The 72,089-nt window shown below is 40.3% G+C and overlaps 1 protein-coding gene and 4 non-coding genes across 5 annotated transcripts; 2 read left to right on the top strand and 3 right to left on the bottom strand.

Moving 5' to 3' along the window:
- Positions 1-16,215: 16,215 nt before the first annotated feature.
- Positions 16,216-17,133, bottom strand: LOC130966724 (uncharacterized). Its single transcript, XM_057891548.1, has one exon. It carries the CDS (start codon positions 17,131-17,133, stop codon positions 16,216-16,218), a length of 918 nt encoding a protein of 305 aa, XP_057747531.1.
- A 6,491-nt stretch (positions 17,134-23,624) lies between these two features.
- On the top strand, positions 23,625-23,732 carry LOC130971612 (small nucleolar RNA R71). The gene has a single exon (XR_009082824.1). It is a non-coding gene; the product is annotated as a small nucleolar RNA R71 (small nucleolar RNA).
- A 10,402-nt stretch (positions 23,733-34,134) lies between these two features.
- Positions 34,135-34,242, bottom strand: LOC130972088 (small nucleolar RNA R71). Its single transcript, XR_009083287.1, has one exon. It is a non-coding gene; the product is annotated as a small nucleolar RNA R71 (small nucleolar RNA).
- A 15,304-nt stretch (positions 34,243-49,546) lies between these two features.
- On the bottom strand, positions 49,547-49,654 carry LOC130971037 (small nucleolar RNA R71). Its single transcript, XR_009082275.1, has one exon. It is a non-coding gene; the product is annotated as a small nucleolar RNA R71 (small nucleolar RNA).
- Positions 49,655-64,982: 15,328 nt separating this feature from the next.
- On the top strand, positions 64,983-65,090 carry LOC130972198 (small nucleolar RNA R71). The gene has a single exon (XR_009083392.1). It is a non-coding gene; the product is annotated as a small nucleolar RNA R71 (small nucleolar RNA).
- Positions 65,091-72,089: the final 6,999 nt, after the last annotated feature.

Consider the following 72,089-nt stretch of genomic DNA (forward strand, 5'->3'; position numbering starts at 1 on the left):
GCCATGAACATATTAAGGGTGATTCTACTCCTATAGATGATAATTTTCCTTTTGACAACGTGCAAGCAGTATCTGAGGTAGTCCCTTGGTATGCACCTGTTGCTAATTATTTAGTTAGCCGCACATTTCCTCCACATTTTTCTAAACATCAAAGAGACAAGCTGAAAAGTGAGTCTAAATATTATATATGGGATGACCCATAGTTATGGAGATGTGGCGCAGACCAGATAATTAGACGTTGTGTACCTCAATCAGAATTCCAGTCCATTTTAGAGGCCTGTCACTCATCTGAAAGTGGAGGACATTTTGGCCCTCAACGAACAGCTAGAAAGATCTTAGACTGTGGATTATGGTGGCCTACTCTTTTTAGAGATGCTGCTGAGTTTTGTAAATCTTGTCACCCATGCCAAAAATTTGGTAACATATCCAAGAGGGATGAGATGCCTCAACAATATATGCTCTTCTATGAAATTTTTGATGTTTGGGGCATTGACTTCATGGGTCCATTTCCAAATTCTAGTGGATATTTTTATATATTGTTAGCTGTAGATTATGTTTCCAAATGGGTGGAAGCAATTCCTACCTGCACTGATGATGCTAACACTATTGTTTCCTTTGTGAGAAACCATATTATATGCCGCTTTGGATCACCACGAGCGATTGTGAGCGATCAAGGCACCCATTTTTGTAACAGGAGACTAACAGGATTGATGAAGAAGCATGGGATAATCCATAAAGTTGCAACAGCTTACCATCCCCAAACTAATGGGCAAGCCGAGGTGTCAAACAGAGAAATTAAACGTATCTTGCAAAAGATAGTAAATCCTCACAGAAAAGACTAGAGCACCAGACTACAAGATGCACTGTGGGCATATAGAACAGCATACAAGACACCCATTGGGATGAGTCCCTTCCGCTTAGTTTATGGAAAAGCTTGTCATCTCCCAGTTGAAATCGAACACAGAGCCTTCTGGGCAGTTAAAGAGTGCAACATGGGGATTGAGGATGCTGGAGCTGAAAGAAAGTTACAACTGCAGGAACTGGAGAACCTTCGCCTAGAAGCTTATGAGAACTCTAGAATATACAAGGAAAAGATAAAAGCTGTGCATGATCAAAACATCAAGAAGAGAGAGTTCCAACCTGGAGATTTTGTTCTCCTTTACAAATCTCGACTGAGGCTCATGCCCGGTAAGTTGAGATCAAAATGGGATGGTCCATACAGAATAGAGAAGGCTGAACCGTATGGAGTTTATCACCTAAGCCATCCTTCCAGTTCTGAACTTATTAAGGTTAATGGACACCGCCTGAAGCTATACCATGGTGAGAAGGTGCAGAAGAGCAAGGAGCTTGAGATCTTCCGCCTGGAAGATCCCTACATAGCAACAGATTGAGCTAGTGGAGCGTCCAACTTACGGACGTTAAAGCAAAGTGCTTGGTGGGAGATAACCCACCGCGGTATGATCGTTCTTTTCTTCACTTTTAGTTTTCCTTCTTTAAATAACTCTTCTCTTTATTAATGCTTTCGTGTTCTTTCAATTACATGTCTTTATTTCTTTTTTTAAAAAAAAATATTTTTCGCCACGCGACGCGATTGCACAAGCGACGCGCCCGCGTGGCAGGGGGAGTGAAGAAAAATAAAATGAACAGAAAGTTACGCAGGAGCAGCGCTGGAATCGTGCCAAAGGCACAATTTACTCCACGCGATCGCGTCGCCGACTGGTGGACGAAATTGTGATCTATTGTCTTTGTACTTGTATGAAATTTAATAATTGGCTCTATTTGAATTCACAACTCCGTTCAACTAACCAGCAAGTGTACTGGGTCGTCCAAGTAATAAACCTTACGCGAGTAAGGGTCGATCCCACAGAGATTGTTGGTATGAAGCAAGCTATGGTCACCTTGTAAATCTTAGTTAGGCAGATTAAATTGGTTTATGGTTTCGAAAATTAATAATAAAATAGAAAATAAAAAAGGGATAGAAATACTTATGTAAATCAATAGTGGGAATTTCAGATAGGTGTATGGAGATGCTGTGTTCCTCTTGAAACTCTACTTCACTACTCGTTCTTCCTTCAATCCTTCTTACTCCTTTCCATGGCAAGCTGTATGTAGGGCATCACTATCATCAATGGCTACTTTTAATCCTCTCGGGAAAATGGTCCTATGCGCTGTCACTGCACGGCTAATCGTCTGGAGGCATCACCCTTGGTTGATAGCTACATCCCATCCTCTCAGTGAAAATGGTCCAAATGCTCTGTCACAGCACGGCTAATCATCTGTCGGTTCTCAATCAGGTTGGAATAGAATCCATTGATTCTTTTGCGTTTGTCACTAATGCCCAGCCTTCAGGAGTTTGAAGCTCGTCACAGTCATTCAATACCGGAATCCTACTCGGAATACCACAGACAAGGTTAGACTTTCCGGATTCCCAGGATCCTACTCGGAATACCACAGACAAGGTTAGACTTTCCGGATCCCCATGAATGCCGCCATCTATCTAGCTTATACCACAAAGATTCTGTTGGAAAATCTTAGAGATATGCGCCCGGCCTAAGGTAGAACGGAAGTGGTTGTCAATTACGCGCGTTCATAAGTGAGAATGATGATGAGTGTCACGGATCATCACATTCATCAAAGTGTTGTGCAACGTATATCTTGGAATAAGAATAAGAGAGAATTGAATGAAAAGTAATAATAATTGTATTGAAACTTGAGGTACAGCAGAGCTCCACACCCTTAATCTATGGTGTGCAGAAACTCCACCGTTGAAAATACATAAGTAAAAGGTTCAGGCATGGCCGAATGGCCAGCCCCCTGAGTGATCAAGAGACCAAATAATCAAAGGCTAAACAGTCAAGAGATTAAACTGTCAAAAGATGTCTAATACAATAGTTAAATGTTCTATTTATAATAAACTAGCTCCTAGGGTTTACATGAGTAAGTAATTGATGCATAAATCCACTTCCGGGGCCCACTTGGTGTATGCTTGGGCTGAGCTTGATCAATCCACGAGCTGAGGCTTTTCTTGGAGTTGAACTCCGAGTTATGACGTGTTTTGGGCGTTCAACTCCGGATCATGACGTTTTTCTGGCGTTTAACTCCAGACAGCAGCATGTACTTGGCGTTCAACGCCAAGTTACGTCATCAATTTCCGAATAAAGTATGGACTATTATATATTGCTGAAAAGCTCTGGATGTCTACTTTCCAACGCCGTTGCGAGCGCGGCATTTGGAGTTCTGTAGCTCCAGAAAATCCATTTTGAGTGCAGGGAGGTCAGATTCCAACAGCATCAGCAGTCCTTTTGTCAGCCTTTTTCAGAGTTTTGCTCAAGTCCCTCAATTTCAGCCAGAAATTACCTGAAATCACAGAAAAACACACAAACTCATAGTAAAGTCCAGAAATATGAATTTAACATAAAAACTAATGAAAACATCCCTAAAAGTAGCTTGAACTTACTAAAAACTACCTAAAAACAATGCCAAAAAGCGTATAAATTATCCGCTCATCACAACACCAAACTTAAATTGTTGCTTGTCCCCAAGCAACTGAAAATCAAATAGGATAAAAAGAAGAGAATATACTATAAATTCCAAAATATCAATGAATATTAATTATAATTAGATGAGCGGGACTTGTAGCTTTTTGCTTCTGAACAGTTTTGGCATCTCACTTTTTCCTTTGAAGTTTAGAATGATTGGCTTCTCTAGGAACTTAGAATTTCGGATAGTGTTATTGACTTTCCTAGTTAAGCATGTTGATTCTTGAACACAGCTACTTATGAGTCTTGGCCGTGGCCCTAAGCACTTTGTTTTCCAGTATTACCACCGGATACATAAATGCCACTGACACATAACTAGGTGAACCTTTTCAGATTGTGACTCAGCTTTACTAGAGTCCCCAGTTAGAGGTCTCCAGAGCTCTTAAGCACACTCTTTTTGCTTTGGATCACGACTTTAACCACTCAGTCTCAAGCTTTTCACTTGAACCTTCATGACACAAGCACATGGTTAGGGACAGCTTGATTTAGCCGCTTAGGCCTGGATTTAATTTCCTTGGGCCCTCCTATCCATTGATGCTCAAAGCCTTGGATCCTTTTTACCCTTGCCTTTTGATTTTAAGGGCTATTGGCTTTTTCTGCTTGCTTTTTTTTTCGCAAGCTTTTGCTATTCACTGCTTTTTCTTGCTTCAAGAATCAATTTCATGATTTTTCAGATCCTCAATAACATTTCTCTTTGTTCGTCATTCTTTCAAGAGCCAACAATTTTAACATTCATAAACAACAAGATCAAAAGACATATGCACTGTTCAAGCATTCATTCAGAAAACAAAAGTATTGTCACCACATCAATATAATTAAATTAAATTCAAGGATAAATTCGAAATTCATGTACTTCTTGTTCTTTTGAATTAAAACATTTTTCTTTTAAGAGAGGTGAAGGATTCATGGATTTTATTCATAGCTTTAAGGCATGGTTACATACTAATGATCATGAAGTAAAGACATAAAACATAGATAAACACAACATTAAAAACCAAAAACAGAAAAAAATAAGGAACAAGGAATGAATCCACCTTTAGTGGCGTCTTCTTCTTGAAGGTCCAACAATGTCCTTAAGCTCTTCTATGTCCCTTCCTTGCCTTTGTTGCTCCTCCCTCATTGCTCTTTGGTCTTCTCTTATTTCTTGGAGAATGATGGAGTGCTCATGATGTTCCACCCTTAATTGTTCAACATTGTGGCTCAAAATCTTCTAAGGAAGTGTTGAGTTGGTCCCAATAGTTGTTTGGAGGAAAGTGCATCCCTTGAGGCATCTCAGGGATTTCTTGATGATGAGCTTCCTCATGCATCTCTTGAGAACCGTGAGGGGTCTCTCTTGCTTGCTCCATTCTCTTCTTGGTGATGGGCTTATCCTCTTCAATGAGGATGTCTCCTTCTATGATAACTCCAGCTGAGTAACATAGATGGCAAATAAGGTGAGGAAAAGCTAGCCGTGCCATGAGTGAGGGCTTGTCGGCTATTTTGTAGATTTCATTGGAGATGACCTCATGAACTTCTACTTCCTCTCCAATCATGATGCCATGAATCATGATGGCCCGATCCACAGTAACTTCAGATCGGTTGCTAGTAGGAATGATGGAGCGTTGAATAAACTCCAACCATCCTCTAGCTATAGGCTTGAGGTCCAGTCTTCTTAGTTGGACTGACTTGCCTTTGGAGTCTCTCTTCCATTGAGCTCCTTCCACACAAATGTCCATAAGGACTTGGTCCAACCTTTGATCAATGTTGACCCTTCTAGTGTAGGGGCGTTCATCTCCTTGCATCATGGGCAAGTGAAACGCCAACCTCACATTTTCCGGACTAAAATCTAAGTATTTCCCCCGAACCATTGTAAGATAGTTCTTTGGACTCGGGTTCATACTTTGATCATGGTTTCTAGTGATCCATGCATTGGCATAGAACTCTTGAACCATTAAGATTCCGACTTGTTGCATGGGGTTGGTTAGGACTTCCCAACCTCTTCTTCGAACTTCATGTCGGATCTCCGGATACTCATTTTTCTTGAGCTTGAAAGGGACCTCAGGGATCACCTTCTTCTTTGCCACAACATCATAGAAGTGGTCTTGATGGCTCTTGGAGATGAATCTTTCCATCTCCCATGACTCGGAGGTGGAAGCTTTTGTCTTTCCTTTTCCTTTTCTAGAGGATACTCCGGCCTTAGGTGCCATTGATGGTAATGGAAAAACAAAAAGCTTATGCTTTTACCACACCAAACTTAAAATATTGCTCGCCCTCGAGCAAGAGAAGAAAGAAGAGAAGAAGAAGAAGAAGAAAATATGGTAGAGAGGGAGAGAGCTGGGTTCGGCTAAGTGGGAGAAGAGGGGTTTGTGTTGTGTAAAAATGAAGTAGAATTGAAGGGTATTTATAGGGAGAGGGGGGTTTGTATTCGGCCATTTAGGGTGGGAATGGGTGGGAAATTGGTTTTGAATTTTTGAAGGTAGGTGGGGTTTATGGGGAAGAGTGGATGGATGTGAATGGTGAAGCGAGTAATTGGGAAGAGGAATTGAGGTGATTGGTGAAGGGTTTTGGGAAAGAGTGTTTATTGGGAAGAGAGATTCAGAGATTGAAGTTGTTGGGAAGTGTGACATGGGGAAGAGTAAAATAGGATTAGGAGGTAAGGTGGGAATATGGTAGGTGGGGATCCTGTGGGGTCCACAGATCCTGAAGTGATCCTGTGGGGTCCACAGGTCTTGAGGTGTCAAGGAAATCCATCCCTGCACCAAATAGGCATGTAAAATGCCTTTGCACACCATTCTGGCGTTTAAACGCCCATTGGTGCATATTTTGGGCGTTCAACGCCCATGTAAAGCATGTTTCTGGCGTTGAACGCCAGTTTCATGCTTGTTACTGGCGTTCAGCGCCAGTTTTTCCTCTCTAGGCACATTCCTGGTGTTCAGCGCCAGAATGTTGCTTGTTTCTGGCGTTCAGCGCCAGAATGATGCTCTGTTCTGGCGTTGAACGCCAGCCAGATGCATCTTACTGGCGTTGAACGCCAGCCTGTGTGTCCTCCAGGGTGTGAATTTTTTCTTCTGCTGTTTTTGATTCTGTTTTTAATTTTTATGATTTTTTTTTCGTGACTCCTCATGATCATGTACCTAATAAAACACAAAATAACAATAAAATAGAATAAAATAAAATTAGATAAATAAAATTGGGTTGCCTCCCAACAAGCGCTTCTTTAATGTCAATAGCTTGACAGTGGCTCTCATGGAGCCACAAGGTGATCAGGTCAATGTTGTATAGTTGCCAACACCAAACTTAGAGTTTGGATATGGGGTCTTAACACCAAACTTAGAGTTTGGTTGTGGCCTCACAACACCAAACTTAGAGTTTGATTGTGTGGGCTCTTCTTGACTCTGAACTGAGAGAAGCTCTTCATGCTTACTCTCTTTTGTCACAGAGGGATGGCCATGTGCCTTAAACACAAGGTAGTCCCCATTCAATTGAAGGACTAATTCACCTCTGTTGACACCTATCACAGCTCCTGCTGTGGCTAGGAAAGGTCTTCCAAGGATGATGCAATCATCCTCTTCCTTCCTAGTGTCTAAGATTATGAAATCAGCAGGGATGTAAAGGCCTTCAACCTTTACTAACACGTCCTCTACTATTCCATAAGCTTGTCTCAATGACTTGTCTGCCAGTTGTAATGAGAACAAGGCAGGTTGTACCTCAATGATCCCCAGCTTCTCCATTATAGAGAGTGGCATAAGATTTATCCCTGACCCCAGATCACACAGAGCTTTTTCAAAGGTCATGGTGCCTATGGTACAAGGTATTAAGAATTTGCCAGGATCTTGTTTCTTTTGAGGTAGAATTTTCTGAATCCAAGTATCCAATTCATTGATGAGCAAGGGAGGTTCACTTGCCCAAGTCTCATTACCAAATAACTTGGCATTCAGCTTCATGATAGCTCCTAAATATTGAGCAACTTGCTCTCCAATTACATCTTCATCCTCTTCTGAGGAAGAATAGTCTTCAGAGCTCATGAATGGCAGAAGGAGATTTAATGGAATCTCTATGGTCTCTATATGAGCCTCAGATTCCTTTGGATCCTTAATAGAAAACTCCTTCTTGCTTGAGGGACGTCCCAGGAGGTCTTTCTCACTAGGATTTTCGTCCTCCTCCTCCCTTGTGCATTCGGCCACATTGATTATATCAATGGCCTTGCACTCTCCTTTTGGATTCTCTTCTGTATTGCTTGGGAGAATACTGGGAGGAGTTTCAATGACTTTCTTACTCAGCTGGCCCCACTTGTGCCTCCAGATTTCTAATGGAGGATCTTGTTTCACTCATGAAACTGAAAGTGGCCTTTGACAGATCAGAGACTACATTGGCTAAATTAGAGGTGTTTTGTTCAGAATTCTCTGTCTGTTGCTGAGAAGATGATGGATATGGCTTGCTATTGTTCAGCCTGTTGCGTCCACCATTGTTAAAGCCTTGTTGAGGCTTTTGTTGATCCTTCCATGAGAAATTTGGATGATTTCTCCATGATGAGTTACAAGTGTTTCCATAAGGTTCATCCATGTAATTAACCTCTGCCATGGCAGGGTTCTCAGGATCATAAGCTTTTTCAGAAGCTGCCTCTCTAGTACTGTTGGATGCATGTTGCCATCCATTCAGATTTTGAGAGATCATGTTGACCTGTTGAGTCAACACTTTGTTCTGAGCCAATATGGCATTCAGAGCATCAATTTCAAGAACTCCTTTCTTCTGAGGTATCCCATTGTTCACGGAATTCCTCTCAGAAGTGTACATGAATTGGTTGTTTGCAACCATGTCAATAAGTTCTTGAGCCTCTTCAGGCGTTTTCTTCAGGTGAATAGATCCACCTGCAGAATGGTCCAATGACATTTTCGAAAATTCAGATAGACCATAATAGAATATATCTAATATGGTCCATTCTGAAAACATGTCAGCTGGACATCTTTTGGTCAGCTGCTTGTATCTTTCCCAAGCTTCATAGAGGGATTCACCATCTTTTTGTTTGAAGGTTTGAACATCCACTCTCAGCTTGCTCAGCTTTTGAGGAGGAAAGAATTCATCCAAGAAGGCTGTAACCAGCTTATCCCAGGAGTCCAGGCTATCCTTGGGTTGTGAATCCAACCATATTCTAGCTCTATCTCTTACAGCAAAAGGGAAAAGCATGAGTCTGTAGACTTCAGGATCAACTCCATTCGTCTTTACAGTCTTACAGATCTGCAAGAACTCAGTTAAAAACTGATAAGGATCTTCAGATGGAAGTCCATAAAACTTACAGTTTTGTTGCATTAAAGCAACTACTGAGGTTTCAGCTCAAAATTATTGGCTCCAATGGCAGGAATAGAGATGCTTCCTCCATCAAATTTGGACGTTGGCTTTGTGAAGTCACCAAGCATTCTCCTTGCATTATTATTATTTTCAGCTGCCATCTCCTTCTCTTGTTCGAAAATTTTTGAAAGGTTATTTCTGGATTGTTGTAACTTAGCTTCTCTTAATTTTCTCTTTAGAGTCCTTTCAGGTTCTGGATCAATTTCAACAAGAGTGCCTTTTTCCCTGGATCAATTAAATAGAAGAAGAAAAGAGAAGGGATATTTCGAAAATAATTTTTGAAAAAGGGGTTAGTAATTTTCGAAATTTAGAGATAAAATGTAATTAAAATTAAAATATGAAACATTTAGTTAATTAAAAAGAATTTTTGAAAAGAGAGAGAGATATTTTTGAAAATTGAAGAGGGAAAAGTAGTTAGGTGGTTTTGAAAAAGATAAGAGACAAACAAAAAGTTAGTTAGTTGATTGAAAAAGATATTGAAATTAAATTTTAAAAAGATAAGAAGAAAAGAAGTTAGATAAGATATTTTGAAATCAAATTTTGAAAAATATAAAATTTTGAAAAGGATAAGATAAAAAGATAAGACAAAAGTTTTAAGAAAAAGATATTTTGAAAAAGATTTAATTTTTAAAATGACTTAACTAACAAGAAACTACAAGATAAGATTCTAGAATTTAAAGATTGAACCTTTCTTAACAAGAAAGTAACAAACTTCAAATTTTTGAACCAATCACATCAATTGTTAGCTAATTTTCGAAAATATGATATAAAGATAAGAAAAAGATTTTGAAAAAGATTTTTGAAATTTTTGAAAAATAGACAAAAAATGAAAAAGATATGATTTTTGAAAAAGATTTTGAAAAGATAAGATTTTTAAAATTTGAAATTTTGACTTGACTTGTAAGAAACAACTAATTTTAAAAATTTTTGACCAAGTCAACCCAAAATTTCGAAAATTTGGAGGGAAATAAGGAAAAGATATTTTTTTTTATTTTTGAATTTTTAATTATGAGAGAGAAAAACAACAAAAATACTCAATGCATGAAATTTTTAGATCAAAACAATGAATGCATGCAAGAATGCTATGAATGTCAAGATGAACACCAAGAACACTTTGAAGATCATGATGAACATCAAGAACATAATTTTAAGAAATTTTTGATGCAAGGAAAACATGCATGACACCAAACTTAAAAATCTTTAATGCATGGACTCTAACAAACAAAAAATGCATATGAAAAACAACAAACAACACAAAACAAGAAATCATCAAGATCAAACAAGAGGACTTATCAAGAACAACTTGAAGATCATGAAGAACACTATGAATGCATGAGATTTTCGAAAAATGCAAGAAAAATTTTTAAAAGCATGCAATTGACACCAAACTTAAAGATTGACTCAAGACTCAAACAAGAACACAAAATATTTTTGATTTTTATGATTTTCTAATTTTTTTGTATTTTTATTAATTTTTTCGAAAATAAAGGTTGGAAAAAAAACGAAAAATAAAAGAAAAATTTTGAAAAAGATTTTTGAAAAGAAAATTACCTAATATGAGCAACAAGATGAACCGTCAGTTGTCCATACTCGAACAATCCCCGGCAACGGCGCCAAAAACTTGGTGGACGAAATTGTGATCTATTGTCTTTGTACTTGTATGAAATTTAATAATTGGCTCTATTTGAATTCACAACTCCGTTCAACTAACCAGCAAGTGTACTGGGTCGTCCAAGTAATAAACCTTACGCGAGTAAGGGTCGATCCCATAGAGATTGTTGGTATGAAGCAAGCTATGGTCACCTTGTAAATCTCAGTTAGGCAGATTAAATTGGTTTATGGTTTTGAAAATTAATAATAAAATAGAAAATAAAAAAGGGATAGAAATACTTATGTAAATCAATAGTGCGAATTTCAGATAGGTGTATGGAGATGCTGTGTTCCTCTTGAAACTCTACTTCACTACTCGCTCTTCCTTCAATCCTTCTTACTCCTTTCCATGGCAAGCTGTATGTAGGGCATCACTATCATCAATGGCTACTTTTAATCCTCTCGGGAAAATGGTCCTATGCGCTGTCACTGCACGACTAATCGTCTGGAGGCATCACCCTTGGTTGATAGCTACATCCCATCCTCTTAGTGAAAATGGTCCAAATGCTCTGTCACAGCACGGCTAATCATCTGTCGGTTCTCAATCAGGTTGGAATAGAATCCATTGATTCTTTTGCGTTTGTCACTAACGCCCAGCCTTCAGGAGTTTGAAGCTCGTCATAGTCATTCAATACCGGAATCCTACTCGGAATACCACAGACAAGGTTAGCCTTTCTGTATTCCCAGGATCCTACTCTGAATACCACAGACAAGGTTAGACTTTCCGGATCCCCATGAATGCCGCCATCTATCTAGCTTATACCACGAAGATTCTGTTGGGGAATCTTAGAGATATGCGCCCGGCCTAAGGTAGAACGGAAGTGGTTGTCAATCACGCGCGTTCATAAGTGAGAATGATGATGAGTGTCACGGATCATCACATTCATCAAAGTGTTGTGCAACGTATATCTTAGAATAAGAATAAGAGAGAATTGAATGAAAAGTAATAATAATTGTATTGAAACTTGAGGTACAGCAGAGCTCCACACCCTTAATCTATGGTGTGCAGAAACTCCACCGTTGAAAATACATAAGTAAAAGGTTCAGGCATGGCCGAATGGCCAGCCCCCTGAGTGATCAAGAGACTGAATAATCAAAGGCTAAACAGTCAAGAGATTAAACTGTCAAAAGATGTCTAATACAATAGTTAAATGTTCTATTTATAATAAACTAGCTCCTAGGGTTTACATGAGTAAGTAATTGATGCATAAATCCACTTCCGGGGCCCACTTGGTGTATGCTTGGGCTGAGCTTGATCAATCCACGAGCTGAGGCTTTTCTTGGAGTTGAACTCCGAGTTATGACGTGTTTTGGGCGTTCAACTCCGGATCATGACGTTTTTCTGGCGTTTAACTCCAGACAGCAGCATGTACTTGGCGTTCAACGCCATGTTACGTCATCAATTTCCGAATAAAGTATGGACTATTATATATTGCTGAAAAGCTCTGGATGTCTACTTTCCAACGCCGTTGTGAGCGCGGCATTTGGAGTTCTGTAGCTCCAGAAAATCCATTTTGAGTGCAGGGAGGTCAGATTCCAACAACATCAGCAGTCCTTTTGTCAGCCTTTTTCAGAGTTTTGCTCAAGTCCCTCAATTTCAGCCAGAAATTACCTGAAATCACAGAAAAACACACAAACTCATAGTAAAGTCCAGAAATGTGAATTTAACATAAAAGCTAATGAAAACATCCCTAAAAGTAGCTTGAACTTACTAAAAACTACCTAAAAACAATGCCAAAAAGCGTATAAATTATCCGCTCATCACCGACGCGACCGCGTCGCTTGGAAATCGTGGCCGCCCACGCGACCACGTGCTCCACGCGGCCGCGTGCCCTGCATTTTCGACGTAAAAGGGTGCACAATGCTATATTGTGCGAGAGTGGTGCTGGATTGGTGCTGGAAGCACAATCCTTGTCACGCGACCGCGTCGCCGACGCGGCCGCGTCACATACTTTCTGATGCACAGTCACGCGATCGCTTGACCCACGCGATCGCGTCACCTTAATTAAGCAATTGAATTATATTGAAAGAGAGTTGTGCTGGAGCGAGGGTGCACTCGCGCCAGCAGCACAACGTAGGTCACGCGACCGCGTGACCGACGCGATCGCATCCCCCTTCCTGGCGCGCATCTACGCGAACGCGTGCCGTCCGCGGCAGCGTCGTATGCGCCGCACAGCTCAACCCAGTAGGCCACATTATCTTATCTTTTTCTCCTCCAAACCCTACTTTTTCTTTTCCCCCTTCTTCCTTCTTTCTCCCTTTCCCCTTCTACCTCACCTTTCACTCTCTCTCTCTCTCTCACCATCATTAACAAGGTTTTACCTTCTTCTTCCTTTTTCTCTTTTCTATCATTCTTATTATATTATTGATCAGGGTAAAACTTGTCTCTCAACAAATTCCCATTCGGCAAGTGTACCGAATTTGTCGTCAAGTAAAAACTCACAATAGAGTGAGGTCAAATCCCACAGGGATTGATTGATCAAGCAACTTTAATTAGAGGAATGATCTAGTTGAGCGAATCCATGAATAGAGTTGATAATTGCAGAAATTAAAATGGCTAGAAAGTAAATGACTGAAAGTAAATAGCAGAATTGTAAATGGGAATGGGGGAATTGCTTATAAAAGTAAATTGCAGAAAATAAAGAAAATGGGTAAGATCAGAAATGGGGTGTTCATTGGGCTTAGGAGATGTTGCATTCTCCGGATCAATTTCATTTTCATCTCTTCCTCAATCAATGCACTCATTGATCTCCTTGGCAATCTTAAGTGATTGAATCACAATCTCTTGCAATTCAATCTCTCAAATCATGATCAATAGCCAATTCCTTGGTCAATTGCTCATGAGAAGAGATGAAGTGTGGTCACTGATTATACCACATGCACCTCCCAAATCAAATGCTTAGAGGGTTATGGTCACATACCCATCCATACTCAATTTGGTCCAGCATGAGAAAGCATTTCTAGCTAATCTCTTCATTCCTCTTTCAAGGATTCGAAGAGATCCATGTTTGAATAGCTTCTTTTCCAAGATAACTATCCAATTGGATGAAGATCGAAAGCTTTCAAGTAAAATCAAAAGGAAAGATAGAAGAAGAATAAGAAAATTAGTATTGATCCATCAAATTACAATAGAGCTCCCTAACCCAATGAAAGGGTTTTAGTTGTTCATAGCTCTAGAAATCAAAATCAAAGATGGAGAATACATGATAAAGCTAGAAGTACAAAGAAAGTAAATACAAAGAGTAGTTCTCTGTCCTAGCTCCTTCCAAAAAGCTCCTCTCTCTTTCAAAACTACTCCTATATATACTACTCTTCTCAGCTTCTAGTTAGCTCTTCAAGTCTTGGGCCTCTGGATCTTTGAGCTTAAAGCAGTTCCTTTCTTCAATTGGGCTTGGCTTACTTGCAGAGAGATAGTGTGAAGTGGGCATCAACTTTAGCTCAAGACGTTAGGGGTTTTTATCATTTAGTGAAAATACAAGTTCGAGAACGTTAGTGACACTTAACATTGTCACTAACGTTGCCATGCACCCCTTTGCCTCACGTTAAAGCCCACGTTAACTGGGTTAACGTGGCTTTTAACGTTGCCTTGTTAGCCTTCGAGAACGTTAGTGACACTCAACATTGTCACTAACGTTCAAGTGTGCCCCTTCTTGCTTCACGTTAAAGCTCACGTTAACTAGGTTAACGTGGCTTCTAACGTGGCTTTTGCCAACCTTCGAGAACGTTAGTGACACTCAACATTGTCACTAACGTTTGAGTGTGCCCCTAGGTCTCACGTTAGAGTCCACGTTAACTAGGTTAACGTGGCTTCTAACGTGGCCATTCTTAGCCATCCCAACGTTAGTGACAATGTTGAGTGTCACTAACGTTGGCTCATTCTTCATTCCTCATCGTTAGCTTCCACGTTAACCAAGTTAACGTGGAAGTTAACGTGGCTCTTTGGGGTTGTGTGGTTGCTCCAACGTTAGTGACAATGTTGAGTGTCACTAACGTTGTCGACAACTCTCCATCTCTTATGTTGGTTAACGTGGGAGTTAACGTGGCTCTTTGCACCTTAGGCCAACGTTAGTGACAGTGTTGAGTGTCACTAACGTTGGCTTCTCTTCCCCCTTTAACGTTAGAGGCCACGTTAACTAGGTTAACGTGGCTTCTAACGTGGCCATTTGTGAGCAATTGCCAACGTTAGTGACAATGTTAAGTGTCACTAACGTTGGCTCAACTTCTCTTCTCCACGTTAGAGTTCACGTTAACTTAGTTAACGTGACTCTTTAACGTGGGCATTGATGGCTTTTGAGAGTGTTTTTGGCAATTACTTTTCTCCTTAACTTTGCAAGTTACCTCCCATTCCTTGCTTCCTTTGGTCCTGAAATCAAGCAATAGAGTGCATCAAAGTTCTAGTCCAAGTCATGGGTAATGCAATATACAATTTTGTCATTAAAATCATGCAAAATCCTCATGAAACAATGTAAAATGCACAATGTATGCTTGAATCAAGGTCTGAGTGAATATCTGCCCAAAACTAACTTATTTCCTAAGAAAATGCATGAAATTACCTAAAAACAGTAAAGAAAAGGTCAGTGAAACTGGCCAAAATGCCATGGCATCACAACACCAAACTTAAAGCTTGCTTGTCCCTAAGCAAGTACTGGAACAAGAGAATGATGAATGGAATCTCCAGAGAAATGAGTCATTCTTGTGGAAGTCATATTACTGATTTTATGGTGATTTCATGCATAGCAACTTAGGTTCATTCCACTACTGGCTTTCAGACCTTTATCACCTCCTAAAATACTCACTTTGTTATATCCCATGAGACCTTTATTTATTGATCCTTTTATTGTTATTTCCAGGGCTGTTTGTGTTATTTAGGCTAAGTGTTTTGTAAGGGGGCAACTCTTTAGGATAAGCTTTCAACCAACACTCCCGAACCAGTTGGTTCAAGGTACTAGGTGTTGAAGCACCCCTAAGGACTTACTTGCTCAAGTCTCTCCCCTATACATACACACCACAGGCATATAGTTTATTTATTTTCTTTCCTTCAGACCTTGGTGTCCAGCACCTCTTTGGGTTACTAAATGCTCTGTGGTGAGGGTTACTCTTGATAGTAGATTTTCAGCTGATAATCCCGAGTTAGTTAACCTAAGTTACCAGGTGATAAAGCACCCCAATGAGCTTATTCATCCAAGTAGATCCCCCACACAGGAGCACCACAGACACATGTCTTAAGGTAAACCATTGGTGCCTAGCCTTATTGCTTACTCTTTTTCTTTTGTTTTTCACTTCCATTGTTCTTTCCCTTTTCTCTTATTAGGATCTTGTTGTTATCTTAGTCTCATGGGTATATCAAAAGTAAAGCATTCAGGATAGATAGTTGTCATCCTAACCTTGTGGTTGAACCAACTTAGCTAACTTATGACTACCCCCAAAGATTCATGAATGCACTTCCACATTATGAACTCTACTCTGGTCTTTCAAAACATAAACATTCTCTCTTCATTTGATTCTAAGGACAAACATACAATAAGTAAAGATACGAATGCAGTAACATAAAGGCTAGCAAGCATTGACTTCTTAATCATAAAATTCAGAATGCATAATTGAAAGTTGTCTAGCTAATATGGAGGCATGTCCTATTTCATACAAGATCCTCCTTATTGATAATATAAACTAAAAAAAAACAAGAAAGGAGCTCCACCACCTTTTACTCATATGGTTGCTCATGCTCCCCTCCATGCTTGTCCTCTTGGTGCTTTTCTTGAGTTCTTGTGCTCCCACTCCCTTTGCTTTTTCCAAGTAGTTTCTTCCAGAAGCCAGCATCTTCCATTTTTTTCTTCAGAGTTTCCTTCTTCTGTTTCACCTTCCCTTCTTCTCGTTCAACAAACTCTTTTTGGACCTCCTCATATGTGGGAATGGCATAATGTAGGTGGTGCATATTATCAGACATATAGCTCAATCTGGCTTGAGTGTTTACACTGAATTCCTCTCTATGCAACTGCCTTCCTTCATTCAGCATGCTAAACTCATTAAATGATTTCATCTGAGCTAATTGCCGCTGGTTGAGCTCTTGAAGGCGTTTGTCTTGACGCTCTTGCCTCTCTGTTGCTTGGTGTAGGGCTTGAGTGAGTTGTGAATATTGCTCCTGTTGCTGCTCCATGTGTTGTTTCTGCCACTCTTCTTGTTGCTTCATCCATTTGGACTGCATGGCGAGTATTTTCTCTTGTCCCTCCATATGTTTCATCTCCAAATCCTCAATGGCATGTAAGATATGACTCATATTGAGGTTGGCTGGGTTGTGTTGCTCTTCTTGTTGGTAATCTTCCTGATGATACTCCTCTTGATGAATTTCTTCCTGGGCTCTGTGCCTTCCTATATGTGGTCTTCTTAGTTGTTGAGCAAGTGAGGTGTGGACCATGCGCTCACGTGTGACCGGCTTCCCTGGGTTCACCCAGTCTGGACTGCTGTCCTCAAATACTACCTTAGCCTTGTTGCACAAGCGGAGAATTGTGTTGGGGTACCAAAGCCTGGCACCCGAATCAACTTTCTCAGCCGACTCTTGAATCCCTTCGGCAATAAGCTCATGAACATTGATTTCCCCACCTAGTACTAAGCATTGCACCATAGTGGCTCGGTTGATGTTAACTTCTGAATTATTAGCAGCCGGTAGGATGGACCTTCTTACAAGCTCGAACCACCCCTTGGCCTCAGGATGAAGGTCTCCCCTTTTTATGAATTTTGGTCTCCCATCTGAGTACCTCTCCCAATCAGCTGCTATCACACAGATATCTGACGCTATCTCTGAGAGCTTGGTGCGCGAAATTGTGAACAATACTTTTTCACAACTCAAATAATCCCCGGTAATGGCTCCAAGAACTTGGTGGCTCAATACCATGGCATTACACAACTTCGCACAACTAACCAGCAAGTGCACTGGGTCGTCCAAGTAATAAACCTTACGTGAGTAAGGGTCGATCCCACGGAGATTGTTAGTATTGAAGCAAGCTATGGTCATCTTGTAAATCTTAGTCAGGCAAACTCAGATGTATATGGTGATGAACGAAAATAACATAAAAGATAAGGATAGAGATACTTATGTATATCATTGGTGTAAGAGCTTCAGACAAGTGTATGAAGATGCCTTCCCTTCCGTCTCTCTGCTTTCCTAATGCCTTCATCCAGTCCTTTCTTACTCCTTTCCATGGCAAGCTCGTGTAAGGTTTCACTGTTGTCAGCAGCTACCTCCCATCCGCGCAGTGAAAGCTAATGCACACACTCTGTCACAGTGCTGCCAATCACCGGTTTGGTTCCCTCCCCTACCGGAATAGAATAACTCTTTTGCGTCTGTCACTAACGCCCAGTAGGTTACAGGTTTGAAGCACGTCACAGTCATTCAATCATTGAATCCTACTCAGAATACCACAGACAAGGTTAGACCTTCCGGATTCTCTTGAATGCTGCCATCAGTTCTTGCCTATACCACGAAGACTCTGATCTCACGGAATGGTTGGCTCGTTTGTCAGGCGAGCACTCGGTTGTCAGGCGATCAACCATGCATCGTGCAATCAGGAATCCAAGAGATATTCACTAAGCCTCAGATGCTTGTAGAACAAGAATGGTTGTCAGTCACCTTGTTCATGGGTGAGAATGGTGATGGGCGTCAATCATCACCTTCATCATGTTGAAGAACAAGTGATATCTTGGATAAAGAACAAGGGGAATTGAATGGAAGAACAATAGTAATTGCATTAATACTCGAGGTACAGCAGAGCTCCACACCTTAATCTATGGTGTGTAGAAACTCCACCGTTGAAAATACATAAGCATAAGGTCTAGGCATGGCCGAATGGCCAGCCTCCCAATGATCTAAGATAGCATAAAACTCAAAGATAGCTACCAAGATGTGATCTAAGAACTAGATGTCCGAAGATGATAAATACAATAGTAAAAGGTCCTACTTATAGAAAACTAGTACATAGATGAGTAAATGACATAAAAATCCACTTCCGGGCCCACTTGGTGTGTGCTTGGGCTGAGCAATGAAGAAATTTCGTGTAGAGACTCTCCTTGGAGTTAAACGCCAGCTTTAGTGCCAGTTTGGGCGTTTAACTCCCAATTAGGTGCCAGTTCCGGCGTTTAACGCTGGAATTTCTTGATGTGACTTTGAACGCCGGTTTGGGCCATCAAATATTGGGCAAAGTATGGACTATTATATATTGCTGGAAAGCCCAGGATGTCTACTTTCCAACGCCGTTGAGAGCGCGCCAATTGGGCTTCTGTAGCTCCAGAAAATCCACTTCGAGTGCAGGGAGGTCAGAATCCAACAGCATCTGCAGTCCTTTTGAGTCTCTGGATCAGATTTTTGCTCAGGTCCCTCAATTTCAGCCAGAAAATACCTGAAATCACAGAAAAACACACAAACTCATAGTAAAGTCCAGAAAAGTGAATTTTAACTAAAACTAATAAAATATACTAAAAACTAACTAGATCATATCAAAAACATACTAAAAACAATGCCAAAAAGTATACAAATCATCCGCTCATCACAACACCAAACTTAAATTGTTGCTTGTCCCCAAGCAACTGAAAATCAAATAAGATAAAGGAAGAGAATATGCAATGAATTCCAAAAACATCTGTGAAGATTAGCATTAATTAGATGAGCGGGGCTTTTAACTTTTTGCCTCTGAACAGTTTTGGCATCTCAATCTATCCTTTGAAATTCAGAATGGTTGGCTTCTTTAGGAACTTAGAATCCAGATAGTGTTAATGATTCTCCTAGTAAAGTATGATGATTCTTGAACATAGCTATTTATTGAGTCTTGGCTGTGGCCCAAAGCACTCTGTCTTTCTAGTATTACCACCGGATACATACATGCCACAGACACATAATTGGGTGAACCTTTTCAGATTGTGACTTAGCTTTGCTAAAGTCCCCAATTAGAGGTGTCCAGGGTTCTTAAGCACACTCTTATTTGCCTTGGATCACAACTCTTATTATTATTTTTTTCGTTTTCTTTTTTCTCTTTTTTTTTTCGGTTTTTTTTTTTTTTTTTTTTTTTTGAATAGCAATGCTTTTTCTTGCTTCAAGAATCATTTTATTGATTTTTCAGATCCTCAATAACATGTCTCCTTTTTCATCATTCTTTCAAGAGCCAACATTCATGAACCACAAATTCAAGATACATATGCACTGTTTAAGCATACATTCAGAGAACAAAAATATTGCCACCACATCAAAATAATTAAACTATTATAAAATTCAAAATTCATGCAATTCTTCCTTTTTCAATTAAGCACATTTTTATTCAAGAAGGGTGATGGATTCATAGGACATTCATAACTTTAAGGCATAGACACTAAGACACTAATGATCATAAGACACAAGCATGGATAACATAAAGCACTAAAATTCGAAAAACAAAGGAATAAAGAACAAGGAAATCAAGGAATGGGTCCACCTCAGTGATGGCGGCTCTTCCTTGCTTTTGAAGGTCGTATGGAGTGCTTGAGCTCCTCAATGTCTCTTCCTTGCCTTTGTTGCTCCTCTCTCATGATTCTTTGTTCTTCTCTAATTTCATGGAGGAGAATGGAGTGTTCTTGATGCTCCACCCTTAGTTGTCCCATGTTGGAACTCAATTCTCCTAGGGAGGTGTTTACTTGCTCCCAATAGTTTTGTGGAGGAAAGTGCATCCCTTGAGGCATCTCAGGGATCTCATGATGAGAGGGGTCTCTTGTGTGCTCCATCCTTTTCTTGGTAATGGGCTTATCCTCATCAATGGTGATGTCTCCCTCTATGTCAACTCCAACTGAATAACAGAGGTGACAAATGAGGTGAGGAAAGGCTAACCTTGCCAAAGTGGAGGTCTTGTCCGCCACCTTGTAGAGTTCTTGGGCTATAACCTCATGAACTTCTATTTCTTCTCCAATCATGATGCTATGGATCATGATAGCCCGGTCTATGGTAACTTCGGACCGGTTGCTAGTGGGAATGATTGAGCGTTGTATGAACTCTAACCATCCTCTAGCCACGGGCTTGAGGTCATGCCTTCTCAATTGAACCGGCTTGCCTCTTGAATCTTGCTTCCATTGTGCGCCCTCTTCACATATGGTTGTGAGGACTTGGTCCAACCTTTGATCAAAGTTGACCCTTCTAGTGTAAGGATGCTCATCTCCTTGCATCATAGGCAAGTTGAACGCCACCCTCACACTCTCCGGACTAAAATCCAAGTATTTCCCCCGAACCATAGTAAGATAATTCTTTGGATTCGGGTTCACACTTTGGTCATGGTTCTTGGTGATCCATGCATTGGCATAGAACTCTTGAACCATCAAGATTCCGACTTGTTGAATGGGGTTGGTAAGTACTTCCCAACCTCTTCTTCGGATCTCATGGCGGATCTCCGGATATTCACCCTTTTTGAGTGAAAAGGGGACTTCGGGGATCACCTTCTTCAAGGCCACAACTTCATAGAAGTGGTCTTGATGCACCCTTGAGAGGAATCTATCCATCTCCCATGACTCGGAGGTGGAAGCCTTTGCCTTCCCTTTCCTCTTTCTAGAGGTTTCTCCGGCCTTGGATGCCATAAATGGTTATGGAAAAACGAAAAAGCAACGCTTTCACCACACCAAACTTAAAAAGTTTGCTCGTCCTCGAGCAAAAGAAGAAAGAAGAGAGTAGAAGAAGAAGAAATGAGGAAGAGGGAGATGGTGGTGTATTCGGCCAAGGAGGGGGAGAAGTGGTGTTTAGGTAGTGGGAAAATGAAGGGGTAAAGAGGGGTTTATATAGGAAAGAGGGGATGAGGGTTCGGCCATTTGAGGGTGGGTTTGGGAGGGAAAGTGGTTTGAATTTGAAGGGTGAGGTTGGTGGGGTTTTATGAAGGATGGATGTGAGTGGTGAAGAGAAAGATGGGATTTAATAGGTGAGGGGTTTTTTTTGGGGAAGAGGTGTTGAGGTGATTGGTGAATGGGGGAAGAAGAGAGAGAGTGATGGTAGGGTCCTGTGGGGTCCACAGATCCTGTAGTGTCAAGGAAAAGGCATCCTTGCACCAAATGGCATCAAAATCCACGTTTTGAGCCTTTTCTGGCGTTAAACGCCGGGCTGGTGCCCATTCCTGGCGTTTAACGCCAGGTTTTTGCCCTTTACTGGCGTTTAACGCCAGTCTGGTGCCCCTTTCTGGCGTTAAACGCCCAGAAGGGTGCCAGACTGGGCGTTAAACGCCCAACTGCTAGGCTGACTGGCGTTTGAACGCCAGCAGCATCTTCCTCCAGGGTGTGCTGTTTTTCTTCCTGTTTTTTTGTTTTGTTTTTGCTTTTTTCATTGTTTTTGTGACTTCTTATGATCATCAACCTACAAAAAAAGATAAAATAACAAAAGAAAATAGTTAATTATAAAACATTGGGTTGCCTCCCAACAAGCGCTTCTTTACTGTCATTAGCTTGACAGAGGACTCTCATGGAGCCTCAGAGATGCTCAGAACCGTGTTGGAACTTCCCAACACCAAACTTAGAGTTTGATTGTGGCCTCCCAACACCAAACTTAGAGTCTGACTGTGGGGGCTCTGTTTGGCTCTGTTTTGAGAGAAGCTCTTCATGCTTCTTCTCCATGATGACAGAGGGATATCCTTGGGCCTTAAACACCAAGGATTCTTCATTCACTTGAATGATCAACTCTCCTCTATCAACATCAATCACAGCCTTTGCTGTGGCTAGGAAGGGTCTGCCAAGGATGATTGATTCATCCATGCACTTCCCAGTCTCTAGGACTATGAAATCAGTAGGAATGTAATGGTCTTCAACCTTAACCAGAACATCCTCTACAAGTCCATGGGCCTGTTTTCTTGAGTTGTCTGCCATCTCTAGTGAGATTTTTGCAGCTTGCACCTCAAAGATCCCTAATTTCTCCATTACAGAGAGGGGCATGAGGTTTACACTTGACCCCAAGTCACACAAGGCCTTCTTGAAGGTCATGGTGCCTATGGTACAAGGTATAGAAAACTTCCCAGGATCCTGCCTCTTTTGAGGCAATTGCTGCCTAGACAAGTTATCCAGTTCTTTGGTGAGCAAAGGGGGTTCATCCTCCCAAGTCTCATTTCCAAATAACTTGTCATTCAGCTTCATGATTGCTCCAAGGTATTTAGCAACTTGCTCTTCAGTGACATACTCATCCTCTTCAGAGGAAGAATACTCATCAGAGCTCATAAAAGGCAGTAGTAAGTCCAAGGGAATCTCTATGGTCTCAGTTTGAGCCTCAGATTCCCAAGGTTCCTCATTGGGGAACTCATTGGAGGCCAGTGGACGTCCAGTGAGGCCTTCCTCAGTGGCGTTCACTGCCTCTTCTTCCTCCCAGAATTCGGCCATATTTATGGCTTTGCACTCTCCTTTTGGATTTTCTTCAGTGTTACTTGGGAGAGTGCTTGGGGGAAGTTCTGTAATTTTCTTGCTCAGCTAACCCACTTGTCCTTCCAAATTCCTAATGGAGGATCTAGTTTCAGTCATGAAACTTTGAGTGGTTTTGATTAGATCAGAGACCATGGTTGCTAAGTCAGAGGTATTCTGCTTAGAGCTCTCTGTCTGTTGCTGAGAAGATGATGGAAAAGGTTTACCATTGTTAAACCTGTTTCTTCCACCATTATTATTGAAACCTTGTTGAGGTCTCTCTTGATTCTTCCATGAGAGATTTGGGTGATTTCTCCATGAAGAATTATAGGTGTTACCATAGGGTTCTCCCAGGTAATTTACCTCTTCCATTGAAGGGTTCTCAGGATCATAAGCTTCTTCCTCAGATGAAGCATCCTTAGTACTGTTTGGTGCATTTTGCATTCCAGACAGACTTTGAGAAATTAGATTGACTTATTGAGTCAATATTTTATTCTGAGCCAAAATGGCATTCAGAGTGTCAATTTCAAGAACTCCTTTCTTCTGACTAGTCCCATTGTTCACAGGATTCCTTTCAGAAGTGTACATGAATTGGTTATTTGCAACCATTTCAATCAGTTCTTGAGCTTCAGTAGGCGTCTTCTTCAGATGAAGAGATCCTCCAGCAGAGCTATCCAAAGACATCTTGGATAGTTCAGAGAGACCATCATAGAAGATACCTATGATGCTCCACTCAGAAAGCATGTCTGAAGGACATCTTCTGATTAATTGTTTGTATCTTTCCCAAGCTTCACAGAGGGATTCTCCATCCTTCTGTCTGAAGGTTTGGACTTCCACTCTAAGCTTACTCCATCTTTGTGGTGGAAAGAACTTTGCCAAGAAGGCATTGACTAGCTTTTCCCAAGAGTCCAGGCTTTCTTTAGGTTGGGAATCCAACCATATTCTAGCTCTGTCTCTCACAGCAAAAGGGAATAGCATCAGTCTATAGACCTCAGGGTCTACCCCATTAGTCTTGACTGTGTCACAGATTTGCAAGAATTCAGCTAAGAACTGATGAGGATCTTCCATTGGAAGTCCATGGAACTTGCAATTCTGTTGTATTAGAGAAACTAATTGAGGCTTAAGCTCAAAGTTGTTTGCTCCAATGGCAGGGATAGAGATGCTTCTCCCATAAAAATCAGGAGTAGGTGCAGTAAAGTCACCCAGCACCTTCCTTGCATTGTTGGCATTGTTGTTGTTTTCGGCTGCCATGTGTTCTTCTTCCTTGAAGAATTCGGTCAGGTCCTCTAGAGAGAGTTGTGCTTTAGCTTCTCTTAGCTTTCGCTTCAAGGTTCTCTCAGGTTCAGGGTCAGCTTCAACAAAAATGCCTTTGTCTCTGCTCCTGCTCATATGAAAGAGAAGAGAAAAAGAAAATGTGGAATCCTCTATGTCACAGTATAGAGATTCCTTGAAATGTCAGAGGAAAAGAGAAATAGAAAGAAGAAGGAGAAGAAGGATTCGAACTTTAGTTAGATAAGGTTCGAATTGTGCATTCAGAAGGAGTGGTACTCCATAAATAGAAGGATGTGGGAAGGAGGGAAGAGAATTTTCGAAAATTCATTTAAAAGATTTTGAAAACATTTTGAAAATTTGATTGATAATTTTCGAAAATTAAAAGTGAAAAAGAAATCAAGTGATTTTTGAAAAAGATTTTGAAATTAGAAATTAAAAAGATTTGATTAAAAACTATTTTGAAAAAGATGTGGTTAAAAAGATTTAATTGAAAAGTTATGGTTTTAAAAAGATGTGATTGAGAAGATATGATTTGAAAACAATTTTAAAAGATATGATTTAAAAACAATTTGAAAAGCTATGATTTTAAAAATTAATGACTTGCCTAACAAGAAAAGATATGATTCAAACATAAAACCTTCCTCAACAGAAAAGGCAACAATTTTGAGATGTTCAATCAAATCATTAATTGTTAGTAAGTATCTTTTAAAAAGGAAAGAAATTGATTTTGAAAACATTTGATTGAAAAGATTTGATTTGAAAAAGATTTGATTTTGAAAAACTAAAAAAAAATTGATTTGAAAACAAAATCTTCCCCCTAGCACCATCCTGGCGTTAAACGCCTAGAATGGTATACATTCTGGCGTTTAACGCCCAAAATGCTACCTCTTTGGGCGTTAAACGCCCAACCAGGTGCCCTGGCTGGCGTTTAAACGCCAGTCTGCCTTCTTCACTGGGCATTTTTGAATGCTCAGCTTTTTCTGTGTAATTCCTCTGCAGTATGTTCTGAATCTTCAATTCTTTGTATCATTGACTTGAAAAGACACAAATTAAAAATATTTTTGGGTTTTTAATAATCAAAATGCAAAAGGAATCAATTAACAATGCATGCAAGACACCAAACTTAGCAGTTTGTATACTACTGACACTATATGAGACACACAAAATACTTCAAGTCAATAGAATTCAAAGATCAAAACAAAGAAATATATGCATGGATTCGAAAATTATAACAAAAACATGCATTTGACACCAAACTTAGGATGAGACACTAAACTTAAGCAAGAAACATCAAATATTTTTGGTCTTTTTATGATTTTGTAAATTTTTTTGTGTTTTTCGAAAATTAAGTAGGAAAAGGTATCAAAATTCTTAATGAGAATTCCAGGAATCAGTGCAATGCTAGTCTAAGACTCCGGTCCAGGAATTAGACAAGGCTTCGCAGCCAGCCAAGCTTTCAAAGAAAGCTTCGGTCCAAAACACTAGACATGGCCAGAGGCCAGCCAAGCCTTAGCAGATCACTGCTCCAAAAGCAAAATTGATGAGAATCAACAAGCTCTTGTGGTGATAAGTTGAAACCTCGGTCCAATGAGATTAGACATGGCTTCTCAGCCAGCCAGATTTCAACAAATCATCATGAAACTCTAGAATTCATCTTCAAGAATTTCGAAAAAAAATAATACCTAATCTAAGCAACAAGATGAACCGTCAGTTGTCCAGCCTAAACAATCCCGGGCAATAACACCAAAAACTTGATGTTGTTGCCGGATCTTGGCACTGATGTTACCAAAAGCTTGCTCAAAACTTGAACAATCCCCGGCAACGGCGCCAAAAACTTGGTGCGCGAAATTGTGAACAATACTTTTTCACAACTCAAATAATCCCCGGTAATGGCTCCAAGAACTTGGTGGCTCAATACCATGGCATTACACAACTTCGCACAACTAACCAGCAAGTGCACTGGGTCGTCCAAGTAATAAACCTTACGTGAGTAAGGGTCGATCCCACGGAGATTGTTAGTATTGAAGCAAGCTATGGTCATCTTGTAAATCTTAGTCAGGCAAACTCAGATGTATATGGTGATGAACGAAAATAACATAAAAGATAAGGATAGAGATACTTATGTATATCATTGGTGTAAGAGCTTCAGACAAGTGTATGAAGATGCCTTCCCTTCCGTCTCTCTGCTTTCCTAATGCCTTCATCCAGTCCTTTCTTACTCCTTTCCATGGCAAGCTCGTGTAAGGTTTCACTGTTGTCAGCAGCTACCTCCCATCCGCGCAGTGAAAGCTAATGCACACACTCTGTCACAGTGCTGCCAATCACCGGTTTGGTTCCCTCCCCTACCGGAATAGAATAACTCTTTTGCGTCTGTCACTAACGCCCAGTAGGTTACAGGTTTGAAGCACGTCACAGTCATTCAATCATTGAATCCTACTCAGAATACCACAGACAAGGTTAGACCTTCCGGATTCTCTTGAATGCTGCCATCAGTTCTTGCCTATACCACGAAGACTCTGATCTCACGGAATGGTTGGCTCGTTTGTCAGGCGAGCACTCGGTTGTCAGGCGATCAACCATGCATCGTGCAATCAGGAATCCAAGAGATATTCACTAAGCCTCAGATGCTTGTAGAACAAGAATGGTTGTCAGTCACCTTGTTCATGGGTGAGAATGGTGATGGGCGTCAATCATCACCTTCATCATGTTGAAGAACAAGTGATATCTTGGATAAAGAACAAGCGGAATTGAATGGAAGAACAATAGTAATTGCATTAATACTCGAGGTACAGCAGAGCTCCACACCTTAATCTATGGTGTGTAGAAACTCCACCGTTGAAAATACATAAGCATAAGGTCTAGGCATGGCCGAATGGCCAGCCTCCCAATGATCTAAGATAGCATAAAACTCAAAGATAGCTACCAAGATGTGATCTAAGAACTAGATGTCCGAAGATGATAAATACAATAGTAAAAGGTCCTACTTATAGAAAACTAGTACATAGATGAGTAAATGACATAAAAATCCACTTCCGGGCCCACTTGGTGTGTGCTTGGGCTGAGCAATGAAGAAATTTCGTGTAGAGACTCTCCTTGGAGTTAAACGCCAGCTTTAGTGCCAGTTTGGGCGTTTAACTCCCAATTAGGTGCCAGTTCCGGCGTTTAACGCTGGAATTTCTTGAGGTGACTTTGAACGCCGGTTTGGGCCATCAAATCTTGGGCAAAGTATGGACTATTATATATTGCTGGAAAGCCCAGGATGTCTACTTTCCAACGCCGTTGAGAGCGCGCCAATTGGGCTTCTGTAGCTCCAGAAAATCCACTTCGAGTGCAGGGAGGTCAGAATCCAACAGCATCTGCAGTCCTTTTGAGTCTCTGGATCAGATTTTTGCTCAGGTCCCTCAATTTCAGCCAGAAAATACCTGAAATCACAGAAAAACACACAAACTCATAGTAAAGTCCAGAAAAGTGAATTTTAACTAAAAACTAATAAAAATATACTAAAAACTAACTAGATCATATCAAAAACATACTAAAAACAATGCCAAAAAGTATACAAATCATCCGCTCATCAGAGCTCATCCTTATCAGGGCTTCTACTTATCCTTGACTGATAACTCTCCTCGTCAAAATGAGGGAATTTCAATTGAAGAGCTCTTATTATGGCACTTGGGCTGAAGTCGACCTCCCTTCCTCTCACATAGCTTTTGTAAGTTGGGGCTTTGGTCTTCTCCTCTCTAACTACATTTGCATAAAACTCTTTGATGAGGTTGCCATTGATCTTACCCTCTGGACTGGTGAGCAATTGCCACCCTCTCTGTTCAATTTTCCTCAAAATCTGTGGTGATTCATTGGCATTGATTTGGAAGATTAACTCTGGCAATATCTTTCTGGCCCTTATCCGCTCGAATTCTCGTTCATGAAAGGCAGTTTTGAATCTCTTCTCGTCAAAGGGAACACTCTCCATGGGTTCCTTTCTCTTTTGCCTCTTTGAGCTTGATGATGCCATGACTTGAGTAGTTGTTTTGAGGTGGGTTGAGGCTTCGGATAGATAAAGAGTGGGTTGGTTAAAACAATGCGTGATGAAGGGTTTAGTGTGCCAACAGAAGTGTAGAGAGTGGGGGTTTGAATGTAAGGAGTGAGCGTGAACTAAAGTTCACTTATATAGGAGAAATCATGAGTGCATGAAGGGTGTGGATTGCACGAATGTTTCCTTGATGGACGGATGGGGTTGTATACGAAGAGAGGACAAGGATCATCACTTGATGGGGAATGTTGGTTCGGTCTTCAAGATTCTTCTTCTTTCAATGTTGCATGGCAACATTTCCCATGCCTTCCTTGTTGGGACAAGTGTAAAGTTCTCTTCGCGAAGTGGCCGAGCCTCCCCCATTAAATTGTCTAATCAATCCTCATCAATGCTCCTGTTCCTTCCCTATAAAGATAAAATGAGAAAAGTAACAAAAGATATTAAAATAACATAAGAACCTTACGGCTAACATTAATGAAAGGGGAGAAAGATTTGATTGTTTATTTATGAATTCCAACTAACTAACTAGCTGTGTATCTTTATATGCACATTGGTGGCACCATAGGGTGACACCAAACTTAGTTTGGAGCACTGTGATGAAAGGTTGTGTTCAAAGCTTTAAGAAGAATGCTTTGAATACCAAACTTGTTCTTCACTATATTCTGCATATAAAAATTTCACACGTGTTCGTCAAGTTTTGGTTGGAATTCATGAATATTGATTTATTCACTAACTTCTGAAAGCATGTAAAATATGGGTTGCCTCCCATGAAGCGCTTCTTTAGCGTCACTAGCTTGACGTTACCCCCTTATTATGGTGGTTGGTAATGCTTGAAGTCTTCTCCTCTGGCAGTGGACTTGTATCCATTAGTTGTATCAATGATCTCTACATGCTCCAAGGAGAGAACTCTATTGATGGTGAAGACCTTAGGTAGCTGAGATGGTACAGTGGGGAGATTAGGGGGGATATCTGTGAAGTAGGCTGAGATTACTTTATCCCCTGGAGAGAAATCTTCCGTAGGAATCTTCTTGTTCCGCCACCCCCTTGGTACCTTCTTCTTTGCCCCTGGTGCTGTTTTCTTACTCCTGGTGGTCACCTTCTTTGATGAGCTTTTGTTAATGTCCTCACAAACTTCTGGTGGCTTAGGTTCCTCCAATTTTTCCTTGACCTGTGGCACTTGCTGCTGGCCTTGTCCATCAACCCAGTGAATCTCAGGATGAGCTGGTTGTGCTTCAGTGCTTGCTTCTTCCTTTATATCTCATGATGCCCTTTGCTCGGTTCTTTATCCTCTTCATCTTTTTCCAGTGAGAGTTCGAAAACACTGAAGCTCAGTTGTTCATCATGGATCCTTAATATTAGCTCTCCTTTCTCCACATCTATGAGTGCTCTAGCAGTAGCTAGAAATGGTCTCTCCAATATGATTGGGTGCAGGTGACTCTCTTCCATGTCCAAGATGACAAAGTCTGTTGGGAGAAAGTATTTTCCAACTTTGAGCAACACGTTTTCCACCATTCCTACTGCTTGCTTTTGAGTCTTGTCAGCCAGCCTTATGACTACATCTGTAGGTAGTATCTCATTGATCTGCAGCCTTTTTACCAGGGATAGGGGTATTAAGTTGATGCTTGCTCCCAAATCTCAAAGTGCTCTATCAAAATTTGTTTCCCCTATAGCACAAGGGACATGAAAACTCCCTGGGTCTTTTCTTTTCGCAGGCAATTGTGTTTGAATGAGGGTGCTGCAATCCTTGTTCATCACTATAGTCTGGCCCCCCTTGAGTGAGCTCTTCTTGGGAAGTAGTTCCTTCATATACTTGATGAATGCTGGCATTTACTGAATGACCTTGATGAATGGTATGTTCACATTCAAAGATGCAAACGAGTCTAAGAACCTTGAGTACATTCTCTTTCCCACAACACCCTTTAGCAGTTGAGGAAATGGTGCATATAGTCTCAGCAGCTCCTGTTGTGAGATTTCTGGTTCTTGTTGGTCTTTCTTCTCCTTCTCTACTAAGGTATTTTCAGGTTGTTCTGACAGCTTGCTTGGCTTGTCTTCAGTCTCCTTGTCATTTGTAGTGACCATATTGCAGTCTTCCCATCTTACTTTCTTCGCTTCACCTCTCGGATTCTTCTCCGTGTCACTTGGGAAGCTATCAGTGGTTCTGGGCATCTTCTCAGACAAATATCCCACCTGGAATTCCAGCTTCTTGATTGCTTCCCCCCGATTCTTCATACTGGCTCTCACCTCCTCTTTGAACACTGATAAGCGGATAATTTGTACGCTTTTTGGCATTGTTTTTAGTATGTTTTTAGTAGTTTGAGTTGAGTTTTTAGTATATTTTTATTAGTTTTTAGTTAAAATTCACTTTTCTGGACTTTACTATGAGTTTGTGTGTTTTTCTGTGATTTCAGGTATTTTCTGGCTGAAATTGAGGGACCTGAGCAAAAATCTGATCCAGAGACTGAAAAGGACTGCAGATGCTGTTGGATTCTGACCTCCCTGCACTCGAAGTGGAGTTTCTGGAGCTACAAAAGCCCAATTGGCGCGCTCTCAACGGCGTTGGAAAGTAGACATCCTGGGCTTTCCAGCAATATATGATAGTCCATACTTTGCCCAAGATTTGATGGCCCAAACCGGCGTTCAAAGTCACCCTCAGATTTCCCAGCGTTAAACGCCGGAACTGGCACCAAAATGGGAGTTAAACGCCCAAACTGGCATAAAAGCTGGCGTTTAACTCCAAGAAGAGTCTCTACACGAAAATGCTTCAATGCTCAGCCCAAGCACACACCAAGTGGGCCCGGAAGTGGATTTTTATGTCATTTACTCATCTTTGTAATTCTTAAGCTACTAGTTTCCTATAAATAGGACCTTTTACTATTGTATCTTCATCTTTTGATCACTTTAGATCTCTAGATCATCTTTGGACATCTAGTTCTTAGATCATTTTGGGGGCTGGCCTCACGGCCATGCCTAGACTTTGTTCTTATGTATTTTCAACGGTGGAGTTTCTACACACCATAGATTAAGGTGTGGAGCTCTGCTGTACCTCGAGTATTGATGCAATTACTATTGTTCTTCTATTCAATTCCGCTTGTTCTTATTCTAAGATATTCATTCGCACTCAAGAACTTGATGAATGTGATGATTATGTGACGCTCATCATCATTCTCACTCATGAACAAGTGATTGACAACCACTTCTGTTCTACAAGCAAACGAGGCTCTAATGTTTATCTCTTGGATTCCTGATACACGATGCATGGTTGATCGCCTGACAACCGAGTGCTCGCCTGACAAACGAGCCAGCCATTCCGTGAGATCAGAGTCTTCGTGGTATAGGCAAGAACTGATGGCGGCATTCAAGAGAATCCGGAAGGTCTAACCTTGTCTGTGGTATTCTGAGTAGGATTCAATGATTGAATGACTGTGACGTGCTTCAAACTTCTGAGGGCGGGGCGTTAGTGACAGACGCAAAAGAATCACTGGATTCTATTCCAGCCTAATTGAGAACCGACAGATGGATAGCCGTGCCGTGACAGGGTGCGTTGAACATTTCCAATGAGAGGATGGGAGGTAGCCACTGACAACGGTGAAACCCTTGCATAAGCTTGCCATGGAAAGGAGTAAGAAGGATTGGATGAAGACAGTAGGAAAGCAGAGAGACGGAAGGGACAGCATCTTCATACGCTTATCTGAAGCTCTCACCAATGATATACATAAGTATCTCTATCTTTATCTTTATGTTTTATTCATCATCTATACCCATTTGAGTCTGCCTGACTAAGATTTACAAGGTGACCATAGCTTGCTTCATACCAACAATCTCCGTGGGATCGACCCTTACTCGCGTAAGGTTTATTACTTGGACGACCCAGTGCACTTGCTGGTTAGTTGTGCGGAGTTGTAGTGATCACGATTTCGCGCACCAAGTTTTTGGCGCCGTTGCCGGGGATTGTTTTGAGTATGGACAACTGACGGTTCATCTTGTTGCTTAGATTAGGTATTTTTCTTCAGAGTTCTTGAGAATAAATTCTAGTGTTTCATGATGATCTGTTGAAGTCTGGCTGGCTGAGAAGCCATGTCTAATCTTATTGGACCGAGGTTTCAACCTATCATCACAAGAGCTTGTTGATTTCTATCAATCTTGCTATTGGAGCAATGATCTGCTAAGGCTTGGCTGGCCATTGGCCATGTCTAGTGTTTTGGACCGAAGCTTTCTTTGAAAGCTTGGCTGGCTGTGAAGCCATGTCCAATTCCTGGACCGAAGTCTTAGACTAGCATTGCAATGATTCCTGGAATCCAAATTAAGAATTCTGAAACCTTTATTTTCTATTTTCATATAATTTTCGAAAAAGCACAAAAAAATTATAAAAATCATAAAAACCAAAAACATTTTATGTTTCTTGTTTGAGTCTAGTGTCTAATTTTAAGTTTGGTGTCTTGCATGCATTGTTTATTTGATCTTGGTTCTATTTTCAAGTCAATAGTACAGGGAACTGATGATTCAGAACATGCAGCAAAGGAATTACACAGAAAAAGCTGGGCGTTCAAAACGCCCAGTGAAGAAGGACAGACTGGCGTTTAAACGCCAGCCAGGGTGCCTGGTTGGGCGTTTAACGCCCAAAAAGGTAGTGCATTGGGCGTTAAACGCCAGAATGTGCACCATTCTGGGCGTTAAACGCCAGAATGTGCACCATTCTGGGCGTTTAACGCCATGATGGCACAAGGGGGAGGATTTTGTTTTCAAAATCAATTTTTTTTAAGTTTTCAAAGTTTTTCAAAATCAAATCTTTTTCAAATCATATCTTTTCAATCAAATAATTTCAAAATCAATTTCTTTCCTTTTTCAAAGATACTTACTAACAATTAATGATTTGATTCAACAATTTAAGTATGTTGCCTTTTCTGTTGAGAAAGGTTTAATGTTTGAATCATATCTTTTCTTGTTAGGCAAGTCATTAATTTTTAAAATCATATCTTTTTAAAATTGTTTTCAAATCATATCTTTTCAATCATATCTTTTTAAAAAGCATAATTTTTTTATCATATCTTTTTAATCACATCTTTTTCAAAACAGTTTTTAATCATATCTTTTTGATTTCTAAATTCAAAAATCTTTTTCAAAAATTACTTGATTTCTTTCCCACTCTTGATTTTCGAAAATTAATTAAATTTTTTTAAAAAAAAAATGTTTTCAAAATATTTCACTTGATTTTCGAAAATTTCTTCCTCTCTTCCCACATCCTTCTATTTATGGAGTACCACTCCTTCTCAATGCACAATTCGAACTCTATCTAATTAAGTTCGAATTCTTCTACCTCTTCTTTCTATTTTTCTGTTCCTCTGACACCTCAAGGAATCTCTATACTGTGACATAGAGGATTCCATATTTTCTTGTTCTCTTCTCTTTGATATGAGCAGGAACAAAGACAAAGGCATTCTTGTTGAAGCTGACCCTGAACCTGAAAGGACCTTGAAGCGAAAGCTAAGAGAAGCTAAGGCACAACTCTCTGTAGAGGACCTAACAGAAATCTTCAAAGAAGAAGAGCCCATGGCAGCCGAAAATAACAACAACAACAATGCAAGGAAGGTGCTGGGTGACTTTACTGCACCTACTCCCGACTTCTATGGGAGAAGCATCTCTATCCCTGCCATTGGAGCAAACAACTTTGAGCTTAAGCCTCAATTAGTTTCTCTAATGCAACAGAATTGCAAGTTCCATGGACTTCCATTGGAAGATCCTCATCAGTTTTTAGCTGAATTCTTGCAAATCTGTGACACTGTCAAGACTAATGGGGTTGACCCTGAGGTCTACAGACTTATGCTATTCCCTTTTGCTGTAAGAGACAGAGCTAGGACATGGTTGGACTCACAACCTAAAGAAAGCCTGGACTCATGGGAAAAGCTAGTCAACGCCTTCTTGGCAAAGTTCTTTCCACCTCAAAAATTGAGTAAGCTTAGAGTGGAAGTCCAAACCTTCAGACAGAAGGATGGAGAATCCCTCTATGAAGCTTGGGAAAGATACAAACAATTAATCAGAAAGTGTCCCTCTGACATGCTTTCTGAATGGAGCATCATAGGTATTTTCTATGATGGTCTGTCTGAACTGTCCAAGATGTCTTTGGATAGCTCTGCTGGAGGATCTCTTCATCTGAAGAAGACGCCTACAGAAGCTCAAGAGCTAATTGAAATGGTTGCAAATAACCAATTCATGTACACTTCTGAAAGGAATCCTGTGAACAATGGGACAAGTCAAAAGAAAGGAGTTCTTGAGATTGATACTCTGAATGCCATATTGGCTCTGAACAAAATATTGACTCAGCAAGTCAATTTGATTTCTCAAAGTCTGTCTGGAATGCAAAATGCACCAAACAGTACTAAGGATGCTTCATCTGAAGAAGAAGCTTATGATCCTGAGAACCCTTCAATGGAAGAGGTGAATTACCTAGGAGAACCCTATGGAAACACCTATAATTCTTCATGGAGAAATCACCCAAATTTCTCATGGAAGAATCAAGAGAGACCTCAACAAGGTTTCAACAATAATGGTGGAAGAAACAGGTTTAGCAATGGCAAGCCTTTTCCATCATCTTCTCAGCAACAGACAGAGAATTCTAAGCAGAACCCCTCTGACTTAGCAACCATGGTCTCTGATCTAATCAAAACCACTCAAAGTTTCATGACTGAAACAAGGTCCTCCATTAGGAACTTGGAGGCACAAGTGGGACAGCTGAGCAAGAAAGTTACTGAACTCCCTCCTAGTACTCTTCCAAGCAATATAGAAGAAAATCCAAAAGGAGAGTGCAAGGCCATCAACATGGCCGAATTTGGAGAGGAAGGAGAAGCAGTGAACGCCACTGAGGAAGACCTCAATGGGCGTGCACTGACCTCCAATGAGTTCCCTAATGAGGAACCATGGGAATCTGAGGCTCAAAATGAGACCATAGAGATTCCATTGGACTTACTTATGCCTTTCATGAGCTCTGATGAGTATTCTTCCTCTGAAGAGGATGAGTATGTCACTGAAGAGCAAGTTGCTAAATACCTTGGAGCAATCATGAAGCTAAATGACAAGTTATTTGGAAATGAGACTTGGGAGGATGAACCTCCTTTGCTCACCAAAGAACTGGATGACTTGTCTAGGCAGAAATTACCTCAAAAGACACAAGATCCTGGGAAGTTTTCAATACCTTGTACCATAGGCACCATGACCTTCAAGAAGGCTCTGTGTGACTTAGGGTCAAGTGTAAACCTCATGCCTCTCTCTGTAATGGAGAAGCTAGGGATCTTTGAGGTGCAAGCTGCAAGAATCTCACTAGAGATGCCAGACAATTCAAGAAAACAAGCTTATGGACTTGTAGAGGACGTTTTGGTGAAGATTGAAGACCATTACATCCCTGCTGATTTCATAGTCCTAGAGACTGAGAAGTGCATGGATGAATCTATCATCCTTGGCAGACCCTTCCTAGCCACAGCAAAGGCTGTGATTGATGTTGATGGAGGTGAACTGATCATTCAAGTGAATGAAGAATCCTTTGTGTTTAAGGCTCAAGGATATCCCTCTGTTACCATGGAGAGGAAGCATGAAGAGCTTCTCTCAAATCAGAGTCAAGCAGAGCCCCCACAGTCAAACTCTAAGTTTGGTGTTGGGAGGCCACAACCAAACTCTAAGTTTGGTGTTGAACCCCCACATTCAAACTCTAAGTTTGGTGTTGGGAGGTTCCAACATTGCTCTGAGAAAATATGAGGCTCCATGAGAGCCATCTGTCAAGCTACTGACATTAAAGAAGCGCTTGTTAGGAGGCAACCCAATGTTATATTTTATCTACTTTCTTTTGTTATTTTATGTTTTTTGTAGGTTGATGATCATAAGAAGTCACAAAATCAATTGAAAAAGCAAAAACAGAATGAAAAACAGGAAGAAAAACAGCACACCCTGGAGGAAGAACCTACTGGCGTTTAAACGCCAGTAAGGCTAGCAGTTGGGCGTTTAACGCCCAGTCTGGCACCATTCTGGGCGTTTAACGCCAGAAAGGGGCACCAGACTGGCGTTAAACGCCAGAAAAGGGCAAGAACCTGGCGTTAAACGCCAGAAATGGGCACCAGCCCGGCGTTTAACGCCAGATTTGGCACAAAACATGTTTTTGCATGCCATTTCGTTCAGGGATGACTTTTCCTTAACACCTCAGGATCTGTGGACCCCACAGGATCCCCACCAACCCCACCACTCTCTCTCTTCTTCACCCATTCACCAATCACCTCAACACCTCTTCCCCAAAAAACCCTTCACCTATCAAATCCCATCTTTCTCTTCACCACTCACATCCATCCTTCATAAAACCCTACCTACCTCACCCTTCAAATTCAAACCACTTTCCCTCCCAAACCCACCCATACATGACCGAACCATGAGCCCTCCTCTCCTATATAAACCCTTCTTCACCCCTTCATTTTTACACAACCTAAACACCACTTCTCCCCCTCTTTGGCCGAACACAAAGCCATTCCCTTCTTCCTCATTTCTTCTTCTTCTACTCTCTTCTTTCTTCTTTTGCTCGAGGACGAGCAAACCTTTTAAGTTTGGTGTGGTAAAAGCATTGCTTTTTGTTTTTCCATAACCATTTATGGCATCCAAGGCCGGAGAAACCTCTAGAAAGAGGAAAGGGAAGGCAAAAGCTTCCACCTCCGAGTCATGGGAGATGGAGAGATTCATCTCAAGGGTGCATCAAGACCACTTCTATGAAGTTGTGGCATTGAAGAAGGTGATCCCCGAGGTCCATTTTTCACTCAAAAAGAGTGAATATCTGGAGATCCGACATGAGATTCGAAGAAGAGGTTGGGAAGTTCTCACCAACCCCATTCAACAAGTCAGAATCTTAATGGTTCAAGAGTTCTATGCCAATGCATGAATCACCAAGAGCCATGATCAAAGTGTGAACCCGAACCCAAAGAATTGGCTTACTATGGTTCGGGGGAAATACTTGGATTTTAGTCCGGAAAATGTAAGGTTGGCATTCAACTTGCCTATGATGCAAGGAGATGAACATCCTTACACAAGAAGGATCAACTTTGATCAAAGGTTGGACCAAGTCCTCACTGACATTTGTGAAGAGGGCGCCCAATGGAAGAAATATTCAAGAGGGAAGCCGGTTCAATTAAGAAGGCATGACCTCAAGCCCGTGGCTAGAGGATGGTTGGAGTTTATCCAATGCTCAATCATTCCCACTAGCAACCGGTCCGAAGTTACTCTAGACCGGGCCATCATGATTCATAGCATCATGATTGGAGAAGAAGTGGAAGTTCATGAGGTTATAGCCCAAGAACTTTATAAGGTGGCGGACAAGTCCTCTACCTTGGCAAGGTTAGCCTTTCCTCACCTCATTTGTCACCTCTGTTATTCAGTTGGAGTTGACATAGAGGGAGACATCCCCATTGATGAGGACGAGCCCATTACTAAGAAGAGGATGGAGCAAACAAGAGACCCCTCTTATCATGAGATCCCTGAGATGCCTCAAGGGATGCACTTTCCTCCACAAGATTATTGGGAGCAACTGAACACCTCCCTAGGAGAATTGAGTTCCAACATGGAACAACTAAGGGTGGAGCACCAAGAACACTCCATTCTCCTCCATGAAATTAGAGAAGATCAAAGAATCATGAGAGAGGAGCAACAAAGACAAGGAAGAGACATTGAGGAGCTCAAGCACTCCATAAGACCTTCAAGAGGAAGAACAAGCCGCCATCACTAAGGTGGACCCATTCTTTAATCTCCTTGTTCTTTATTTTCCTGTTTTTTTTCGAAATTTTCATGCTTATGTTGTCTATGTTTGTGTCTTATGATCATTAGTGTCTTAGTGTCTATGCCTTAAAGTTATGAATGTCCTATGAATCCATCACCTTTCTTAAATAAACAATGTTCTTAATTGAAAAAGAGAAGAATTGCATGAATTTTGAATTTTATAACAGATTGATTATTTTGATGTGGTGGCAACACTTTTGTTTTCTGAATGTATGCTTAAACAGTGCATATATCTTTTGAATTTGTGGTTCATGAATGTTGGCTCTTGAAAGAATGATGAAAAAGGAGACATGTTACTGAGGATCTGAAAAATCATAAAAATGATTCTTGAAGCAAGAAAAAGCAGTGAATACAAAAAAAAAAAGAAAAAACGAAAAAAAAGAAGGAAAAAGAGAAAAAGAGAGAAAAAGAAAGAAAAAGAAAGAAATAAAGTGTGATCCAAGGCAAAAAGAGTGTGCTTAAGAACCCTGGACACCTCTAATTGGGGACTCTAGCAAAGCTGAGTCACAATCTGAAAAGGTTCACCCAATTATGTGTCTGTGGCATGTATGTATCCGGTGGTAATACTGGAAGACAGAGTGCTTTGGGCCACGGCCAAGACTCAATAAGTAGCTGTGTTCAAGAATCATCATACTTAACTAGGAGAATCAATAACACTAATCTGGATTTTGAGTTCCTAAAGAAGCCAATCATTCTGAATTTCAAAGGATAGAGTGAGATGCCAAAACTATTCAGAGGCAAAAAGCTAAAAGCCCCGCTCATCTAATTGATACTGATCTTCATAGATGTTTTTGGAATTCATTGCATATTCTCTTCTTTTTATCTTATTTGATTTTCAGTTGCTTGAGGACAAGCAACAATTTAAGTTTGGTGTTGTGATGAGCGGATAATTTGTACGCTTTTTGGCATTGTTTTTAGTATGTTTTTAGTAGTTTGAGTTGAGGTTTTAGTATATTTTTATTAGTTTTTAGTTAAAATTCACTTTTCTGGACTTTACTATGAGTTTGTGTGTTTTTCTGTGATTTCAGGTATTTTCTGGCTGAAATTGAGGGACCTGAGCAAAAATCTGATCCAGAGACTGAAAAGGACTGCAGATGCTGTTGGATTCTGACCTCCCTGCACTCGAAGTGGATTTTCTGGAGCTGCAAAAGCCCAATTGGCGCGCTCTCAACGGCGTTGGAAAGTAGACATCCTGGGCTGTCCAGCAATATTTAATAGTCCATACTTTGCACAAGATTTGATGGCCCAAACCGGCGTTCAAAGTCACCCTCAGATTTCCCAGCGTTAAACGCCGGAATTGGCACCAAAATGGGAGTTAAACGCCCAAACTGGCATAAAAGCTGGCGTTTAACTCCAAGAAGAGTCTCTACACGAAAATGCTTCAATGCTCAGCCCAAGCACATACCAAGTGGGCCCGGAAGTGGATTTTTATGTCATTTACTCATCTTTGTAATTCTTAAGCTACTAGTTTCCTATAAATAGGACCTTTTACTATTGTATCTTCATCTTTTGATCACTTTAGATCTCTAGATCATCTTTGGACATCTAGTTCTTAGATCATTTTGGGGGCTGGCCTCACGGCCATGCCTAGACCTTGTTCTTATGTATTTTCAACGGTGGAGTTTCTACACACCATAGGTTAAGGTGTGGAGCTCTGCTGTACCTCGAGTATTGATGCAATTACTATTGTTCTTCTATTCAATTCCACTTGTTCTTATTCTAAGATATTCATTCGCACTCAAGAACTTGATGAATGTGATGATTATGTGACGCTCATCATCATTCTCACTCATGAACAAGTGATTGACAACCACTTCTGTTCTACAAGCAAACGAGGCTCTAATGTTTATCTCTTGGATTCCTGATACACGATGCATGGTTGATCGCCTGACAACCGAGTGCTCGCCTGACAAACGAGCCAGCCATTCCGTGAGATCAGAGTCTTCGTGGTATAGGCAAGAACTGATGGCGGCATTCAAGAGAATCCGGAAGGTCTAACCTTGTCTGTGGTATTCTGAGTAGGATTCAATGATTGAATGACTGTGACGTGCTTCAAACTCCTGAAGGCGGGGCGTTAGTGACAGACGCAAAAGAATCACTGGATTCTATTCCGGCCTGATTGAGAACCGACAGATGGATAGCCGTGCCGTGACAGGGTGCGTTGAACATTTCCAATGAGAGGATGGAAGGTAGCCACTGACAACGGTGAAACCCTTGCATAAGCTTGCCATGGAAAGGAGTAAGAAGGATTGGATGAAGACAGTAGGAAAGCAGAGAGACGGAAGGGACAGCATCTTCATACGCTTATCTGAAGCTCTCATCAATGATATACATAAGTATCTCTATCTTTATCTTTATGTTTTATTCATCATCTATACCCATTTGAGTCTGCCTGACTAAGATTTACAAGGTGACCATAGCTTGCTTCATACCAACAATCTCCGTGGGATCGACCCTTACTCGCGTAAGGTTTATTACTTGGACGACCCAGTGCACTTGCTGGTTAGTTGTGCGGAGTTGTAGTGATCACGATTTCGCGCACCAAACACCTTATTGTCTTGAATGTCTTTGCATATGCTTTCAAGTAAGGTTTCAATCTTAGAGATTCTGTCATCAAATGATGGTATGTTGGGGGTAGAGGTAGAAGAGTGAGATGTATTGCTGTGGTTTTGTTGGTATGTCCTCTGTGTGAATTGTTGGGGAGCTGTGTTGTTGGGGTTGTGACGTCTCTGATCTTGGCCTTGGTCTTGTTGATTCCCCCACCCAAAGTTTGGGTGATTCCTCCATCCAGGGTTGTAGGTCTTGGAGTATGGATCATGGTTGTATCTAGGTGAATTCCCAATGTAGTTGGCTTGCTCCTGAGTGCCTTCTTCCTCTTCACTTGCTTCCTCTTGAGTTGAAGTGGTGATTGCTGCCACTTGACTTCTCTCCATCTTCTTGGTGAGGTCAGCTAGCTGCTTGGTGATGAGCTTGTTTTGAGCAAGCAGAGCATCTACATTGTTCAGCTCCATTACTCCTCTAGTGTTCCCTCTTTCGGAAGCATAGAAGTAGTCATTCTCAGCTACAGTTTCAATGACATCTATGGCTTCCTCAATGGTCTTCTTCTTGTTCAAAGAACCTCCGGATGAATGGTCTACGACCTTCTTAGATTCATATGACAGTCCTTCATAGAAGATATGTAGCTGCACCCATTCATTGAACATATCAGATGGACATCTCCTTGTTAGGTCTTTAAACCTCTCCCATGCTTCATATAGAGTCTCACCATCTTGTTGCCTAAAAGTTTGGACCTCAGCTCTCAGCCGATTGACTCGTTGAGGGGGGTAAAATCTTGCTAAGAACTTGTTCATAACATCATCCCAAGTTGTCAAGCTCTCCTTTGGAAAAGACTCCAACCACTTGGTTGCCTTGTCTCTGAGAGAGAATGGGAACAACAACAGTCTATAGACGTCTGGTTGAATGCCATTGGACTTCACTGTGTCACATATTCTCAGGAAGGTGTTTAAGTGTTGGTTGGGGTCTTCTTGGACACCTCCTCTGAACGAGCAATTGTTCTGAACAAGGGTGATGAGCTGTGGCTTTAGTTCAAAGTTGTTGGCATGGATGGTTGGTTTTTGGATGCTACTTCCGCAATTCCCTGGGTTTGGGTTGATGTAAGAGCCCAAGACTCTTCTATCTTCCCCACCAGGATTTGCTCTACCTCCTCCACCATGGTTGTGAACCTCTTCCTCACGATGGTCTTCCATGGTTGTTTCAAAGTATTCTTCACAGTGTTCCTCCTCTTCTTCAACACCCACTACACGTTTTTCTTTTGCCTCCCTTCTTAATCTTAAGAAGGTTCTCTCAGGTTCAGAATCAAAGGAAGTTGAAGCTCCGCTTCTTCTCCCTGTCATACAACCAACAGATTACAAGCAAGAAAAGCAATGCAGAAAGTATCTTGTTAGAATAACTTGTTAGTGTCAGTGATGCAATATATCAAACAGTTAGTGGGTTAGTGAACTGAATTGTAAATAGCAAAGAAAAACTCAGAAACTGGGGATGGGAAGAATTAAACTAAGACGGAAAGCAAATTAACCAAACAGAAAATTAAATCAAACAAAATACAAATGCTCAATCTAGTGATCCTCTAATGTAATCATTGTCGATGCACAATCAATCCCCGGCAACGGCGCCATAAACTTGATCGGGGTAAAACTTATCTCTCAACAAATTCCCATTCGGCAAGTGTACCGAATTTGTCGTCAAGTAAAAACTCACAATAGAGTGAGGTCGAATCCCACAGGGATTGATTGATCAAGCAACTTTAATTAGAGGAATGATCTAGTTGAGCGAATCCATGAATAGAGTTGATAATTGCAGAAATTAAAATGGCGAGAAAGTAAATGACTGAAAGTAAATAGCAGAATTGTAAATGGGAATGGGGGAATTGCTCATAAAAGTAAATTGCAAAAAATAAAGAGAATGGGTAAGATCAGAAATGGGGTGTTCATTGGGCTTAGGAGATGTTGCATTCTCCGGATCAATTTCATTTTCATCTCTTCCTCAATCAATGCACTCATTGATCTCCTTGGCAATCTTAAGTGATTGAATCACAATCTCTTGCAATTCAATCTCTCAAATCTTGACGAATAGCCAATTCCTTGATCAATTGCTCATGAGAAGAGATGAAGTGTGGTCACTGATTATACCACATGCACTTCCCAAATCAAATGCTTAGAGGGTTATAGTCACATACCCATCCACACTCAATTTGGTCCAGCATGAGAAAGCATTTCTAGCTAATCTCTTCATTCCTCTTTCAAGGATCCGAAGAGATCCATGTTTGAATAGCTTCTTTTCCAAGATAACTATCCAATTGGATGATGATCGAAAGCTTTCAAGTAAAATCAAAAGGAAAGATAGAAGAAGAATAAGAAAATTAGTATTGATCCATCAAATTACAACAGAGCTCCCTAACCCAATGAAAGGGTTTTAGTTGTTTATAGCTCTAGAAATCAAAATCAAAGATGGAGAATACATGATAAAGCTAGAAGTACAAAGAAAGTAATTACAAAGAGTAGTTCTCTGTCCTAGCTCCTTCCAAAAAGCTCCTCTCTCTTTCAAAACTACTCCTATATATACTACTCTTCTCAGCTTCTAGTTAGCTCTTCAAGTCTTGGGCCTCTAGATCTTTGAGCTTAAAGCAGTTCCTTTCTTCAATTGGGCTTGGCTTACTTGCAGAGAGATAGTGTGAAGTGGGCATCAACTTTAGCTCAAGACGTTAGGGGTTTTTATCATTTAGTGAAAATACAAGTTCGAGAACGTTAGTGACACTTAACATTGTCACTAACGTTGCCATGCACCCCTTTGCCTCACATTAAAGCCCACGTTAACTGGGTTAACATGGCTTTTAACGTTGCCTTGTTAGCCTTTGAGAACGTTAGTGACACTCAACATTGTCACTAACGTTCGAGTGTGCCCCTAGGTCTCACGTTAGAGTCCACGTTAACTAGGTTAACGTGGCTTCTAACGTGGCCATTCTTAGCCATCCCAACGTTAGTGACAATGTTGAGTGTCACTAACGTTGGCTCATTCTTCATTCCTCATCGTTAGCTTCCACGTTAACCAAGTTAACGTGGAAGTTAACGTGGCTCTTGGGGGTTGTGTGGTTGCTCCAACGTTAGTGACAATGTTGAGTGTCACTAACGTTGTCGACAACTCTCCATCTCTTACGTTGGTTAACGTGGGAGTTAACGTGGCTCTTTGCACCTTAGGCCAACGTTAGTGACAGTGTTGAGTGTCACTAACGTTGGCTTCTCTTCCCCCTTTAACGTTAGAGGCCACGTTAACTAGGTTAACGTGGCTTCTAACGTGGCCATTTGTGAGCAATTGCCAACGTTAGTGACAATGTTAAGTGTCACTAACGTTGGCTCAACTTCTCTTCTCCACGTTAGAGTTCACGTTAACTTAGTTAACGTGACTCTTTAACGTGGGCATTGATGGCTTTTGAGAGTGTTTTTGGCAATTACTTTTCTCCTTAACTTTGCAAGTTACCTCCCATTCCTTGCTTCCTTTGGTCCTGAAATCAAGCAATAGAGTGCATCAAAGTTCTAGTCCAAGTCATGGGTAATGCAATATACAATTTTGTCATTAAAATCATGCAAAATCCTCATGAAACAATGTAAAATGCACAATGTATGCTTGAATCAAGGTCTGAGTGAATATCTGCCCAAAACTAACTTATTTCCTAAGAAAATGCATGAAATTACCTAAAAACAGTAAAGAAAAGGTCAGTGAAACTGGCCAAAATGCCCTGGCATCAATTATTTATATATATTATTATTTTTTTTTCTTTTCAAATCTTTATTTTTCTTTCTTCTTCTTTTTCCTTTTACATGGTGTTAGAAACCTTTTGAGTCATCATTCCTCATTATATGCTTGTGGATTATTGCAAATTATTTGACAATTATATTTTTTCTCCTATTTAAGGGATTGCATGCATGTTCAATTTCACACTTTTTATATCTTGTTTACCATGCATGCCATGTGTTTGTGAAAAAGCCCATATAGCACCATGCACTTTTCTACATTACTTTACTCTACTCTGCAAAGCTTGCTTTTCACAAACTCCCTTTCATATTTTATTAATTCAATTTAATTGTCAATACAAACGTGATAGTTGGTTTGTTACAAATGGTAACCTAACTTGGACATTGAATGTTTGATATATGCTACTCATGCCTTTACCTGCATGCCAATAAACCTCTTGCATTCCATTGTCCTACATGCACTTGCTATACTTCCATTGATGAGCTTTCCACATGTAATCCAGACCATGTGTTAATGCCATTTATCTTTATTGTGCATTGACTATCACTTACACTACCCTCTTCCTTGCTCTCTCTCTTTGAATTTAATTTTCTTTTTCTTCCCTTTTTTCAGGATGGCCACCAAGAAAGGAAAAGAGAAAGCTACTTCCAAACCACCAGCAAGAAGAGGAACTAAAAGAGCATTAATGGCAGAGCCTTCTTCAACCGCAGTCAAACCCTCAACAAAAAGAGTTAAGAGGATAATAAAGGTTGACGACAAAGAGAAAGCCTTTCCAGCAAAGGACACTGCGCGATTTCCCAATCGCTACTGTGAGCAGATGTTCCCTATCCTAGCAGAAAGGAACTATAACAATGAATACCTTCTCATCCTCCCGCCTAATATTGCCACCTTTGTTGAGCCGCAAATTGAGCGAAGACAATGGGGTTTCCTACGGAGACAGCCAAGGCAGGTCAATCTTTCTTGGGTAGTTAAGTTCTACTCCAACTTCTACATACCGACCCTGCAGTCTGTTTATGTCCGGCAGAAGCAAGTCCCCATTACAGAAAAGGCCATTCAGCAAGTTCTAAGTCTTCCCCCTATTCCAACAGGAATGGACGCTTTTCAAGAAGCCACCCTTCAGCGCCAGCGATACCAATTTGACTGGGACTCCGTTCTCAGAGTCATTGCTTTACCTGGATTCTGAGTTCCTAAAGAAGCCAATCATTCTGAGTTCCAAGGGATAAAGTGAGATGCCAAAACTGTTCAAAGGCAAAAAGCTAAAAGCCCCGCTCATCTAATTAATACTGATCTTCATAGATGTTTTTGGAGTTCATTGCATATTCTCTTCTTTTTATCTTATTTGATCTTTAGTTGCTTGGGGACAAGCAACAATTTAAGTTTGGTGTTGTGATGAGCGATTAATTTGTACGCTTTTTGGCATTGTTTTTAGTATGTTTTTAGTAGTTTTAGTTGAGTTCTTAGTATATTTTTATTAGTTTTTAGTTAAAATTCACTTTTCTGGACTTTACTATGAGTTTGTGTGTTTTTCTGTGATTTCAGGTATTTTCTGGCTGAAATTGAGGGACCTGAACAAAAATCTGATTCAGAGACTGAAAAGGACTGCAGATGCTGTTGGATTCTGACCTCCCTGCACTCGAAGTGGATTTTCTGGAGCTACAGAAGCCCAATTGGCGCGCTCGCAACGGCGTTGGAAAGTAGACATCCTGGGCTTTCCAGCAATATATGATAGTCCATACTTTGCCCAAGATTTGATGGCCCAAACCGGCGTTCAAAGTCACCTACAGAAATTCCAGCGTTAAACGCCGGAACTGGCACCTAATTGGGAGTTAAACGCCCAAACTGGCATAAAAGCTGGCGTTTAACTCCAAGAAGAGTCTCTACACGAAAATGCTTCATTGCTCAGCCCAAGCACACACCAAGTGGGCCCGGAAGTGGATTTTTATGTCATTTACTCATCTTTGTACACCTTAGGCTACTAGTTTTCTATAAGTAGGACCTTTTACTATTGTAATAAGAAGAGTCTTTTGATCATGTTTTGATGATTGAACTCACCTTGGGAGGCTGGCCATTCGGCCATGCCTAGACCTTGTTCTTATGTATTTTCAACGGTGGAGTTTCTACACACCATAGATTAAGGTGTGGAGCTCTGCTGTACCTCGAGTATTAATGCAATTACTATTGTTCTTCTATTCAATTCCGCTTGTTCTTTGTCCAAGATATCACTTGTTCTTCAACTTGATGAAGGTGATGATTGACACTCATCATCATTCTCACCTATGAACAAGGTGACTGACAACCATTCTTGTTCTACAAGCATCTGAGGCTTAGTGAATATCTCTTGGATTTCTGATTGCATGATGCATGGTTGATCGCCTGACAACCGAGTGCTCGCCTGACAAACGAGCCAGCCATTCCGTGAGATCAGAGTCTTCGTGGTATAGGCAAGAACTGATGGCGGCATTCAAGAGAATCCGGAAGGTCTAACCTTGTCTGTGGTATTCTGAGTAGGATTCAATGATTGAATGACTGTGACGTGCTTCAAACTCCTGAGGGCGGGGCGTTAGTGACAGACGCAAAAGAATCACTGGATTCTATTCCGGCCTGATTGAGAACCGACAGATGGATAGCCGATGCTGTGACAGAGCATCAGGAACGTATTTCCAATGAGAGGATGGGAGGTAGCCATTGACAACGGTGAAACCCTACACAAGCTTGCCATGGAAAGGAGTAAGAAGGATTGGATGAAGACATTAGGAAAGCAGAGAGACGGAAGGGAAGGCATCTTCATTCGCTTATCTGAAGCTCTCACCAATGATATGCATAAGTATCTCTATCTTTATCTTATTACTTTATTCATCATCTATACCCATTTGAGTCTGCCTGACTGAGATTTACAAGGTGACCATAGCTTGCTTCATACCACCAATCTCCGTGGGATCGACCCTTACTCGCGTAAGGTTTATTACTTGGACGACCCAGTGCACTTGCTGGTTAGTTGTGCGAAGTTGTGTTTATGCCATGGTAGTGAGCACCAAGTCTTTGGAGCCATTACTAGGGATTGTTTATGTTTTGAAAAGTATTGATCACAATTTCGTGCACCAAGTTTTTGGCGCCGTTGCCGGGGATTGTTCTTGTGTATGGACAACTGACGGTTCATCTTGTTGCTTAGATTAGGCATTTATTTTTTTTCGAAATTCTTGAAGATGAATTCTAGAGTTTCATGATGATTTGTTGAAATCTGGCTGGCTGAGAAGCCATGTCTAATCTCATTGGACCGAGGTTTCAACTTATCATCACAGAAGCTTGTTGATTTTTTTTTTTATCAATCTTGCTTTTGGAGCAGTGATCTGCTAAGGCTTGGCTGGCCTTTGGCCATGTCTAGTGTTTTGGACCGAAGCTTTCTTTGAAAGCTTGGCTGGCTGTGAAGCCATGTCTAATTCCTGGACCGGAGTCTTAGACTAGCATTGCACTGATTCCTGAAATTCTCATTAAGAATTTTGATGTTTCCACTTAATTTTCGAAAATCACAAAAAAAATTCACAAAAACCATAAAAACCAAAAATATTTGATGTTTCTTGCTTGAGTCTAGTGTCTCATCTTAAGTTTGGTGTCAATTGCATGCATTCATGTGTCTTAAGGATCTTCAAGTAATTCTTGATGATTTCTTACTCTGATCTTTGAATTCTTTTGACTTGAGTGTTTATGTGTCTCATATAGTGTCAATAGTATACAAACTGCTAAGTTTGGTGTCTTGCATGCATTGTTATTTGATTCTTGTTGCATTTTGATTATTAAAAATCCAAAAATATTTTTTATTTTGTGTCTTTTCAAGTCAATAATACAGAGAATTGAAGTTTCAGAACATACTGCAGAGGAATTATACAGAAAAAGCTGGGCATTCAAAAATGCCCAGTGAAGAAGGCAGACTGGCGTTTAAACGCCAGCCAGGGTACCTGGTTGGGCGTTTAACGCCCAAAAAGGGTGCATTTTGGGCGTTAAACGCCAGAATGGATACCATTCTGGGCGTTTAACGCCAGGATGGTGCTAGGGGAAAGATTTTGTTTTCAAATCAATTTTTTTTCAAGTTTTCAAAGTTTTTCAAAATCAAATCTTTTTCAAATCATATATTTTCAATCAAATGTTTTCAAAATTAATTTCTTTTCTTTTTCAAAGATACTTACTAACAATTAATGATTTGATTGAACATTTTTTGCCTTTTCTGTTGAGGAAGGTTTTATGTTTGAATCATATCTTTTCTTGTTAGGCAAGTTATTTATTTTCAAATCAAATCTTTTTTAAAATTGTTTTCAAATCATATCTTTTCAATCACATCTTTTTAAAACCAATCATATCTTCTTAACTACATCTTTGTCAAAATAGTTTACAATCAAATCTTTTTGATTTCTAATTTAAAAATCTTTTTCAAAAATCACTTGATTTCTTTTTCACTTTTATTTTCGAAAATCAATTAGTGTTTTTCAAAAATGTTTTCAAAATATTTTAATTAATTTTCGAAAAATTACTCCCCTCCTCCTCACATCCTTCTATTTGTGGAGTACCACTCCTTCTTAATGCACAATTCGAACCTTATCTAAGTAAAGTTCGAATTCTTCTTCTCCTTCTTCTTTCTATTTCTCTTTTCCTCTGACACCTCAAGGAATCTCTATACTGTGACATAGAGGACTCCACATTTTCTTGTTCTCTTCTCTTTCATATGAGCAGGAGCAGAGACAAAGGCATTCTTGTTGAAGCTGACCCTGAACCCGAAAGGACCTTGAAGAGAAAACTAAGAGAAGCCAAAGCACAACTCTCTTTAGAGGACCTGACCGAATTCTTCAAAGAAGAAGAAGACATGGCAGCCGAAAACAACAACAATGCAAACAATGCAAGGAAGGTGCTGGGTGACTTTACTGCACCTACTCCTGATTTTTATGGGAGAAGCATCTCTATCCCTGCCATTGGAGCAAACAACTTTGAGCTTAAACCTCAATTAGTTTCTCTAATGCAACAGAATTGCAAGTTCCATGGACTTCCAATGGAAGATCCTCATCAGTTCTTAGCTGAATTCTTGCAAATCTGTGACACAGTCAAGACTAATGGGGTAGACCCTGAGGTCTATAGACTGATGCTATTCCCTTTTGCTGTAAGAGACAGAGCTAGGATATGGTTGGACTCTCAACCTAAAGAAAGCCTGGACTCTTGGGAAAAGCTAGTCAATGCCTTCTTGGCAAAGTTCTTTCCACCTCAAAGATGGAGCAAGCTTAGAGTGGAAGTCCAAACTTTCAGACAGAATGATGGAGAATCCCTCTATGAAGCTTGGGAAAGATACAAACAATTAATCAGAAAATGTCCCTCAGACATGCTTTCTGAATGGAGCATCATAGGTATTTTCTATGATGGTCTCTCTGAACTATCCAAGATGTCTTTGGATAGCTCTGCTGGAGGATCTATTCATCTGAAGAAGACGCCTACAGAGGCTCAGGAACTAATTGAGATGGTTGCAAATAACCAATTCATGTACACTTCTGAAAGGAATCCTGTGAACAATGGGACAAGTCAGAAGAAAGGAGTTCTTGAGATTGATGCTCTGAATGCCATATTGGCTCAGAACAAGATATTGACTCAACAAGTCAATTTGATTTCTCAAAGTCTGTCTGGAATGCAAAATGCACCAAGCAATACTAAGGAGGCTTCATCTGAGGAAGAAGCTTATGATCCTGAGACCCCTTCAATGGAAGAGGTGAATTACCTAGGAGAACCCTATGGAAACACCTATAACTCTTCATGGAGAAATCACCCAAATCTCTCATGGAAGAATCAAGAGAGACCTCAACAAGGTTTCAATAATAATGGTGGAAGAAACAGGTTTAACAATGGCAAACCTTTTCCATCATCTTCTCAGCAACAGACAGAGAATTCTAAGCAGAACCCCTCTGACTTAGCAACCATGGTCTCTGATCTAATCAAAACCACTCAAAGTTTCATGACTGAAACAAGGTCTTCCATTAGGAATTTGGAAGGACAAGTGGGACAGCTGAGCAAGAAAGTTACTGAACTCCCTCCAAGTACTCTTCCAAGCAACACAGAAGAAAATTCAAAAGGAGAGTGCAAAGCCATCAATATGGCCGAATTTGGAGAGGAAAGGGAGGAAGTGAACGCCACTGAGGAAGACCTCAATGGGCGTGCACTAGCCTCCAATGAGTTCCCCAATGAGGAACCATGGGAATCTGAGACTCAACATGAGACCATAGAGATTCCATTGGACTTACTTCTGCCTTTCATGAGCTCTGATGAGTATTCTTCCTCTGAAGAGGATGAGTATGTCACTGAAGAGCAAGTTGCTAAATACCTTGGAGCAATCATGAAGCTAAATGACAAGTTATTTGGAAATGAGACTTGGGAGGATGAACCCCCTTTGCTCACCAAAGAACTGGATGACTTGTCTAGGCAGAAACTACCTCAAAAGAGACAAGACCCTGGGAAGTTTTCCATACCTTGTACCATAGGCACCATGACCTTCAAGAAGGCTCTGTGTGACTTAGGGTCAAGTGTAAACCTCATGCCTCTCTCAGTAATGGAGAAGCTAAGGATCTTTGAGGTACAAGCTGCAAAAATCTCACTAGAGATGGCAGACAACTCAAGAAAACAAGCTTATGGACTTGTAGAGAATGTTTTGGTTAAGATTGAAGACCATTACATCCCTACTGATTTCATAGTCCTAGAGACTGGGAAGTGCATGGATGAAACCATCATCCTTGGCAGACCCTTCCTAGCCACAGCAAAGGCTGTGATTGATGTTGATGGAGGTGAACTGATCATTCAAGTGAATGGAGAATCCTTTGTGTTTAATGCTCAAGGATATCCCTCTGTCACCATAGAGATGAAGCATGAAGAGCTTCTCTCAAATCAGAGTCAAGAAGAGCCCCCACAGTCAAACTCTAAGTTTGGTGTTGGGAGGCCACAACCAAACTCTAAGTTTGGTGTTGAACCCCCACATTCAAACTCTAAGTTTGGTGTTGGGAGGTTCCAACATTGCTCTGAGTATCTGTGAGGCTCCATGAGAGCTCTCTGTCAAGCTACTGACATTAAAGAAGCACTTGTTGGGAGGCAACCCAATGATTATAATTTATATAGTTTCTTTTGTTATTTTATGTTTTTTGTAGGTTGATGATCATAAGAAGTCACAAAATCCATTAAAAAAGCAAAAACAAAATGAAAAACAGGAAGAAAAACAGCACACCCTAGAGGAAGATGTTGCTGGCGTTCAAACGCCAGTAAACCTAGCAGTTGGGCGTTTAACGCCCAGTCTGGCACCATTCTGGGCGTTTAACGCCAGAAAGGGGCACCAGACTGGCGTTAAATGCCAGAAAAGGGTAAGAACCTGGCGTTAAACGCCAGGAATGGGCATCAGCCCGGCGTTTAACGCCAGAAATGCCTCAAAACGTGATTTTGAGCAACATTTGGTGCAGGAATGACTTTTCCTTGACACCACAGGATCTGTGGACCCCACAGGACCCCACCACCACTCTCTCTCTTCTTCCCCCATTCACCAATCACCTCAACACCTCTTCCCCAAAACCCTTCCCCTATCAAATCCCATCTTTCTCTTCACCACTCACATCCATCCTTCATAAAACCCCACCAACCTCACCCTTCAAATTCAAACCACTTTCCCTCCCAAACCCACCCATAATGGCCGAACCTCATCTCCCCTCTCTCCTATATAAACCCTTCTTAACCCCTTCATTTTCACACAACCAAAACACCACTTCTCCCCCTCCTTGGCCGAATACACCACCATCTCCCTCTTCCTCATTTCTTCTTCATCTACTCTCTTCTTTCTTCTTTTGCTCGAGGACGAGCAAACATTTTAAGTTTGGTGTGGTAAAAGCGTTGCTTTTTCGTTTTTCCATAACCATTATGGCATCCAAGGCCGGAGAAACCTCTAGAAAGAGGAAAGGGAAGGCAAAAGCTTCCACCTCCGAGTCATGGGAGATGGATAGGTTCATCTCAAGGGTGCATCAAGGCCACTTTTATGAAGTTGTGGCCTTGAAGAAGGTGATTCCCGAGGTCCCCTTTTCACTCAAAAAGGGTGAATATCCGGAGATCCGCCATGAGATCCAAAGAAGAGGTTGGGAAGTACTTACCAACCCCATTCAACAAGTTGGAATCTTGATGGTTCAAGAGTTCTATGCCAATGCATGGATCACCAAGAGCCATGATCAAAGTATGAACCCGGATCCAAAGAATTATCTTACTATGGTTCGGGGGAAATACTTGGATTTTAGTCCGGAAAGTGTGAGGGTGGCGTTCAACTTGCCTATGATGCAAGGAGATGAACATCCTTACACAAGAAGGGTCAACTTTGATCAAAGGTTGGACCAAGTCCTCACAATCATATGTGAAGAGGGCGCACAATGGAAGAGAGATTCAAGAGGCAAGCCGGTTCAATTGAGAAGGCATGACCTCAAACCCGTGGCTAGAGGATGGTTGGAGTTTATCCAACGCTCAATCATTCCCACTAGCAACCGGTCCGAAGTTACTTTAGACCGGGCCATCATGATCCATAGCATCATGATTGGAGAAGAAGTGGAAGTTCATGAGGTTATAGCCCAAGAACTCTACAAGGTGGCGGATAAGTCCTCTACCTTAGCAAGGTTAGCCTTCCCTCACCTCATTTGTCACCTCTGTTATTCAGTTGGAGTTGACATAGAGGGAGACATCACCATTGATGAGGATAAACCCATTACCAAGAAAAGGATGGAGCACACAAGAGACCCCTCTCATCATGAGATCCCTGAGATGCCTCAAGGGATGCACTTTCCTCCACAAAACTATTGGGAGCAACTAAACCTCCCTAGGAGAATTGAGTTCCAACATGGGACAACTAAGGGTGGAGCACCAAGAACACTCCATTCTCCTCCATGAAATAAGAGAAGATCAAAGAATCATGAGAGAGGAGCAACAAAGGCAAGGAAGAGACATTGAGGAGCTCAAGCACTCCATAGGACCTTCAAGAGGAAGGAAGAGCCGCCATCACTAAGGTGGACCCGTTCCTTGATTTCCTTGTTCTTTATTCTTCTGTTTTTCGAATTTTAGTGCTTATGTTTATCCATGTTTGTGTCTTATGATCATTAGTGTCTTAGTGTCTATGCCTTAAAGTTATGAATGTCCTATGAATCCATCACCTTTCTTAAATAAAAACGTGCTTAATTGAAAAGGAAAAGAATTGCATGAATTTTGAATTTTATAACAGTTTAATCATTTTGATGTGGTGGCAACACTTTTGTTCTCTGAATGTATGCTTGAACAGTGCATATGTCTTTTGAATTTGTGGTTCATGAATGTTGGCTCTTGAAAGAATGATGAAAAAGGAGACATGTTACTGAGGATCTGAAAAATCATAAAAATGATTCTTGAAGCAAGAAAAAGCAGTGAAAACAAAAAAAAAGGAGAAGCAAACAAAAAAAAAAACCGAAAAAAAAATATAGAAAAAGAAAGAAAAAGAAAGAAAAAGAGTTGTGATCCAAGGCAATAAGAGTGCGCTTAAGAACCCTGGACACCTCTAGTTGGGGACTTTAGCAAAGCTGAGTCACAATCTGAAAAGGTTCACCCAATTATGTGTCTGTGGCATGTATGTATCCGGTGGTAATACTGGAAGACAGAGTGCTTTGGGCCACGGCCAAGACTCAATAAGTAGCTGTGTTAAAGAATCATCATACTTAACTAAGAGAATCAATAACACTATCTGGATTCTGAGTTCCTAAAGAAGCCAATCATTCTGAGTTCCAAGGGATAAAGTGAGATGCCAAAACTGTTCAGAGGCAAAAAGCTAAAAGCCCCGCTCATCTAATTAATACTGATCTTCATAGATGTTTTTGGAGTTCATTGCATATTCTCTTCTTTTTATCTTATTTGATCTTTAGTTGCTTGGGGACAAGCAACAATTTAAGTTTGGTGTTGTGATGAGCGATTAATTTGTACGCTTTTTGGCATTGTTTTTAGTATGTTTTTAGTAGTTTTAGTTGAGTTCTTAGTATATTTTTATTAGTTTTTAGTTAAAATTCACTTTTCTGGACTTTACTATGAGTTTGTGTGTTTTTCTATGATTTCAGGTATTTTCTGGCTGAAATTGAGGGACCTGAGCAAAAATCTGATTCAGAGACTGAAAAGGACTGCAGATGCTGTTGGATTCTGACCTCCCTGCACTCGAAGTGGATTTTCTGGACTTACAGAAGCCCAATTGGCGCGCTCTCAACGGCGTTGGAAAGTAGACATCCTGGGCTTTCCAGCAATATATGATAGTCCATACTTTGCCCAAGATTTGATGGCCCAAACCGGCGTTCAAAGTCACCTACAGAAATTCCAGCGTTAAACGCCGGAACTGGCACCTAATTGGGAGTTAAACGCCCAAACTGGCATAAAAGCTGGCGTTTAACTCCAAGAAGAGTCTCTACACGAAAATGCTTCATTGCTCAGCCCAAGCACACACCAAGTGGGCCCGGAAGTGGATTTTTATGTCATTTACTCATCTTTGTACACCTTAGGCTACTAGTTTTCTATAAGTAGGACCTTTTACTATTGTAATAAGAAGAGTCTTTTGATCATGTTTTGATGATTGAACTCACCTTGGGAGGCTGGCCATTCGGCCATGCCTAGACCTTGTTCTTATGTATTTTCAACGGTGGAGTTTCTACACACCATAGATTAAGGTGTGGAGCTCTGCTGTACCTCGAGTATTAATGCAATTACTATTGTTCTTCTATTCAATTCCGCTTGTTCTTTGTCCAAGATATCACTTGTTCTTCAACTTGATGAAGGTGATGATTGACACTCATCATCATTCTCACCTATGAACAAGGTGACTGACAACCATTCTTGTTCTACAAGCATCTGAGGCTTAGTGAATATCTCTTGGATTTCTGATTGCATGATGCATGGTTGATCGCCTGACAACCGAGTGCTCGCCTGACAAACGAGCCAGCCATTCCGTGAGATCAGAGTCTTCGTGGTATAGGCAAGAACTGATGGCGGCATTCAAGAGAATCCGGAAGGTCTAACCTTGTCTGTGGTATTCTGAGTAGGATTCAATGATTGAATGACTGTGACGTGCTTCAAACTCCTGAGGGCGGGGCGTTAGTGACAGACGCAAAAGAATCACTGGATTCTATTCTGGCCTGATTGAGAACCGACAGATGGATAGCCGATGCTGTGACAGAGCATCAGGAACGTATTTCCAATGAGAGGATGGGAGGTAGCCATTGACAACGGTGAAACCCTACACAAGCTTGCCATGGAAAGGAGTAAGAAGGATTGGATGAAGACATTAGGAAAGCAGAGAGACGGAAGGGAAGGCATCTTCATTCGCTTATCTGAAGCTCTCACCAATGATATGCATAAGTATCTCTATCTTTATCTTATTACTTTATTCATCATCTATACCCATTTGAGTCTGCCTGACTGAGATTTACAAGGTGACCATAGCTTGCTTCATACCACCAATCTCCGTGGGATCGACCCTTACTCGCGTAAGGTTTATTACTTGGACGACCCAGTGCACTTGCTGGTTAGTTGTGCGAAGTTGTGTTTATGCCATGGTAGTGAGCACCAAGTCTTTGGAGCCATTACTAGGGATTGTTTATGTTTTGAAAAGTATTGATCACAATTTCGTGCACCATGGAGCATGTACAAATCGCGGGCAACTTACCTTTCCCCGCCTTGGTCTCAACTCTTGTCTCAGCAGCCGGAGTCTCCTGCAGAGCTGGGGACACCAAAGCCATGCTTCCATGGGATGATCAATATGTTCCTAACGGGAAATACCTCAGACTTTCAGCAGCCACTACAAGCCAGCCTCTTGAGCCGGTTGAAGTTATTCCTTCTTCAACACCACAAGCATCTACCACTGAGAAATTGCTCCAGCAGATACTTGAAAAGTTGGATCAGCATGAATAGAAAGCAAAGATGAGAGAGCGCCGTAACGAGCGCCGATTCAAACACCTCAAGGAGCTACTCAAGGGACGCTACAGAGACTCCGACACCCCGGACTCCACTTCTTTTACCAGCACCGGGAGCCATGATGATCCCGACTGTGGAGATACTGCTACCAGCCCACCCCTGTTCCTGACAAACGGCACCGAGGACGGTGCAAAGCCTTAAGTGTGGGGAGGTCGGTCAGTACCTGACTTTCGGAGGTAAATTCTCTTCTCTGACACCAATAATTAGGATATTTTAGTTAGATTTTTCTTTCTTTTATAGAATAAAATAAATTGCATAGGTTAGGATAGTTGCATGCATGTTCTACTTGATTGAAAAGACAATAAGTTTCTTTTAAAAATCTATCTTTGGAACAAAATTTCACTAATTTTTCAAAATTTTCATGATAAATCTGCTTGAGTTGTATTTGGAACATGATGTTTGAGCTAAAGAACACACAACCTGTGAAAGATTTGAGCCTTTATGTATGGTTACATTATTTAACCATAATTATTTTATTCTTGTGTGTTTACTTCTCTATGATTGTAATCTATATTTTGTTTTATCTTATATGTCCAATATTTATTATATTTACATGCTTGCACATGATTGAGGCCATTATTTGTTTAAACTCACTTATCCAAATCAAGCCTACCCTTTTCAATTACCCTTGTTAACCACTTTGAGCTTTTAAAACCCCAATTGTTCTATATTGTACCACATTACTAACCTTAAACTGAAAAACAATTGCATATCCCAAATTGAATCTTTGGTTAGCTTAAGATAGAATTGTGTGTGCTAGTTAAGTATGGGAAATTGTGGGAACAAAAGTTGTTAAGGGAATGTGTCATGAAAATTTAAAGAAAATTTGGATACCCACTCATGTAAAAATATAAGAATGAAAAATCTACGTGCATTGATAAGCTTTATTGAAAAAAAATTCAATCAATAAATAAGGGGACAAAATTACCCCAATGTTAAATTCATAATTCAAAGATCAATGCACATATGATAGAATTAAAATACAAGGTTGAAACATGAGTATGGGTTGAAAAAGGGAATTATAGGTAGCTAGGCATGAATTTAAAAGTATATAGAATATATGTATATTAGGTGAGAGCTTAGGTTAATTAAAGATTCAATTTATAAAGCTCACTTAGCCATATATATATATCCTTACCTGCACCTTGGCCCCATTACAACCTGGAAAGACCTCATGATGTTTGCATTGGTATATTAACTGTTGTTGATTGGTTAGGAGAAAAACAAAAGTTAGAAAGCATGACTAGAGAAGAATAGAGTGATTACCTTATACACTAGAGATTAGAGCATACATACTTTATCAGTGAGGGTTCAATGCTTGAATTTTCATGTTTCCGGCCTTCATAAGCTATCTTCTTGCACTTTTATCGGTTTTATTATATGATGATAGAATTAGTGGAATCTGATTTGTAATTGTTTTGAAGAGCTTATTTACTTTTGATCAAGTGGACAATAATCATATAGTTGCATTTATTTATATATGTAGGATTGCATTGCATTTCATGAGTTTCTGCATGTTCATACTTATTTCCTTGTCTCCTTCAATTTAGCATGAGGACATGCTAATGTTTAAGTGTGGGGAGGTTGATAAACCACTATTTTATAGTTTATATTGTGTTTAATTGTGTGGTTTTGTCATGATCCTTACCCACTTATTCATCAATTTAGCATGCATCTAGATTTCCTTCCTGATTTTATTACATGTTTGAAAATTGCTTCCTAGAGACTTTAATTATTTAATTTCAATTCTCCTTTATTCCATTCGATGCCGTAATCTATGTGTCGAGTGTTTCAGGCTTCATAGGGCATGAATGAGACGGAGATTAGAGAGGAAGCTAGCAAAAATGGAAGGAACACAAGAATTTGAGGAGATAACCAGCGAAAAGTGACGCGGTCGCATGGCTCACGCGACCGCGCGAAGGAGCGCAAATCGCAGTGACGCGGCCGCATGGCTTGCGCGGCCGCGCGGATTGAAAAGCACAAGCAACGCGATAGCGTGGACGACGCGAACGCGTGAAGAGGAAAAGCGCCAGCGACGCGTCCGCATGGACGACGTGATCGCGTGACATGCGCGATCTGCATAAACTGCAGAATCTGAAACCAGCGACTTTAGCCCAGTTTTCGGCCCAGTTTTTGGCCCGGAACAGCATACTAGAGTCAGAGAATATGCAGAAACAAGAGACAATTCATTAAGTTTTTTTTCAGATCTAGTTTTTTACTCTCTTAGGTTTTTCTCTCTAGTTTTTAGAATTTTAATTTTCAATTGGTCTTAGCATTGGAACATTAAGAAGAGTCATTTCCTTATCAAGACTTCATCATTCTAGTTTGTTCTGTTAACTTGGTTTTATTCTTCCATGTTCTTTGTTATGTTCAATTTTGTCATTCAGATATTTTTATGATTAATTAATGCAAGGGTTATTTCTTTTTAATTTAATTTCCATTCCAATAATTGGTGCACAAAATTGTGATCACTACTTTTCACAACTCAAATAATCCCCGGTAATGAATCCAAAAACTTGGTGCTCAATACCATGGTATAAACACAACTTCGCACAACTAACCAGCAAGTGCACTGGGTCGTCCAAGTAATAAACCTTACGCGAGTAAGGGTCGATCCCACGGAGATTGTTGGTATGAAGCAAGCTATGGTCACCTTGTAAATCTTAGTCAGGCAGATTCAAATGGTTATAGATGATATATGAATAAAGCATAAAACAAGGATAGAGATACTTATGTAATTCATTGGTGAGAACTTCAGATAAGCGAATGGAGATGCTTTGTCCCTTCCGTCTCTCTGCTTTCCTACTGTCTTCATCCAATTCTTCTTACTCCTTTCCATGGCAAGCTGTATGTTGGGCATCACTGTTGTCAGTGGCTACAGTCCCGTCCTCTCAGTGAAAATGTTCAACGCACCCTGTCACGGCACGGCTAATCATCTGTCGGTTCTCAATCAGGTTGGAATAGAATCCATTGATTCTTTTGCGTTTGTCACTAACGCCCAGCCTTCAGGAGTTTGAAGCTCGTCACAGTCATTCAATCATTGAATCCTACTCAGAATACCACAGACAAGGTTTAGACCTTCCGGATTCTCTTGAATGCCGCCATCAATTCTAGCTTATACCACGAAGATTCCGATTAAGGAATCCAAGAGATAAACATTCAAGCCTTGTTTGCTTGTAGAACGGGAGTGGTTGTCAGGCACGCGTTCATAAGTGAGAATGATGATGAGCGTCACATAATCATCACATTCATCAAGTTCTTGAGTGCGAATGAATATCTTGGAATAAGAACAAGCTGAATTGAATAGAAGAACAATAGTAATTGCATTAATACTCGAGGTACAGCAGAGCTCCACACCTTAATCTATGGTGTGTAGAAACTCCACCGTTGAAAATACATAAGAACAAGGTCTAGGCATGGCCGTGAGGCCAGCCCCCAAAACGTGATCAAAAGATTCAAAGATCTAAAGATGATCTAAGATCCCAAGATGAAAATACAATAGCAAAAGGTCCTACTTATAGAGAACTAGTAGCTTAAGGTTTACAAAGATGAGCAAATGACATAAAAATCCACTTCCGGGCCAACTTGGTGTGTGCTTGGGCTGAGCATTGAAGCATTTTCGTGTAGAGACTCTTCTTGGAGTTAAATGCCAGCTTTTGTGCCAGTTTGGGCGTTTAACTCCCATTCTTGTGCCAGTTCCGGCGTTTAACGCCGGGCATTCTTAAGCTGATTTGGAACGCCGGTTTGGGCCATCAAATCTCGGGCAAAGTATGGACTATTATACATTTCTGGAAAGCCCAGGATGTCTACTTTCCAACGCCGTTGAGAGCACGCCAATTGGGCTTCTGTGGCTCCAGAAAATCCACTTCGAGTGCAGGGAGGTCAGAATCCAACAGCATCTGCAGTCCTTTTCAGTCTCTGAATCAGATTTTTGCTCAAGTCCCTCAATTTCAGCCAGAAAATATCTGAAATCACAGAAAAACATACAAACTCATAGTAAAGTCCAGAAAAGTGAATTTTAACTAAAAACTAATAAAAATATACTAAAAACTAACTAAATCATACTTAAAACATACTAAAAACAATGCCAAAAAGCGTATAAATTATCCGCTCATCACAACACCAAACTTAAATTGTTGCTTGTCCCCAAGCAACTGAAAATCAAATAAGATAAAAAGAAGAGAATATGCAATGAATTCCAAAGACATCTATGAAGATCAGAATTAATTAGATGAGCGGAGCTTTTCGCTTTTTGCCTCTGAATAGTTTTGGCATCTCACTCTATCCTTTGAAATTCATAATGATTGGCTTCTATAGGAACTCAGAATCCAGATAGTGTTATTGATTCTCCTAGTTAAGTATGATGATTCTTGAACACAGCTACTTTATGAGTCTTGGCCGTGGCCCAAAGTACTCTGTCTTCCAGTATTACCACTGGATACATACATGCCACAGACATATAATTGGGTGAACCTTTTCAGATTGTGACTCAGCTTTGCTAGAGTCCCCAATTAGAGGTGTCCAGGGTTCTTAAGCACACTCTTGGATCACAACTTTATTTCTTTCTTTTTCTTTCTTTTTCTCTTTCTCCTCTTTTTTTTCCGTTTTTTTTCTCTTTTTTTTTGTATTCACTGCTTTTTCTTGCTTCAAGAATCATTTTTATGATTTTTCAGATCCTCAGTAACATGTCTCCTTTTTCATCATTCTTTCAAGAGCCAACATTCATGAACCACAAATTCAAAAGACATATGCACTGTTTAAGCATACATTCAGAAAACAAAAGTATTGCCACCACATCAAAATAATTAATCTGTTATAAAATTTAAAATTCATGTAATTCTTCTCTTTTTCAATTAAGAACATTTTTCATTTAAGAAAGGTGATGGATTCATAGGACATTCATAACTTTAAGGCATAGATACTAAGACACTAATGATCATGTAATAAGACACAAACATGGATAAACATAAGCATAAAATTCGAAAAACAAGAAAATAAAGAACAAGGAGATTAAAGAACGGGTCCACCTTAGTGATGGCGGCTCGTTCTTCCTCTTGAAGATCTTATGGAGTGCTTGAGCTCCTCAATGTCTCTTCCTTGCCTTTGTTGTTCCTCTCTCATGATTCTTTGATCTTCTCTAATTTCATGGAGGAGGATGGAATGTTCTTGGTGCTCCACCCTTAGTTGTCCCATGTTGGAACTTAATTCTCCTATGGAGGTGTTGATTTGATCCCAATAGTTTTCTGGAGGAAAGTGCATCCCTTGAGGCATCTCAGGGATTTCATGATGAGTGGGATCTCTTGTTTGCTCCATCCTTTTCTTGGTGATGGGCTTGTCCTCATCAATGGGGATGTCTCCCTCTATGTCAACTCCAACTGAATAATAGAGGTGACAAATGAGATGAGGAAAGGCTAACCTTGCCAAGGTAGAGGACTTGTCCGCCACCTTATAAAGTTCTTGGGCTATAACCTCATGAACTTCTACTTCTTCTCCAATCATGATGCTATGAATCATGATGGCCCGGTCTAGAGTAGCTTCAGACCGGTTGCTAGTGGGAATGATTGAGCGTTGGATAAACTCCAACCATCCCCTAGCTATGGGCTTGAGGTCATGCCTTCTCAATTGAACCGGCTTCCCTCTTGAATCTCTCTTCCATTGGGCGCCCTCTTCACAAATGACTGTGAGGACTTGGTCCAACCTTTGATCAAAGTTGACCCTTCTAGTGTAAGGGTGTTCATCTCCTTGCATCATGGGCAAGTTGAATGCCAACCTTACATTTTCCGGACTAAAATCTAAGTATTTCCCCCGAACCATTGTAAGCCAATTCTTTGGGTCCGGGTTCACACTTTGATCATGGTTCTTGGTGATCCATGCATTGGCATAGAACTCTTGAACCATTAAGATTCTGACTTGTTTGAATGGGGTTGGTAAGAACTTCCCAACCTCTTCTTCGGATCTCATGTCGGATCTCCGGATATTCACTCTTTTTGAGTTTGAAAGGGACCTCGGGGATCACCTTCTTCAAGGCCACAACTTCATAGAAGTGGTCTTGATGCACCCTTGAGATGAATCTCTCCATCTCCCATGACTCGGAGGTGGAAGCTTTTGCCTTCCCTTTCCTCTTTCTAGAGGTTTCTCTGGCCTTGGATGCCATAAATGGTTATGGAAAAACAAAAAACAATGCTTTTACCACACCAAACTTAAAAGGTTTGCTCGTCCTCGAGCAAAAGAAGAAAGAAGAGAGTAGAAGAAGAAGAAATAGAGGAGATGGAGATGGCTTTATGGTTCGGCCAAAGTGGGAGAAGTAGTGTTTAGGGTGTGTGAAAATGAAGGAGTGAAGATGGGTTTATATAGGGGTGGAGGGAGGGATAGGGTTCAGTTATGGGAGGGTGGGTTTGGGAGGGAAAGTGGTTTAAATTTGAATGGTGAGGTAGGTGGGGTTTTATAGGTGAAGGGTTTTTTGGGGAAGAGGTGTTGAGGTGATTGGTGAATGGGTGAAGAAGAGAGAGTGGTGGGGTAGGTGGGGATCCTGTGGGGTCCACAAATCCTGAGGTGTTAAGGAAAAGTCATCCCTGCACCAAATGGCGAGCAAAATTGCTCTTCATGCCAATTCTGGCGTTAAACGCCGGGCTGGTGCCCATTTCTGGCGTTTAACGCCAACCTCTTGCCCTTTCCTGGTGTTTAACACCAGTCTGGTGCCCCTTTCTGGCGTTAAACGCCCAGAATGGTGCCAGACTGGGCGTTAAACGCCCATTTGCTGCCCTTACTGGCGTTTAAATGCCAGCAAGGTCTTCCTCCAGGGTGTGCTGTTTTTCTTTCTATTTTTCATTCTATTTTTGCTTTTTCAATTGATTTTGTGACTTCTCATGATCATCAACCTACAGAAAACATAAAATAACAAAGGAAAATAGATAAATATAACATTGGGTTGCCTCCCAACAAGCGCTTCTTTTAACGTCAGTAGCTTGACAGTGGGCTCTCATGGAGCCTCACAAATGCTCAGAGCAATGTTGGAACCTCCCAACACCAAACTTAGAGTTTGAATGTGGGGGTTCAACACCAAACTTAGAAGTTGGTTGTGGCCTCCCAACACCAAACTTAGAGTTTGACTGTGGGGGCTCTGTTTGACTCTGTTTTGAGAGAAGCTCTTCATGCTTCCTCTCCATGGTGACAGAGGGATATCCTTGAGCCTTAAACACAAAGGATTCTTCATTCACTTGAATGATCAATTCTCCTCTGTCAACATCAATCACAGCCCTTGCTGTGGCTAGGAAGGGTCTGCCAAGGATGATAGATTCATCCATGCACTTCCCAGTCTCTAGCACTATGAAATCAGCAGGGATGTAGTGGTCTTCAGATTTTACCAGAACATCCTCTACAAGTCCATAAGCTTGTTTTCTTGAATTGTCTGCCATCTCTAGTGAGATTCTTGCAGCTTGCACCTCAAAGATCCCTAGCTTCTCCATTACAGAGAGAGGCATGAGGTTTATACTTGACCCTAAGTCACACAGAGCCTTCTTAAAGGTCATGGTGCCTATGGTACAAGGTATGGAAAACTTTCCAGGATCCTGTCTCTTTTGAGGTAATTTCTGCCTAGACAAGTCATCCAGTTCTTTGGTGAGCAAAAGAGGTTCGTTCTCCCAAGTCTCATTACCAAATAACTTGTCATTTAGCTTCATGATTGCTCCAAGGTATTTAGCAACTTGCTCTTCAGTGACATATTCATCCTCTTCAGAGGAAGAATACTCATCAGAGCTCATAAATGGCAGAAGTAAATTCATTGGAATCTCTATGGTCTCAATGTGAGCCTCCGATTCCCATGGTTCCTCATTAGGGAACTCATTGGAGGCCAGTGGACGTCCATTGAGGTCTTCCTCAGTGGCGTTCACTGCCTCTTCTTCCTCTCCTAGTTCGGCCATGTTGATGGCCTTGCACTCTCCTTTTGGATTTTCTTCTGTATTGCTTGGAAGAGTACTAGGAGGGAGTTCAGTAATTTTCTTGCTCAGCTGTCCCACTTGTGCCTCCAAGTTTCTAATGGAGGACCTTGTTTCAGTCATGAAACTTTGAGTGGTTTTGATTAGATCAGAGACCATGGTTACTAAGTTAGAGTGGCTCTGCTTAGAATTCTCTGTCTGTTGCTGAGAAGATGATGGAAAAGGCTTGCCATTGTTAAACCTGTTTCTTCCACCATTATTGTTGTTGAAACCTTGTTGAGGTCTCTGTTGATCCTTCCATGAGAAATTTGGATGATTTCTCCATGAAGAATTATAGGTGTTTCCATAGGGTTCTCCCATATAATTCACCTCTTCCATTGAAGGGTTCTCAGGATCATAAGCTTCTTCTTCAGATGAAGCATCCTTAGTACTGCCTGGTGCAGCTTGCATTCCAGACAGACTTTGAGAAATCAAATTGACTTGCTGAGTCAATATTTTATTCTGAGCCAATATGGCATTCAGAGTATCAATCTCAAGAACTCCTTTCTTCTGATTTGTCCCATTGTTCACAGGATTCCTTTCAGAAGTGTACATGAATTGGTTATTTGCAACCATTTCAATTAGTTCTTGAGCTTCTGTAGGCGTCTTCTTCAGATGAAGAGATCCTCCAGCAGAGCTATCCAATGACATCATGGATAGTTCAGACAGACCATCATAGAAAATACCTATGATGCTCCATTCAGAAAGCATATCAGAGGGACACTTTCTGATCAATTGTTTGTATCTTTCCCAAGCTTCATAGAAGGATTCTCCTTCCTTCTGTCTGAAGGTTTGGATTTCCACTCTAAGCTTACTCAATTTTTGAGGTGGAAAGAACTTTGCCAAGAAGGCATTGACTAGCTTTTCCCAAGAGTTCAGGGTTTCTTTAGGTTGTGAGTCCAACCATATCCTAGCTCTGTCTCTTACAGCATAAGGAAATAGCATAAGTCTGTAGACCTCAGGGTCAACCCCATTAGTCTTGACAGTGTCACAGATTTGCAAGAATTCAGCTAAAAACTGATGAGGATCTTCCAATGGAAGTCCATGGAACTTGCAATTCTGTTGCATTAGAGAAACTAATTGAGGCTTAAGCTCAAAGTTATTTGCTCCATTGGCAGGGATAGAGATGCTTCTCCCATAGAAGTCGGGAGTAGGTGCAGTAAAGTCACCCAGCACCTTCCTTGTATTGTTGGCATTGTTGTTGTTTACGGCTGCCATGGGTTCTTCTTCTTTGAAGATTTCTGTTAGGTCCTCTTCAGAGAGTTGTGCCTTAGCTTCTCTTAGTTTTCGCTTCAAGGTCCTTTCAGGTTCAGGGTCAGCCTCAACAAGAATGCTTTTGTCTTTGCTCCTACTCATATGAAAGAGAAGAGAACAAGAAAATATGGAATTCTCTATGTCACAGTATAGAGATTCCTTGAGGTGTCAGAGGAAATGAAAAATAGAAGGAAGAAGCAGAAGAATTCGAACTTATCAAGAGAGATGGAGTTCGAATTCTTCCTTGAGGAATAGTGTTAGTCCATAAATAGAAGGATGTGAGAAGAGGGGAAGAAATTTTCGAAAATTAATTAAAAACATTTTAAAAACATTTTGAAAAATTGATTGATAATTTTCGAAAACTAAAAGTGGGAAAGAAATCAAGTGATTTTTGAAAAAGATTTTGAAATTAGAAATCAAAAAGATATGATTGAAAAGTTATGGTTTTAAAAAGATGTGATTGAGAAGATATGATTTGAAAAACAATTTAAAAAGATTTGATTTTAAAAATTAATGACTTGGCTAACAAGGAAAGATATGATTCAAACATTAAACCTTTCTCAACAGAAAAGGCAACAGACTTGAAATGTTGAATCAAATCATTAATTGTTAGCAAGTAACTTTGAAAATGGAAAGAAATTGATTTTGAAAAAGATTTGATCGAAAAGATTTGATTTGAAAAATATTTGATTTTGAAAAGATTTTGAAAACTTGAAAAAAATTTGCATTAAAAACAAAATCTTCCCTCTTGTGCCATCCTGGCGTTAAACGCCCAGAATGGTGCACATTCTGGCGTTTAACGCCCAAAGCACTACCCTTTTGGGCGTTAAACGCCCAGCCAGGCACCCTGGCTGGCGTTTAAACGCTAGTTTGCCTTCCTCACTGGGCGTTTTGAACGCCCAGCTTTTTCTGTATAATTCCTCTGCTGTATGTTCAGAATCTTCAATTCCCTGTATTATTGACTTGAAAAGACACAAATTAAAAATATTTTTGGATTTTTTTATAATGAGGAATAATCAAAATACAACTAAAATCAAATAACAATGCATGCAAGACACCAAACTTAGTAGTTTGTATACTATTGACACTAACAAAATGAGAATGCATATGAGAAACAACAAAACACTCAAGTCAAGAGAATTTAAAGATCAGAGCAAAGAAATCATCAAGAACAACTTGAAGATTAATGAAGACACATGAATGAATGCAAGAAGAACATAAACATGCAATTGACACCAAACTTAACATGAGACACTAGACTCAAACAAGAAATATTTTTGGTTTTTATGATTTTGTAAATTTTTTTTTTTGGATTTTTCGAAAATAAGGTGGAAAAAAAAATAAAGATATCAAAATTCTTAATGAGAATTCCAGGAATTATGCAATGTTAGTCTAAAGCTTCAGTCTAAAGAAATTAGACATGGCTAGCCAAGCTTCAGCAGGACATTGCATTCAAGAGCTAAATTGATGAGAATCAATCAGCTTTGGTGATGATAAGAACATCACCTTGAAACACTAGAATTCATTCTTAAGAACTCTGAAGATAAATACCTAATCTGAGCAACAAGATGAACCGTCAGTAGTCCATACTCGAAACAATCCCCGGCAACGGCGCCAAAAACTTGGTGCACGAAATTGTGATCACTACTTTTCACAACTCAAATAATCCCCGGTAATGAATCTAAAAACTTGGTGCTCAATACCATGGTATAAACACAACTTCGCACAACTAACCAGCAAGTGCACTGGGTCGTCCAAGTAATAAACCTTACGCGAGTAAGGGTCGATCCCACGGAGATTGTTGGTATGAAGCAAGCTATGCTCACCTTGTAAATCTTAGTCAGGCAGATTCAAATGGTTATGGATGATATATGAATAAAGCATAAAACAAGGATAGAGATACTTATGTAATTCATTGGTGAGAACTTCAGATAAGCGAATGGAGATGCTTTGTCCCTTCCGTCTCTCTGCTTTCCTACTGTCTTCATCCAATCCTTCTTACTCCTTTCCATGGCAAGCTGTATGTTGGGCATCACCGTTGTCAGTGGCTACAGTCCCGTCCTCTCAGTGAAAATGTTCAACGCACCCTGTCACGGCACGGCTAATCATCTGTCGGTTCTCAATCAGGTTGGAATAGAATCCATTGATTTTTTGCGTCTGTCACTAACGCCCAGCCTTCAGGAGTTTGAAGCTCGTCACAGTCATTCAATCATTGAATCCTACTCAGAATACCACAGACAAGGTTTAGACCTTCCGGATTCTCTTGAATGCCGCCATCAATTCTAGCTTATACCACGAAGATTCCGATTAAGGAATCCAAGAGATAAACATTCAAGCCTTGTTTGCTTGTAGAACGGGAGTAGTTGTCAGGCACGCGTTCATAAGTGAGAATGATGATGAGCGTCACATAATCATCACATTCATCAAGTTCTTGAGTGCGAATGAATATCTTGGAATAAGAACAAGCTGAATTGAATAGAAGAACAATAGTAATTGCATTAATACTCGAGGTACAGCAGAGCTCCACACCTTAATCTATGGTGTGTAGAAACTCCACCCGTTGAAAATACATAAGAACAAGGTCTAGGCATGGCCGTGAGGCCAGCTCCCAAAACGTGATCAAAAGATTCAAAGATCTAAAGATGATCTAAGATCCCAAGATGAAAATACAATAGCAAAAGGTCCTACTTATAGAGAACTAGTAGCTTAAGGTTTACAAAGATGAGTAAATGACATAAAAATCCACTTCCGGGCCCACTTGGTGTGTGCTTGGGCTGAGCATTGAAGCATTTTCGTGTAGAGACTCTTCTTGGAGTTAAACGCCAGCTTTTGTGCCAGTTTTGGGCGTTTAACTCCCATTCTTGTGCCAGTTCCGGCGTTTAACGCTGGGCATTCTTAAGCTGATTTGAAACGCCGGTTTGGGCCATCAAATCTCGGGCAAAGTATGGACTATTATACATTGCTGGAAAGCCCAGGATGTCTACTTTCCAACTTTTTTGAGAGCGCGCCAATTGGGCTTCTGTAGCTCCAGAAAATCCACTTCGAGTGCAGGGAGGTCAGAATCCAACAGCATCTGCAGTCCTTTTCAGTCTCTGAATCAGATTTTTGCTCAAGTCCCTCAATTTCCGCCAGAAAATACCTGAAATCACAGAAAAACACACAAACTCATAGTAAAGTCCAGAAAAGTGAATTTTAACTAAAAACTAATAAAAATATACAAAAAACTAACTAAATCATACTTAAAACATACTAAAAATAATGCCAAAAAGCGTATAAATTATCCGCTCATCAATAATCATGTCTTTAATTAGAATGCGTGAGTAGTTTCATTACTTGATGGGGAGTTGATTAAAAGGAACTCTTGAGTTGGAAGGATTGAAAGAAAAATTTGTAATTGGGTTAGATGTTGGATTGCTATCCTGTCACCGACGCCAATCCCTTTAAACTAAGTGGGTTGCAACTTGTGAACAGATCTGGCATTTCCACTTGTTTGACTTTCTCTTACCTAGTAAGGGATAACCAAACAGAACAACTATTAATTATAAATTAATCTTACAATCACACCATCAATGATAGAGATTCTAACCAATCAATTCCCAGTCAAGGCCTTTTATTTTTATTATTTAAATTTCCTCAAATTAAATCCCAATTTACTTAGCTCAACTCTTTTTGGAATATCTGATTAATAAAATAGCACACTTTTCTACAACTCGTTGGGAGACGACCTGGGACTTAAAACTCCCAGTAATTTTAATTTAAACTTTCAGTGACATATTTCTAAATTGATAGGCAGATTTTCGGTGAGTTAAGAACTATACTTGCAACGTAAACATTTTAATAAATTTTTAATTCACCAGCTTCTGCATCTCCATCAGCAGGTTGTACCTCAATGATCCCTAGCTTCTCCATTACAGAGAGTGGCATAAGATTTATGCCTGACCCTAGGTCACACAGAGCTTTTTCAAAGGTCATGGTGCCTATGGTACAGGGTATTAAGAATTTCCCAGGATCTTGTTTCTTTTGAGGTAGAGTTTTCTGAACCCATGTATCAAGTTCACTAATGAGCAAGGGAGGTTCACCTTCCCAAGTCTCATTACCAAATAACTTGGCATTCAGCTTCATGATGGCTCCTAGATATTGAGCAACTTGCTCTCCAGTCACATCTTCATCCTCTTCTGAGGAAGAATAGTCTTCAGAGCTCATGAATGGCAGAAGGAGATTTAGTGGAATCTCTATGGTCTCTATATGAGCCTCAGATTCCTTTAGGTCCTCTATAGGGAACTCCTTCTTGTTTGAGAGACGTCCCAGGAGGTCTTCCTCACTAGGATTTTCGTCCTTCTCCTCCCTTGTGCATTTGGCCATATTGATTACATCAATGGCCTTGCATTCTTCTTTTGGATTCTCTTCTGTATTGCTGGGGAGAATACTGGGAGGAGTTTTAATGACTTTCTTACTCAGCTGGCCCACTTGTGCCTCCAAATTTCTAATGGAGGATCTTGTCTCACTCATGAAACTTAAAGTGGCATTTGACAGATCAGAGACTAAGTTTGCTAAATTATAGGGGCTCTGCTTAGAATTCTTTGTCTGTTGCTGAGAAGATGATGGAAAAGGCTTGTTATTGCTTAGCCTGTTTCTTCCACCATTATTAAAGCCTTGTTGAGGCTTTTGTTGATCCTTTCATGAGAAATTTGGATGATTTCTCCATGATGAATTATAGGTGTTCCCATAAGGTTCACCCATGTAATTTACCTCTACTATTGCAGGGTTCTCAGGATCATAAGCTTCTTCAGAAGCTGCCTCTTTAGTACTGTTGGATGCATTTCGCCATCCATTCAGACTTTGAGAAATCATGTTGACTTGTTGAGTCAACACTTTGTTCTGAGCCAATATGGCATTCAGAGCATCAATTTCAAGAACTCCCTTCCTTTGAGGCGTCCCATTATTCACAGAATTCCTCTCAGAAGTGTACATGAACTGGTTATTTGCAACCATGTCAATAAGTTCTTGAGCTTCTGCAGGCGTTTTCTTTAGGTGAATGGATCCACCTGCAGAATGGTCCAATGACATTTTGGAAAACTCAGATAGACCATAATAGAATATATCTAATATGGTCCATTTTGAAAACATGTCAGAAGGACACTTTTTTAGTCATCTGCTTGTATCTTTCCCAAGCTTCATAGAGGGATTCACCATCTTTTTGTTTGAAGGTCTGAACATCCACTCTAAGCTTGCTCAGCTTTTGAGGAAGAAAGAATTTATCCAAAAAGCCCGTGACCAGCTTATCCCAGGAGTCCAGGCTATCTTTAGGTTGTGAGTCCAACCATGTTCTAGCTCTGTCTATTACAGCAAAAGGGGAAAAGCATGAGCCTGTAGACTTCAGGATCTACTCCATTTGTCTTAACAGTCTCACAAATCTGCAAGAACTCAGTTAAAAACTGATAAGGATCTTCAGATGGAAGTCCATGAAACTTGCAGTTATGTTGCATCAAAGCAACTAATTGAGATTTTAGCTCAAAATTGTTTGCTCCAATGGCATGAATTGAGATGCTTCTTCCATCAAACTTGGATGTTAGTTTAGTGAAATCACCAAGCATCCTCCTTGCATTATTGTTGTTGGGTTTGGCTGCCATCTCTTTCTCTTGTTCGAAAATTTCAGAAAGGTTACCTCTGGATTGTTGTAATTTAGCTTCTCTTAGTTTCCTCTTCAGAGTCCTTTCAGGTTCAGGATCAGCTTCAATAAGAGTGCCTTTTTCCTCATTCCTGCTCATATGAAAGAGAAGAGAAAAAGAAAAGGAAGAGGAATCCTCTATATCACAGTAAAGAGGATCCTTATTATTAGTAGAAGAAAAAAGGGAAGAAGAGGGAAGAAGAATGGGTAAGGATAGAGGTAGTGATTTGAGATGAAGAGAGGTGAAGAGAAGTGTTAGTAAATAAATAAATAAATAGAAGAAGAGGAGAGATAGAGAATTTCAAAAATAATTTTGAAAAAGTAGTTAGTGATTTTCGAAAATTAAAGATAAGATATAATTAAAATTAAAATTTAAAATAATTAATTAATTAAAAAGAATTTTTGAAAAAGGATGAGATATTTTCGAAAATTAGAGAGAGAGAAGTAGTTAGGTGGTTTTGAAAAAGATAAGAAATAAACAAAAAGTCAAATAGTTAGTTGAAAAAGATATTAAAGTCAAACTTGAAAAGATAAGAAGATATGAAGTTAGGTAAGATATTTTGAAATCAAATTTTTTTTTTGAAAAAGATAAAATTTTGAAAAATATATGATAAAAGATAAGATAAAAATATATGATAAAAAGATAAGATTTTTTAAGAAAAAGATATTTTGAAAAAGATTTAATTTTTAAAATTAAAATTGATTACTTGACTAACAAGAAACTAAAAGATAAGATTCTAGAGTTTAAAGATTGAACCTTTCTTAACAAGAAAGTAACAAACTTCAAATTTTTGAATCAATCACATTAATTGTTAGTGTAATTTCGAAATTTTGAAATAAAATTAAGAAAAAGATTTTTGAAAAAATATTTTGAAATTTTTGAAATTAAT

This window comes from Arachis stenosperma, chromosome 3 (assembly GCF_014773155.1).
Source record: "Arachis stenosperma cultivar V10309 chromosome 3, arast.V10309.gnm1.PFL2, whole genome shotgun sequence".
Taxonomy (NCBI): domain Eukaryota; kingdom Viridiplantae; phylum Streptophyta; class Magnoliopsida; order Fabales; family Fabaceae; genus Arachis; species Arachis stenosperma.

Coding starts and splice junctions, on each gene's coding strand:
- LOC130966724 (XM_057891548.1), bottom strand. CDS start 17,133: ATGGTGCAATGCTTAGTACTAGGTGGGGAAATCAATGTTCATGAGCTT.